This window comes from Callospermophilus lateralis, chromosome 2 (assembly GCF_048772815.1).
Source record: "Callospermophilus lateralis isolate mCalLat2 chromosome 2, mCalLat2.hap1, whole genome shotgun sequence".
NCBI lineage: Eukaryota > Metazoa > Chordata > Mammalia > Rodentia > Sciuridae > Callospermophilus > Callospermophilus lateralis.
The window spans coordinates 25995296-26067384 of NC_135306.1; positions in this window are offsets into that span (position 1 = coordinate 25995296).

Here is a 72089-nt window from a genome sequence, read left to right on the forward strand (position 1 = left end):
CATGACTAGACTTAGGGAATGAAGGAATATTGGGTGTTATGAAGTCTTTTCAGTGTCCAGCTTAGACACCTATTGCAAGGAGGAGGAGCATAAGAGATTGGAGGGAGCAAAGGGCAAACTCTGATCTTGTCAAGTGTGTAGGAGTAATACATTGATTAAAACAACAAGAATTCACAGCCATTAGCATTAGTGACAAATCAGTTGATCTACCAGCCAGTATGTTAACAGTTATAACAGGTCAATTCCCATTTATTTTCTTGATACAAATGGGTGGTCAAAAAAGTTTGGGAAACTACTCATTTTATAATACATTCAGAACAATCAAGATTAAAAGTATATTCAATGACAAAGTTTTCCTAAAATGTGCAAATAATATTTTGTAATGTAGGGTCTTCTTGACTACTTGGTCTACTTATACACAATCTGCTTTCTCTTATTTGTCAGTAGATCTATAATTATCAATGTTCAATCCTGTTGATCTCTCATCTTCTTGGTCCTCTCTCCTAATGTGATTATTTCATTTATCATATTTTACCAATTGCAACAACTTCCCTTCTTCTAGAATCAATACTATAAGGCTAAGATCTATGGAGTCTCTGGAGAGATGGGATCTTGCCATATCGTTTCATTACTTAAAATCTTTCCGTGGCTCCATATTGCCCATGTAGCAATAGAGACTCAAGGCCACAGTCACTTGTGTTTAACTTTTCTCCAACTCCCAGTAAGGATGGAATATTTTGGTGTTATCCTCAAGTTCTGCCACTTCATGACACTGTGTTTTTGTGCATAATGCCCAATATGCCAATATGTTCTTCCTTTCTTATTGATTGGGAAAACACTTATTTATCCTTTTAAATCTTACTCGTCTCCTCTGAAAACCACCCTCCAATCCCCAACAAGGTTGATTGTTATTTCCTCTATGTCAACAATGTACAGATTTTTTTTTTTTTTAAATGTAACTGTTTTGTGCCCTATATGGTGAGCTTCTTGCTTGTAAGGACTGGATGTGAGCACCTCTGTAGCTCCTCACAGTTCCTTACAACACGACAAATGCAAGAAAGTGTACAACATTTGCTGGTGAGCTAAATGAATATATTTATTATAAGAATTAAATACACACCATTATATGTCTTTTAATAGAGTGTCAACATGTAGTGGGCAATATGTAAAGTTATTATTCTCCTGCATAATTTCTGTTATACTTCTTTTTATTTGGTCATGTCATTCAAGCAAATTAAAAAAAAAAAAAAGAAACACCTTTTATATTCCTCCATAACACTTTATATAAGCAGTTAGTTGACCTATACATATGTTCATCAGGCATTTCCAATCCCCATAGTTCAAATGTCTGCTTATATTCTGTCTCACCACATGTGGTGGAGCTGCCTGGCTACAGTTTGATATGTCATCCCTCTGTAGCCTGAGTGTATTTACTGTCTTCCTCCACCAACATGGCCTAATCCCTCCTGCTTTTCTAGATTTTTTCAATGGTGTTTTCAATCTCTCATGTATCCCAGATGTTCTTTGCAATATCATTAATCTTTATTGTAAAAGATTGCTACGTTCTTTTGGTATGGATTTATCTTTGCAGATTCTGCCCCAAATAAATAAATAAAATGGAATGGCACATTTCTACTGCCGAACAGCAAAGTTTGTTTTTCTTCTGTGAGGCTGAACATTTATTGATGAATCCATATTGTACTGACAGCAACTTCTTCAATAATTTCATGGGTTGTGGAGCAGTTGGTAATAGTGCATGCACGTGGGCAGGAAGAACTATGCAAATATCAATAATAATTATGCTTGGTGTATGCAAATTCCACCAGGTATTTTCAGAAATTAATCTTCCAAATTACTTTTGCACAATTCAGGAAAATTGAAATGTGCATTTAAATAATTGTAGAAAAATTTAAACGCAATCTCCACTGATTTAAATCATATAGCTAAGGTGCTATTGTAAACAAAGGGATTGTAGATATTTCAGAAACTGCAGCCATACTGTCAAAACAGAATTACAGAGATCATGAGAGCTGTGCTTTGTTTGTAGACAGTTTCCCAAAGATGGCATTGTTTAGATCTTTTTGTTTGGCTTAAAACACTGATTAGTGCTCTTCAAAAGTCATTAGTTTAAAAAAAAGGTAATATTGTTTTACTTGTTCACATATTCTTTCAACCTAATCTTCACATGTTAATATCTACATTTATCTATCCATCCATCCTTCCATCCATCCATCCATCCAATAAATGTTTCTTAATGGTGACTGTTTCAGGGACTGAGCTAGGTTATAGGGGTCAGAAAACCTTTGGGCTTGGACCCCAGCTCAATACGAGCCCTGGTTTACAAGGTTTAGCCCTCTGGAGGTCATACATTTCCTCCCGGGTTTAGTGTTAACTGTATAAAAGCTAGATTCTTTCCTTTGGCGATAATTAGTGAATTTGCATAGGTAAAGCACTTTCAACTTCTTGTGCTTTCATGTAGTTTTAAGTAATCAAATTATGGCCAGAGGCTTTAAATGCTGAAAGAAACCCTGGGTTTCTCTGACTTTTCTTGGATATTTGAAATGAGGTTCTCAGGGAAAATATTGAATTAGTGGATAAAGGTTAGGAAGGTACCTAAGCCCCACTCAGGAGGCCTCACCCACAAGCCCCACAGGAGAAGCTGTTGTCTGATAAGCATCTGGAGCAAAGAACCAATTAGTAATATTTGTGATTAGGATACAGTAATCGCAGTCCATTGGCATTTGGGGGAATGAGGAATCTCCTTCTTCCAGGGAGGCCCCTGTGTTGTGCCTTGGAATGGATTTTTCATAGGTAGGTGGTAGAGACAGCTACTGGATGGGAAATGCCCAGAGGCCTCTGAGCCTGGTTCAACAGCTTATGACTCTGCAGTCTCAACAATTCTCCTCTTCTGACTCCAGCCTCAGAAGGACTTGGGGGAGGGTTTAGTTAGTGTTTGCCGAAGTGCTCATTCAATTATATCAAACAGGGAATCCCAGGTAGAGGAGATAGCCCAGGGCACAGGCACAAAAGCAAGAAGAAGAAAGACACCTTAGGACACGGCTAATAGGGCCAGCTTGTCTAAAACTTAGGGGTCTCCTGTAGAAATCCAGAGGCAGTAACCACAAATCCGCTACTTGTTTACCTTGGGACCTTGAATTTGTGACTTAACTATCTTGGTTTTAAATGTCTTATCTGTAAAATGGGTCAAGAAAACCAGTTCCTCAGTGGTGGGAGGTAAGGGGACAGGTAACTGGAAGAAAGTAAGGCCTTGGATTCCCTCTTCTGATCGTTTTTCATTCCTTGGATCATTTTGCATCCCTGTCTGCCTGGGAATGACTTCCTCCTAGAAGTACATACTTCTTTGGCCACACATTTCAAGTCAGCTAAGGTGCTACTCATAAAGAGCACACCTCTGAGCCGGGCATGGTATTGCTGTAATCCCAGTGGCTTGGGAGGCTGAGGCAAGAGGATTGAAAGGTCAAAGCCAGCCTCAGCAACTTAGGTGCTAAGCAACTCAGTGAAACCCTGTTTCTAAATAAAATATATTTTTTAAAGGCTGCAGATGTGGCTCAGTTGTTAAGGACCCCTGGTTTCAATCCCCAGTATCAAAAAAAAAAAAAAAAAAAAAAAAAAGAAAAAAAAAAGGAAGCACCTCTGATCTAGAACAAGTGTTTCAAAAATACCCATGTTTATTATGATATTATAAGTCAGCATAGTTTGGTTTAAAACATTATGATCAGTGTTTTTGATTTTTTAATTTGATCTAATTTTACATGACAGTAGAATGCATTTTGACATATTATACACAAATAGAGAACAACTTCTTGTTCCTCTGGCTGCACATGGTGCAGAGTCATACTCTAGTAGTGTAATCTTACATTATAATGTCTGTCTCATTCTACGGTCCTCCCCTTCCCCACAGCCCTGCCTTTTCCCTCACTCCCCTCTATATGAACCAAAGTTTCTTCATTCTTCTCTGTCCCCCTACCCCACTATGGATCAGCATCCACTTATCAGAATAAACATTTGGTTTTGTTTTTTTCGGAATTGGCTTATTTCGCTTAGCATGATGTTCTCTAGTTTCATCCCTTTACCTGCAAATGCCATAATTTCATTCTTCTTTAAGGCTAAGTAATATTCCATTGTGTATATGTAACACATTTTCTTTATTCATTCATCTGTTGAAGGGCATCTAGATTGCTTCCATAATTTAACTATTGTGAATTGAGCTGCTATAAATTTTGATGTGCCTGTGTCACTTTAGAATGCTAATTTTAAGTCCTTTGGGCACAAACTTATAGGGTAGAATCTGTAATACCTCAGATCCACACTGTAAGTGTTTTTGATTTTTTGAGAGCAAAACATGAAAACTATCCCTTTAACTAAATTAATTATGAGTCATTGTCACGGACTTATTTGGTGGAAATGATTTATTCCCATTTTAACTTATGTGCTGGCCTTTGTGTCCCCAGATCAGACACTCTATTACGTTTTCCTACATTTTTGAGCACTGGTTAGCTTTTCCTTTTTCGTTTCCCATGGCTGCACATATGATCCTACAAATGGCAAACCGGAAAGAGAAGACGAAACAGGTAGCATGGCAGAGAAAGAAGTCAGGGGGCGCAGAAAGAAGGGAGAGCAGCACTCTCATCGTTCACTTATTTATTCAACAATTGTCTTTCACTTCTCCATTCAAAGAATTACCTCTGGCACTGAGGGCAGAGCCATGAAGTTATTTTCTTTTTAAAAAAATTCTCATTTATTTTATTCGTTTTAGTTGTCGATGGATCTTTCATTTTTACTTATATGTGGTGCTGAGAATTGATCCCAGTGCCTCACACATTCGAGGCGAGCGCTCTACCACGGAGCCGCAACCCCAGCCCCTCTGAAGTTACTTTCTATGCTTTGAACGGCTTGGCTGTTGGGAACGGGCCTGTGTTTTAACAGAGGGTGTCCAGGTGCTCCAGAGCCTTGAGCATGCAGTGAGACTCTCAGCCTGGGAGAGCTGGGAAGGCCCCACTGAGGCGGTGATGTTAGACTGAATCAGGAACACCAGAAAGAGAAGGGGTAAAGGCAGGGGGAGTTATTACTTCATTGGTTAAAATCCCAGACAGAGGAGGGTCAAGCCATAGAAAGACATACAGCTCCAAGGGGTTTAGAGGAGAGAAACATCACCTTTCAAAAAGGGAATAAAGGAGATACTTCAAGAGGGAATTAGGGTGTACAATGGACCACGACATTTCACAAGGGATAGGTGGGGCTAGAGAGGGCAATTCAGATGGAGGTTAGCGCGAATAATGGCACGGAGGTAAGAAAGTTCAAGGGGGACTTAGAGAACACAGAGGAGTCAAGTATGCTTAGAGGGTGGGCTGATGTAGTGAAGACTGGAAAGGTCAGGTGCAGGCAGATGGTGGAGAGCTGCAGTGTTGATGGGAGCGCTTCAGTCTAATCCCGTCCTTTGGCAGGAGTCAACAATGTTTTGATATAGGGGATGACGGTCCTTTCAATTTAATTCCACCAGTACTTTCTGAGATCTTACTCTGAGTCAGATACTGTGATAGGTTCTAGGTAAACCATGAGTCAGACGTTTCCTATTGAAATCTGTATCTATGTACGGGACATATATCCAGCTATACCTCAGTCAATGTCCACACCTCTGATTCTCTGCATTCACTCCCCGTCCGGCTCTCTGCACGCCTATTCAGATCTATACCCAGAGAGTGTGCGGGATGTCTCAAAGCGGGACAGGTGAGGTGAGAAGGTAATCAGACGGCAAACGTTCATTCATATTAGAAGGCTGCACTAGTCCAAATGGAGGACCAGTCAGTGGCCCTGTGCAGTGTAGCAAGAAGAGCACCATCTTGGGAGTCTGAGGAGCGCTTTGAGTCTGAACCAAGCCCCTGTTGAGAATTGTCTTTGAGAGACCTTGTCCAAGTAATTTCCTTAGCCTTATCCTCTCCATTTATAAAGCAGGGTTAATGATATTATCTTTGAGGGTGGATGAGAAGATGTGTTGGCATATGGGGCCTTGGCAACTGGCACCAATGACATCTGTGATGAAGAGGCTGCCGTGTTTTGACTTGCCACTTCCTGCTCAGGAAAGAGTGGAGATCTGTATCCCAGTAACAGACAGGTTTATCCCAACGAAGTGGCTCTAGGCAGGGAATCATGACTGTGGCTTTGATTAAGACTGCCCTTTGATCTATATGTTCTGTTTTCCGGGTAAGAAACACAAATATTCCTTGCTTGGCCAGCAGAGCTAGGCTGGCTTTGGGAGGCCCTTCCGGGGAATGCTCTTTGCTTCCTCCTGATGAACCCACTGACTCAGCCACCGAGAGGACCTGGCAGCAAGCGCACTGCAGCTGCTACTCAGCCAGGTTGCTCCATCTCCAGCAAACATTTATAGTGGCTCCGTGCCTGCGGCTCCTGCCCTGACACACAGGAAGAGAGAGCGGGGCCAGCTCGCGGCAGCCAAGGGGATGCTGCCAGCATGGCCATCAGGAGATGCAAAGGCTCTGGGCAGGAGATGGCCCCCGTAGCTGTGGGGCATCCCCCTTCCACCGTCAGCCCCACAGCTGTGGACTCAGCCTCTCCTGGGAGCTCCCCAAGTGAGCAGGACTGGGGCCCCATCCCTGGCTCTTCTTGGTTGATGTCAGGGGCCTTCTGGGGGCAAAGATGGTGTGGTGAGCGAGGAGGAAGCCAGGAGATGGTGGGGACACAGCACAGAACATTCCCGAGGCAGGTTCTGCGCAGGACTCCTGTGCTCCTTAGAATGTGTTAGCACTTAGATGCTGGTAGAGGTTTAAACACCAGCCCTGGAAAGGAGAAAGAGAAGAAGGAAAGGAGGAAGGAAGGAAAGGCCAATCTTGATATGTAGTTTCTGATCATTTTCATGCTACAGAAAGCATTCACCACCGAAAATGTCAAGGTAACAAAGGGAAGTCACTGAAGCAAGGCTGAGAAGGATGGGAAGGAGCATGTGGTCGTGAAGTGTTTCCACCATATACATAGAGAGCCCACGCAAATGACCCCAAGGGCATGGACGACAGTACGCAACTGTGAAATAATTAGGAAGTGAGGAATCCTGAGTGTTTATGACCTTTATCTTCAATACAATTTATTTAATTGTAAGTTTATATAATTTAACTTTTAATAGCGGCTCAATTTAACAAACCATCTCACAAAATTCCTAACTTTTTTTTTTTTTTTCTGGAAAGAGCACAGGGTGTCTTTGCTTTATCTTCCTTAGAGAATAAACAAACCTACAGGCCTTTCTTTCACTTGTAAGGGAGAAATGTCTGGCTAATTGGTGTGTGGTAAGGGACCTGAATGTATGGAGGTGAAAATCACATAACACTAAATTGATCATTTTAAAGTATGGTATTTGGTACAATTACAATATGGTGAAAATTCCACCTCAGACTACCTAGTTTTAAAAACGCTTCTGTCCCATTAAAATAAAACCTCTGTGTTCATTTGCTAGGGCTACCATAACAAAATACCAGAGACTGGTTGGATTAAGCAGCAGAAATTTATTTGCTCACAGTTCTGGAGGTTAGAATTCTGAGATCAAGGTGTCATCGGGGCTGGTTTCTTCTGAGGGCTATAAGAGAAGGATCTATTCCAGGACTCTCTCTTTGACTTGAAAATGGACAGCTTCTCTTTCTGTCTTCATGTGGTTTTTACTCTGTAAATGTCTGTGTCCAACCTTTCTCTTGAACATCAGCCATATTGGATCAGATCCCATCTTAATGATCTTATTTTAACTTAATTACCTCTTTCAAGACTATGCCTCCATTTTACATTCCAAGCTACTTGGTGCTAGGACTTCATGTAAATTTTTTGGAAGGGTAGGTCATGCACCAGTTCATAAAAACTCCATACCCACGGAAGACTGTATACCTCCTTTCTCTCCATCCCTGGCAACCAATGCTGAGTTCTCTCTGTAGATTTACTGTTCTGGATATTTCATACAAATGAGATCATATAAAACATGACCTCTTATGTCTGGCTTCTTTCACTGAACGATGTTTTCATTTTCATGGGAGTGTGTGGCTCACAGGAATCTTATTAGTTATATGTATTGTGGTTGACAACAAAGAACAGTGGTCTAAAGGGCTACCAAGAACAACTTCCCCAAAGCTAAAGGATTCTCTTGGGTCCCACAAAACTGACCAATATCTGGCAGATAATTTCACCTCCTATGAATGGCAAGAAGACTGATCAAGAGACCAATGAAGTAGCTGAGACGAGATAGCTTAAGGCATAGACTAGGGAAAGGGCAAAGAGGATCAATAGGAAAACTCTTCATCAAAGTGACCAGAATATGCAAGTCACTCTCAAAAGCTTTCAACATTATATATTTGAAAATTATATGAAAGTATAATGTAAAGAAAATAAAAATTACCTATGATATCATAGCTCAGTTATAAATACTGTAGACATTTTGGTATATTGGTATTTTTATCAAAGAATAACATATACACAGGAATTTGCACAAGGGATAAAATTTTAGAAAGTTAATCTATATCTATGTATCTACCACCCACATCATGAAATGTATCATTACCAGTGCCCTAAGTGCCTCCCTCAGGCCTTCTCCTACCAAATGTAATAAAATTACTGGTTTGGGCCTATTATTCTCTTTGGCCTGTTTTCCTTATATTTTGTGGAATGGGTCCATGTGGTTGTGTGAAGTACTTGCTTTTTCACTTTCCTATTGTTCTATTGTATTTATCATTGATGGGTATGTGAGTTATGTCCAAGTTTTGGCTATTATAACAAAGCTGCTATGAACATTCTTGCTCTGGTCTTTTGTGCTCATGTGTACACCACATAGGGATCTGGTAGGATAAGCCTTTCAGTCTTTCTTCCTGTGTTGACTGTAACCCAGTAATGCAATGGCTGGCCCAGCACAGGTTCCAAGTTGGCAGATTCCCTGTCAAGGAGCTTTCCCCAGTGGTTGTACCACTCAATCTTCTCTTACATGAGGGCTCCTGTTGCTGCACTTCCTCACCGATACTTGGTAATGTCATTTAATTTAACTTCGCCATACTGGTGGGTGTTGTCTAGTGGCATGAAATCATTCCTTAGTTTGCAGTTTCTTGCAATTTATGATGGTGAGCTTTTCTCATGTTTATTCACCATTTGAATATTTTAGTTTGAGGAGTTTCTGATCATTTTGTTTGTCTGCCTTTCAACCCTCTTAAGGTATAACTGACAAATAAAAATTTTATGTATTTAAGGTAGATACAAGGGAATGTTGATATGTGCACACACTGTAAACTGATCCCCATAATCAAGCTGATTAACACATTCATTGTCTCAAATAGTTATGCATGTGTGAGTACACTCAAGATCAACTGTCTGGCAAATTTCAAGAGTACAATGTAGTATTATTAACTATAATCGTCATATTGTGCATTAGATCTTGAGAACTTAGTCATCCAGCATGACTAGACCCTTTTACCTGTTGACCAACATCTTCCCATTCTCTCTACCCCTCTCGTTCTGGTAACCACCATTTTACTCTCTGTTTTTATGAATTTGACTTTTAAAATTTTCACATATAAGTAAGATCAATGCACTATTTTTCTTTCTATGTCTGGCTTAGTTCACTTAGCACCATGTCCTCCATGTTTATGTGTGTTGTTATGAATGACAAGATTTCCTTCTTTTCAAAGAATGAATATTTAATTTTATGTACCCACACACATTTTCTTTATTTATTTATCCATCAACAAACATGTAGATTTGCCACAGTTTGGCTGCAGCAAACTAACAGGGGGGTGACGAGCAATTTGTGAAGATTGATACAGCAGGAGTAGGAGCCCTTTATTATAGGACAGTAGGGGTATATATACATAACTAATTACACACAGCTTATCTTAATTAACATAAACTAGATAAAGAGTCATCCAATAAGGAATTATCATCTTAATGATTACACACAGTTTAACTTAATTGACATAATCTAGACACAGCAGTCACTCATTAAGGAATCTATCATCTTAATGGCTCAATGGTGTTACTTAACAAACCACTCCCTCTGGCAAAATGCCAGGCACCATCTTGACTTGTTTACGGACCCTAACATACATTGTTTCCATATCCTTGGATATTATGAATTGATTCTGTGAATCATACATAATTCTTTATGTATTTTGTATATGAATCCTTGATCATATATATTATATGTATATTTTATCTCAAATAAATATTTATTGCAAACATCTTTTTTCCCATTATGAATATAAAAGTGCTGATATATCTTTGCTATAATGACTTAACTTCCTTTAAATATATGCCCATAAGAGAGGATCATATGCTGGATCATAGGGTAGTTTTACTTTTAATTTTTTGAGGAAACTCCATACTGTATTCCATAATGGTTGTACCAATTTGCATTCCCACCAATAGTATACTGGCTTTCTTTTTCTCCACATCCTCACGAATGCATGTCTTTCATCTTTTTGATAATAGTTATTTTAATAGGTATGAAGTGACAACTCATTTTGGTTTTGATTTGCATTTCCCCAATGATTGTTGATATTGAGCACATTTTCATACATCTTCTATTGAGAAATGTCTGTTTAGTATTTTAGCCTATTTGTTATAATCAGGTTATTTATTGTTGTTCATTTCCTTTTGTTTTGTTGCTCTTGAGCTATTTTTGTTCCCTATATATTTTAGATTATTTTTATTCCCTATATATTAACATCCTTCAGATATATGGTTTGCAGATACTTTATCCCATTCTGTTCGTTGCATTTTGATTCTATGGATTGTTTCCACATGGTTGTGCAAAAGTTTTCCAGTTTCATGCAGTCCACTTGTTCATTTTTGCCTATGTTTTAGGTGTTTTATTCAATAAAATATTAAAATTTTATTCAATAAAATTATTTTTAAAAATTTTTATTAAAATTTTATTCAATAAAATTATTCAAAGTATGTGTGTGTGTGTGTATACACACACACACACTTTAAATCATTACTCAGACTTCTGTTGAGAAATTATTCCTCATGTGTGCTTTTTTCTTAGAAGTTTTACATCTCAGGTCTAACAACACTTAAGTCTTTAAAGTATTTTTAGTTGATTTTTGTGAATGGTGTGAACATCCAATTTCCCCAATAATATTTTTCAAAGAAGCTCTCCTTTCCCTGTTGTGTGATTTGGGCCCCCTTGTCATAGATCAGTTGGCCACATAAGCAAGGATTTTCAGCTCTACTTCTGGGGTGTCTGTTCAGTTCTATTGTCTAGATGTCCATTTCTATGCCAGGATCTTACTACCTGAATTCTTGTAGCTTCATGATATATTTTTGAAATTAGGAAAATTAGGAAGTGTGATGCTTCCAGCTACTTCTTGCTTGAGATCGCTTTTTTTTTTTTTTTGTGGTTTAATACAAATTTTAGAAAAAACTTTTCTATTTCTGTAAAAAAAATAACTTTGGATTTTTAATAGGAATTTTGTTAAATCTGTACATTACTTTGGGTATAATGGATATTTTTATCCATTGCATCCTTCATTAATCCATGAACATGAGACACTTTTCCATTTATCTATGTCTTCTTTAATTTTTTTTCCTTAATAATATTTTTCAGCATACAATCTTTCACTTCTTTGGTTAAGTTCATTCCTAAATATTTTATTTTTTTTATTGCTATTATGAATAGGATTGTTTTTTTTATTTCCTTTTTGGACAGTTTTGTGTGTATAGAAATATAACTGTTGGGGCTGGGATTGTTGCTCAGCAATAGAGTGCTCGCCTAGTACATCTGAGGCCCTGGATTTGATCCTCAGCACCACCTAAAATATAAATAAATAAATAAATAAATAAATAAAATAAAGGTATTGTGTCCAACTACAACTAAAAAATAATTTTAAAAAATTCAAATGATTTTGGTATGTTGATATTGTATCTTGAAAATTTAAAGAATGTATATTTTTAGTCTTTAGGGTTTTCTACATATACCATGTGCAAACACATAATCTTACTTTTTTTCAAATTTAGATGCCATTTATTTCTTTTTCTTATCTAATTACTCTGGCTAAGACTTTCAGTGTTGTGTGAAAAAGGTGACAGTGGGCATCATTGCCTTGTGCCAGATTTTAAAGGGAAAGCTTCCAGTTTTCTTGGCTGATTATGATGCTAATTACAGGCTTGTTATAAATGGCCTTTATTGCACTGAGTTAAATTATTGTCCTAGCTATTTTGTTGAAAATTTTAATCATGAATGAATGCTGTACTTTGTTGAATGCTTTTTTGTGTGTCTATGGAAATAATCATGTAGATTTTTTTTCTTTGTTTTGTTGATGTAGGGTATTACATTGATTGATTTGAATATGTTAAACCATTCTTGCATCCCAGAGATAAGTCCCACTTGGTCATGGTGTATGATGCTTTTAATGTGATGTTGAATTTGGTTTACTAGCATTTTATTGAAAATATTTTGTATCTGTATAGTTTTCTTTTCTTGTGGTACCTTTGTCCGTCTTTACCAGCAGAATGATATTAACCTTATAAAATGCATTTAGAAATGTTTCTTCTTTCATTTTTTGAAAGACTTTTTTTTTTTTTGGAGGGGGGATGTATTGGGGATTGAACTCAGGGATGCTCAACCACTGAGCCACATCCCCAGCCCTATTTTTTTATATTTTATTTAGAGACAGAATCTCACTGAGTTGCGTAGCACCTCACCTTTCTGGGGGCTAAGGCTTGCTTTGAACTCTCCATGCTCCTGTCTCAGCCTCCTGAGCCACTGGGATTACAAGCGTGCGCCACTATGCCCGGCACTCATATGAGTTCTTGAACATAGGTATTATGTGTATTTTTTTATCTCATATAAATATTTATTGCAAACATCTTTTTCTATTGTGTAACATACATTATAACTTACAGACATTATACATTTTGTTATAGAATAATTTAACAAAATTTTCTTTCATGGTTGATGCTATTTGTGTCCAGTTTTAAAAATCTTAGCTTATCCCAAGGACATGGAGATATTCTATAAATTCTTCTGAAACAAATTGTATTCCATGCTTTTATAATATGTCAAAATAAATCCTATTATCATGTATAACTAAAAAAACCAATAAAAATTTTAAAAAGAAACATATTTGTTAAAACATTTTTATTGCTTTAACTTTCATATTAAGTCCATCATCTACCTAGAATATATTTCTGTATGGTACATGAAAGAGGTCAAGTTTCAATATTTTACCATTAGTTTAAATAAATATAAACTAATCTAGGATATTTTCCAAGGAAAAAATGTTTTTTTGTTATTTCACATTTGTCATAAATTTTGAGATGGTACATGTATTATATTGCTTCCAGATTCTTTATTCTATTCCACTCACCTATTTTTCTGTCTTTTACATCAATATGTTTCACAGTAGCTTTTAAAGAAATCCTTGATACCTAGTGGGACAAGTTACTTAAAAAATTTTTCTTCAAGACTATTTTTGCTACTCCCAACTATTTGTATTTCTAAAGAAATTTTAGATTAATTTTGCATATTTCCTCAAGAAGGATTGCTGAGATTTTCCTAATAACAAGTTTATTTGTTTGTTTTTAACTGTTTAAGAGGTTTTGGATTCCAGCAAATGTTTGCTTTGCATTATATTGAGATGATGATGTGACTTTTCTCATGCTGGGGAATAGCATAGATTGGTGTTTGAATGTTACGCCAATCTTCCATTCCTGAAACAAACCCAATTTGATCATGATGCACTATTTTTTTTTATAAACTTGCTAATATTTTGCTTAGAGTTTTTGCATGAATGCTTATAAGATAAATCGGCCTGTGATTTTACTTTATTGTAATGTTCTTGTTATATTTTTGTGCCAGAATGATGCTGGACTCATGATTTGGAAGTATTTCCTCTTTTCCCTGTTCTGATATTTAAAAATAAAATAGGTGTTATTCCTTAAACATTTTAAAAATCACAGATAACACAGACCTAGAGAATTTCCTAGAGACAAAATTTTTATTTATAGATTCATGTCTTTAATACATGTATAGGCTATTCAGGGTTTTTTATAATTAATTTTTTTTTATTTATATGTGACAGTGGAATGCAGTACAATTCTTATTACACATACAGAGTACAACTTTTCATATCTCTGGTTGTATACAAAGTATATTCACACCAATCGTGTCTTCATATGTGTACTTTGGATATTAAAGTACATCACATTCCACCATCATTTCTAACCCTATGCGGCCTCCCTTTCCCTCCCACCCCTCTGTCCTATCTAGAGTTCGTCTATTCCTCCCATATTCCCTCTCCCTACCCCACTATGAATCAGCCTCCTTAGATGAGAGAAAACATTCAGCATTTGGTTTTTCGGGATTGGCTAACTTCACTTAGCATTATCGTCTCTAACTTCATCCATTTACCTGAAAATGCCATTATTTTATTCTCTTTTATTGCTGAGTAATATTCCATTGGGCATATATACAACATTTTTTTATCCATTTATCTATTGAAATGCATCTAGGTTGGCTCCACAGTTTAGCTATTGTGAATTGTGCTGCTATAAACATTGATGTGGCTGTGTCCCTGTAGTGTGATGTTTTTAAGTCCTTTGGGTATATACCGAGGAGAGGGATAGCTGGGTCAAATGGTGGTTCCATTCCCAATTTTCCAAGAAATCTCCATACTGCTTTCCATACTGGCTGCACCAATTTGCAGTCCCACTAGCAGTGTAGGAGTGTGCCTTTTCCCCCACATTCTCGCCAACACTTATTGTTGTTTGATTTCATAATAGCTGCCATTTTGACTGGAGTAAGATGAAATCTTAGAGTGGTTTTGATTTGCATTTCTCTAATTGCTAGCGATGATGAACCTTTTTAAAAATATATTTGTTGATTAATTGTATATCATCTTCTGAGAAGTGTCTGTTCAGATCCTTGGTCCATTTATTGGTTGGGTTTTGTTGTTGTTGTTGTTGTTGTTGTTGTTTTTGGTGCTTAGCTTTTTGAGTTCTATGAGGGGTAAAGATTTGCTCCCAAGATGTAGGCTCTCTATTTACCTCACAGATTGTTTCTTTTGCTGAGAAAAAAAAAAAACTATTTAGTTTGAGTCCATACCATTTATTGATTCTTGATTTTAATTCTTGTGCCAAATGAGTCTTATTAAGGAAGTTGGGGCCTGATCCACATGATGGAGATTAGGGCCTACTTTTTCTTCTATTAGATGTGGTGTCTCTGGTTTTATTCCTAGGTCCTTGATCCATTTTGAGTTGAGTTTTGGGCATTGTGAGAGATAAGGGTTTAATTTCATTTTGTTGCATATGGATTTCCAGTTGCCCCAGCACCATTTGTTGAAGAAGAGGCTGTCTTTTCTCCAATTGCATGTTTTGGGCACCTTTGTTTAATATAAGATAATTGTAATTTTGTGGGTTATTCTCTTTGTCTTCTATTCTGTACATTGGTCTACCAGTCTGTTTTGGTGCTGTTTGTGTTACTATTGCTCTGTACTATAGTTTAAGTTCTGGTATAGTGACCTTAAACACTCTTAGCATTTTTCCTGCTAAAGATTGCTTTAGCTATTCTTGGTCTCTTATTTTTCCTGATGAATTTCATGATTACTTTTTCTATTTCTATGAGGAATGTCATTGAGGGATTTTGATTGGAATTGTGTTAAACTTGTATAGTGCTTTTGGAAGTATGGTCATTTTGATAATAGTAATTCTGCCTATCCAAGAGCAAGGTAGATCTTTCCATCTTCTAAGGTCTTCTTTGACTTCTTTCTTTAGGGTTCTGTAATTTTCATTACATAGATCTTTCACCTCTTTCATTAAGTTGATTCTCAAGTATTTTATTTTATTTTTTGAGGCTATTGTACATGGAGTACTTTTCCTCATTTCCCTTTCTGAGGATTTGTCATTAACATATAGAAATGCCTTTGATTTATGGTTGTTGATTTTATATCCTGCTACTTTACAGAATTCATTTATTAGTTCTAGAAGTTTTATGGTTGAACTTCTGGGGTAGTTTAGGTATAGAATCATATCATCAGCAAATAGTGCCAATTTGAGTTCTTCTTTTCCTATGTGTATCCCTTTAATTTTGTTTATTTAATTACTCTGGTCAGTATTTCAAGAACTATGTTACATAGAAGTGGTGAAAGAAGTCATCCCTGTCTTCTACTAGTTTTTAGAGGGAAAGCCTTCAATTTTTCTCCATTTAGAATGATGTTGGCCTGGGGCTTAGCATAGATAGCCTTTATGATATTGAGATATGTTCCTGTTAACCCTAATTTTTTCTAATGTTTTGAATATAAAGGGGTGCTGTATTTTGTCGAATGCTTTTTCTGCATCTATTGAGATGATCATATGATTCTTATTTTTAAGTCTATTGATGTGATGTATTACATTTATTGATTTCAGTATGTTGAACAAAGCTTGCATCCCTGGGATGAATCCCACTTGATCGTGGTGCGTTATCTTTTTGATATGTTTTTGTAATCTATTGGAAAGAGTTTTATTGAGAATTTTTGCATCTATGTTCATTAGAGATATTGGTCTGAAGTTTTCTTTTCTGATGTGTCTTTGCCTGGTTTTGGAATCAGGGTGATTTTGGCCTCATAGAATGAGCTTGGAAGTGCTCCTTCTTTTTTCTATTTCCTGAAATAAATTGAAGAGTATTGGTATTAGTTCTTCTTTAAAGGTCTTGTAGAACTCAGCTGTGTATCCATCTGGTCCTGGGCTTTTCTTTGTTGGTAGGCTTCTGATGGCATCTTCTATCTCGTCACTTGAAATTGATCTGTTTAAATTGTGTAAATCATCCTATTTCAATTTGGGCAAATTATATGACTCTAGATATTTGACAATGCCTTCAATATTTTCTATTTTATTGAAGTACAAGTTTTCAAAATAATTTCTAATTATCTTCTGTATTTCTTTCATGTTCATTGTGATATTTCCTTTTTCAGCTCAGATTCTAGTAATTTGAGTTTTCTCTCTCCTTCTCTTTGTTAGCATGACTAAGGGTCTGTCAATTATATTTAGTTTTTCAAAGAACCAACTTTTTGTTCTGTCAGTTTTTTCAGTTGTTTCTTTTGTTTCAATTTCATTGATTTCATCTCTGATTTTAATTATTTCCTGTCTTACCCTGCTTTTGGTGTAGACTTATTCTTCTTTTTCTGGGGCTTTGAGATGTAATATTAAGTCATTTATTTGTTGACTATTTCTTCTTTGAAGGAATGAACTTCATGCAATGAACTTTCCTCTTAAAACTGCTTTCATAGTGTCCCAGAGATTTCTATATGTTGTATCTATGTTCTCACTCACCTCTAAAAATTTTTAAATTTCCTCCTTGATGTCTTCTGCCACCCATTGTTCATTCAGTAGCATATTATTTAGTCTACAGGTGTTAGAGTGGATTTTATTTCTTATTTTATCATTGATTTCTAATTTTATTCCATTATGATCTGATAGAATGCAGGGTAGTATCTCTACTTTTTTATATTTGCTAAGAGTTGTTTTGTGGCATATTATATGATATATTTTAGAGAAGGATTCATGTGCTACTGAGAAGGAAGTATATTCTCACATTTGCTGCAGTCCGGCTGCAGCAAAATAAGCGGGGGGTGACGAATAACTTGTGTACGTTGATGCAGCAGGAATAGGAGCCGTTTATTGTAGAATAAGAGTGGTATTTATACATTTTACACAGCCTATCTAATTAGCATAAAATAGATACAGCAGTCAACCAATAAGGAATCTCCACACTTAATGTCTCACTTTTGTTACTTCATAAACCACTCCCTCTGGCATTTTGCCAGGCGCCATCCAGACTTGTTTACAGACTTTAACATTTCTCTGGCAAAATAACAGGTGCCAATCTGACTTGTTTACAGACCTTAACACACATTGAAGGATGAAATATTCTATATATGTCAGTTAAGTCTAAGTTATTGCTTGTATTATTGAGTTCTATAGTTTCTTTGTTCAGCTTTGGTTTTTGAAGATCTATCTATAAAAGAGATGTGTTAAAGTCACCCAAAATTATTGTGTTGTAGTCTATTTGACTATTGGACTTGATAAGAGTTTGTTTGATGAATGTAGATGCTCCATTGTTTGGGGCATATATATTTATAATTGTTAAATCTTGTTGGTGTATGGGCAGTATGTAGTATCCCTCTTTATCCTTTCTGATGACGTTAGCTTGAAATCTAGCTTAGTTGATATAAGGATGGAAATCCCTACTTGCTCCCACAGTCCATGTGAGTTGTATGATTTTTCCCAACCCTTCACCTTCAGTCTGTGCATGTCTTTTCCTAATAGATGAGTCTCTTGGAGGCAGCATATTATTGGGCCTTTTTTTTTTTTAAATCCAATCTGCCAGTCTATGTCTTTTCATTGGTGAGTTTAGGCCATTAATTCAGGGTTATTATTGAGACATGATTTCTATTCCAAGCCATTTTTGTTTAATTTTGGTATTTAACATGACTTGGTTTCTCCTCTGATTAGATTTTCCTTTAGTGTAATCCCTCCCTCTTCTGATTTTCATTATTTTTTTTCATTTCCTCTTCATGGAATATTTTGCTAAGGATGTTCTGTAGTGCAGACTTTCTAGTTATGCATTCTTTTAACTTTTGTTTATCATGGAAGGTTTTTATTTCATCATCAAATCTAAAGCTTAGTTTTGCTGAATCTAAGATTCTTGGTTGACATCCATTTTCTTTCAGAGCTTGGTATATGTTGTTCCACGATCTCCTGGCTTTGAGGGTCTGGGTTGAAAATCTGCTGAGATCTGAAATGGTCTCCCCCTGTATGTGATCTGAATCTTCTCTCTTGAAGCTTTTAAGATTCTATCCTTATTCTTTAAGCTAGGCATTTCCATTATAATGTGCATTGGTGTAGATCTGTTGTATTTTTGTACATTTGGTGTCCTATAAGCCTCTTGTATTTGGTTTTTCAATTCATTCTTCATGCTTGGGAAATTTTCTGATATTATCTCATTGAAGAGATTGTGCATTCCTTTTGTTTGAAACTCTGTGCCTTTTCCATCCCAATAACTCTTAGATTTGGTATTTTCATGCTGTCCCATAATTCTGGGATGTTCTGGTCATGGTTTCTTACTATCTTCACTGTGTGATCAACTTTATTTTTCAGATTGTATTCTTTGTCTTCATTATCTGATGTTTTTTCTTCCAGGTGATCTAGCCCATTTGTTATGCTTTCTGTTGAGTGTTTTATTTGATTTATTGTATCCTTAATTTCAAGGAATTTCTGACTTTTTTTTTTTTCAGAGTCTCTATCTCTCTCTTGAAGTACTCTTTTGCTCCCTGTATTTGTTCTCTTCTCTCTTTGTTGGAGTGATCATTTTTTGCCTGTATTTGCTCACTTAGGTCATTCTTTAATTAACAGATCATTTTAATTATAAACCTTTTGAACTCGTTCTCTGACATTTCATCAACTTTGCTGTCCATGGGTTCTGTTATTATAGTATCCTGGTTTGTTTAGGGCACTTTCCTCCTTTGTTTTTTCATGTTGTCTATGTGTCTTCCTTTTTGGCAGTGTGGATCTGAGATATTACAGTCCCTTCCCTATATTCTTGTAGTACCCATGCAGATTATCTGTATCTCACCTTGATATTGTGCTCCAGACCCTGCTGGTGTCCCTCAACGTATGCTACTGCATCCACAGGTGGTGGTGCCAATAGCTGCAGTAATATTTAAGGTGCCCCAGGATGGAAGCAATGCCTTACAGAAATGGGGCTGATAGGGTGGGCCTCACACTCTCTTTGGGATGCCTGCTTTGTGATGCAGCTGCTTCTAGACCCTGTTTGATGTCAAAAAGGGGCTACTGTGTGGGGAAGGCTATGGTGATGTCTGCAGTGTCCCAAGGTGGAAGTGGTTGGGCTTATGCTCCCAGGTGCCGGGCGGGGGAGGGAGGTGAACTCAGACCTACTGTGGACCTGGGTCCTGTGGAAGTCAGCGTGGACAGATCTGGGCCAGCCTTGGCTCCCAGGATAGTCTGCTGGTTGGAAGAGGTGGTCCTGTGCTGGAGGCTGAGTTCCAGTGGGTGCCTGATGGTCAAGGGGTGGACCTGGGCTTACTGTGAGCCCGGGTCCCACACAGGCCAGTATGGGTATATATGGGCCATTGGGCTTGACTCCCCATAGTAGTCTGCTGGCTGGAAGGGGCGGTCCTGTGCCAGAGGCTAGGCTCTGTCAGGTGTCTGCCCCATGGGTGGAGGGGGGGACCCGGGCCTACTGTGAGCTTGGGTCCCACGTGGGCTGGTGTGAGTGGTCTGGGCTGGGCCTTGCCTCTCAGGGAAGCTATTCAGGTTTTGAAATTCTGCTTGAATTACTTTTAATAAGTAAAATTGTCATAGGAAGTTTTCAATTTTATTTGATCTCCAAATTTATTAACTCTTTCTTAATAGTATCTCTCTTTTCAACCCTATAAATCTGTGGTTATGCTCCATTTAACTTCACATTGATAATATATTCTTTCCTTCCTTTTTTTTTTTTTTGCTTCATTAAACTTGTCACCGCTTTATCAATATTAGTAATTTTTCACAAAGAATTATTATTTCATTTTTATATTCTATTGCTTGTTTAATTTCTAGTTTATTAGTTTCTGTTTTTCAAACTAATTTATTTCATTTTACTTTTTCTTAGTTTTACTTTCTCTAAATTCCTTGAGGTGAGTTCTTAGATTTTAGTTTTCTACTTTTCTATCATATGTAGTTTAGATAATAAATTTCCCTTCAGAGCATCTTCAGCTGTATCTATTAGGTTTTGCTATGTAGTGTTTTTGTTGTTGTTGTTACAAAGCTCACAAAGAATTATTGACATGTAGTTTATTTAGAACAGTATTATTTAAATCCAATTATTAGAGAATTTTCTAATTATATTTTTGCTATTCATTTTTAACATATTTTCATTTGGGTCCTATAATTTTACTCAAAATTCTTTCAACTATTTGAAATTTATTGAGACTTGTTTGGCTCATTATCTGGTTAATCTTGGCAAATATTCTATGTACACTTGAAAAGAATGTGGGTTCTGCAGTTATTGGGTGTTATGCTTTACCTATGTCAGTTAGGTTAAGTTTATTAGTTTTGTTATTCTGATATTCTAGATATTTACTGAATTCCTATGTTTGTAATCAGTCATAATGAGCAGCATGTTGAAATCTTTAGCTCTGATTGTGGGTTTGTCTATTTCTCCTTTGGTTCTATCAAATAATTGTCTTACACCTTCTGGGCCAATGCTATCAAGGGCAAACCAGTTAAGAACTGTGAGTCTTCTTGGTGGGTTGACCTTTTGATCATTATGAAACGTTCTACTAAGCTTCTGGTAAGCATTTTTGCTTTAAACACTTCTTTTTCTATCATTAGTAGAGCTGATATTGTTACTTTAATCTTTGCATGGTTTATGTATGCTCCTGATCCTTTTACTTTTGCATTTTCTCTGTTGAGAGGTGTTGTTTAATAAGTAAGCATCAGATAATCTGACACTCTTTTCTTTTTGTTGAAACATCTAGCTTATTTTCCTTTAATGCAGTTGCATATATAAATGGGGTTTGGTTTACAATCCTTTAAAAATATACTTTTATTTTTAATTGACACATAGTAATTATACATATTCATGGGGTACTGTGTGGCATTTCAATGCATGTATAAAATGTGTAATGATCAGATCAGGGTGATTGGCATATCTATCATCTCAGACATTTATTGTATCTTTGTGTTGGGAACATTCAAAATTCTCCTTACTAGCTCTTTTCAAATAATTAATTGCTGTCAACCATAGTTACTCTACTGTTCTATAGAATATTTCATAACTACCTATTATAAATAAAGTTGTTGTGAATATTGTCATACGTGATTTTGGTGAACATGTGAGCTCACTTCAATTTAGTATATGCCTAGAAGTGAAAATACTGGGTCATAGGAAATGCATATTATCCAGCTTTAGCATATTGTCAGGCAGTTTTCCAAGTTAATGTTATCAGTTCCTACTTGTAGTATATATGAATGCTTCAGTTGTTCCATATCCTTGCTAGTATTTGGTATTATTATTATTTAGCCATTTGGGTGATTGTGTGCTGATATTTCATTGTGGTTTTAGCTTGTATTTGCTAATGATAAATTATTTAAAATACCTTTCACCTGTTTGCTGATCGCTGCTGTGGTTGGATAGGTGTCCTCTAAAGGTCCACGTGTTAAAGGTCTGGTTTCTAGGGTGGCACTATGGAGAGGTGATGGAACCTTTAGAAGCTGAGGTCTAATGAAAGGGGGTTCCTCATATCACTGGAAGTGTGAAACTGAAGGGGATGGTGGGTGGCATCCCTCTCTTTTCCTCTTTCTCTTTTTCTTGTGATGCTAGCAGTTTTGCTCTACCACGTGTTCTAGCAATGATGAGGTGCTTCACCGTAGGCTCCAAACAGTGGACCAACCAATCACAGATTATAATCTCCAAAGCTGTGAGCTAAAAAAACTTTTCTTTTTATAAGTTGATTATCTCAAGTATTTAGTGATTGGGACAGAATGCTAACTAACAGTCACTTGGATATCCTTGTTTCCTAAGAGCCTATTCAAATATTTGATCAATTTTATTGAATTGTGTTTCCGCCTTATTAATTTGTAGAATGTTATAAATGCCTGTTCTAGAGTAAGGAAATGAAAGTCCTTCAATTTATTCCTATCTATTTAGTTATGAAGGACATTTTTCTAAAGCATAGAAGTCTAGATAGGCAGTTATTTCTTTGTAGCTGTCTCAGAATGTTATTCATTGCCTTTTGGATCTCATTTCTCTGGGGAAATAGTTGTAAATCTTATGTTTGGTCTTTTGAAGGTAAGGTGCTTCTTTTCTTTTAAAAAATTTTTAAAAAAGGGTTTCTCTTTCTATTTATTTTGAATTTGGTTTATGGTGAAAGGACTAGGTGTAATTTTGTTTTTTATCTTGTTCAGGATATTTTCACTGCAAAAATGGGTGACTTAATTACTTTCATCAGTTTTGAAAAATGCACCCACATGATCTTTTCAAGCTTTGCTTCTGCTTGTTTCTTTCTCATCTTTTCTTTTTAATTAAAAAATATATTAGATGTGTTCATCGTCTCCCATGTTTCTCTGAGGCTGATTTATGTGTTTTCTGTTCTTTTCGCTCTTTTTAATTCTCCCTGAATATTTTTTGATTACCCATTTTTCTAATCTATTTCCTTTCAAATCAACTTTTAAAAAAGTTCTCAGGTTTTGTTACTACATTATTTTTAGTTCAAGACTTACTAATTGATTAACCTTTTGTACAATATTTCTGGTGAAATTCTCCATCTTGTTATCATTTTTCTTGAGCTATTAATTATAGCTCTAGATCTGTTAATTCTAGTGACTTGATAATTTCTGAGTCTCTCTCTTATATACTTGTTTTTGTCCTGACATTGTAAAAGACTAAATTCTTGTTATTTATCTTTAAAATGGTGGGGCCACCAAAAGATTTTATATCAAGCAGAGGAGGTTCACGTTAGTTGGAACAATTTTTGCTGTGCATGTTTCATACGTCAGATTAAGTTTATCTAAAACTTGGCCGGGTGCAGTGGTACAGGCCTATAATCCCAGTGACTCAGGAGGCAGAACCAGGAGGATTGTGAGTTCAAAGCCAGCCTCAGCAATTTAACAAGGCCCTGAGCAACTCAGTTAGAATCTGTCTCTAAATAAAATACAAAAGAGGGCTAGGGAGGTAGCTTAGTGCTTAAGCAGCCCTGGGTTCAATCTCTGGTATCAAAATTAAGGAAAAAAAAAGTTTATCTAAAACTGGACTGTCAGTTTGTAAAAGCTGTTCTATCTCTGCTTTCTCTCATTTCCAAGGATGCAGTCTTTCAAGTCTCATGGCTTTGATGTGAGGTGTCCCCCAAAAGCTTACTTGTGAGACAATACAAGAAGGTTGTGAGGAGAAATGATATGTGTTATAGCCTTAACCTAATCAGTGAATTAGTCCTTGATGGAATTAACTGAGTGGGTAACTGGAGGCAGGCGGGTGTGGCTGAAGGAAGTGGTTCACTGGGGGTGTGCTTATGGGGTATATATTTGTATCTGGAGAGTAGAGTCTCTCTACTCCAGGATCATCATGTGAGCTGCTTTCCTCCACTACACTCTTCTGCCCGGATGTTCAGCCTCACCTTGAGTCTCAAGGAATGGAGCTGGCTTTTTGTGGACTAAGACTCTGAAACTGTGAGCCCTCAAATAACTTTTCCTCCCCTAAAATTCTTTCATCAGAACCTTTAGTCACAGTAGCAAAATAGCTGAGTAAAGCACCACCAGGAATACCAATGGAAGAATACAAAAGATAATGTTCTTAATTCAAATTTTTTTCCTTTGATATTGTAAAAACTTTTGCTCTGGTTTTTAGAGTTTTTCTATTTAATTTCTTAAATTTTGTCCATGCATAGCTTAAAGAATTGCAAGATATTTTGACGTGAAAAACAGCACCGCTCTTTCCTCCAGGATCTTTGCTGATCAAGCCCTGATGACTTGGAAGGTCCAAATTGCAGTTTCCAAAAGTGCTCTTCTGACTTCTTGGTCACTTAGCTAAGACCTTCTGTTGATTTGTTATTTTTTGTTTGTTTGTTTGTTTTATGCTAGGTATTGACAAATAGCTAAGGAAAAAAGAGACTCGAAGAATGCCAGCTTACTTCTTAATGTTTTTCTTTGACCTAGGACCTTGACTTTTCAAGTCTTGATTAACAAATTTAACCAACTCTCTGATGGCTTCAAACATATTTATAAAAATATTCAATTGATTCTGAATTGTTCTGCAATTTAGAAACTGATTTATAAGAATTTTATTTGGGGTGCTCAATGTGCATTTACTGTATTGATTTTTAGATTTTTTATTATTATCCGTATTTGATGTCAGAATCATGTTTGCTTTTATGATAAGCTGGAAGGTCTCTCTCTTTCTTTCTTTCTTTTTCTTTTTTTTTTTTTTTGAGACCTAGTAGCATTTCTTTAAATATTAAAAAAGGAGCTAAGTATAAAACTATCTAGCCATAAAACGTAATTCATTCTGTCCAGGTTTGTTAGATGATTTTGGTTTTGTCAATTCTAAGGAAATAGCTCTTTTATATATATTCTTCAAAATAAACAATTTAGTTGTTAATTGCAAATTTGTTAGCAAGACATATTTGCCATTTTATTGTATAGACTGGTGTTATATTTTTGGTTATAATGTCTTCTTGTTCCTAATTTTAATTTTTTTATGTATCTTATATTGCTCTTTAAAGAAATAATAGTTTTCAAATACTCTTATCCTTTGTTCTTAATAAATTAATTTTGCTTTTCTAAAATTGTGCTTTAAACATCTATCTACACAAACAGTAGAATCTTATGTATTCTTCCTCATAATTATGGTTTTATCTTTTTCATAACCTCTTGAATAATTATCTTGGCTCATTACATTCTTTCTTATGCTAGGCTAAAAGTACTAAAGGTCACAATTTTTCTTCTTGGTACAAGTTTGGCTATATCCTATGAACTTTTATATGCAATGCTTTTATTCTGGCTATTTTAAAGTGGTTCAAACAAACTTTAAATTTTTTTCTTTCACATTAAAAAATATTTATAAGAGTATTTTTACCTTTCTAGGTGTTTGAGTTTTTAATAATATTTCCTTTTTATTGATTCCAAGTTTTATTGCACTCTTAAAACAAAATTGGGTTGTAAAATCTTAAAATTTATTAAGTTCTTCATGAGGGATTATAATGAACATTTATAAATGTTTCATAAACCTATGAGAAGAGTTGCATTTTTTATTTGTATACTTGGACTTCAGTATGTGGCTAGATGAACAACTTTTAATTCTATGAATTAGATATTGTGTTCTATTTTTAAATTTCTATTTATTCTTAAATTCTAACTATTCTTGCTTTGCATATTCTAATATACTCATATTAAATTCACATGATTCATAGCTATTATATATTTACTTATGCACTTCATCAAGCTATTTTTTCATGCTTTTGTTTTGATTTCTACTCCAATATTCTATTCTAGTGATTTTTATTCCATTTGTATTTTCTGATATTGGACTTCCTGGTTTTTACATTTCTATCTGAAAAAAAAAAAAAAAACCACTTTTACTTACTCATATCCAGTATTTCAGTTGGAACTAGTTTCTTATGTCCGTGTCAAAGAGCTTTATCTCTTGATAAAGGAATTATCTTACTTATAGTTATAATTCTTTTGTTTCATCTTACATTATTTTGATTTATGTTTTTAATAATTATCTTCTTATAGTATGTGTGTATATAGAATATCTTTTATTTAATTTTAATTAAATAAAAATTTAATTAATACTTCAGGAGCTTTAGAGCAGGTCTGTATTAATTTGTGGTTTTCAGAAACACAACCAATATGTTTTATACACACACACACACACACACACACATAAAATTTAGTTCCAATTGATGTTTTCCCAATTATTTGGGTAGCTTATATAATACCAATTAAATTATATCACTTTTTGCATGTATTATTCTCATATGTACTTTCTTGTTCCTAAGTAGTCCAATATTGTGTGATTTTATATTAACATTGTACAACATTATGTGGTACAATGTATATTAATATATTATATTATAAAACAATCAAGTAAACTAAATAATATCATTGCATACCAAGCAGAATATGTTGAAATTTATTTCTTGATTTTCTATTTTGTTCCCTTAATTTGTCCTCTTTCAATTACTGTTGTGCTTTAGACATCTATCTATCTATCTATCTATCTATACAAACAGTAGATTCTTAATATTCAAATTAAATACATTTTATGAACTATATGCGTATTATACGTATCATAAAAATGGATCATATACGTAAGATGTATTAACTTTGAACTCAGTGCCAGTGGTACTGTATTTCAAGTCTGAACGAAGCTCATCTAGCACACATATTTCTTTACAAGGCACAGTGTTGCCTTCTTGCATTTAGGAACACCGAACAACACTTCGGTACAATGGTTGGTATCATTTTAAACAGGGAAATTACTCAAAAAAGAGCACGAGAAGTGTGAAAAACATGGCACTAAATGTACCACAGAAAAGACACTTGTTTACAGAATGAGAACTGAAATAAAAAGGCAGAGCATTGCCTCATGTGTCCTCTGTTGGCAATGTGCAAGTCAGTCAATCAAATATTTTTGGCTCTCATCTGATGACAGTAAAAGCACCGTGGAGTATTGATTTTTCAGGTTACAAATAAATTTTAGTGAGTAGGGCAATTTGCAAATACAGACTTCAGGAATAACGAGGATAATGTGTGTGTGTGTGTGTGTGTGTGTGTGTGTATGTGTGTGTGTGTGTGTGTTTGCGCGCACACAGAATTGTCAGACTGGACCCCTCTCATTGCACTAAAATAATTCTTGGCTGTTTTGAGGGTTTGTTTTTAGAAGTATGTGTCTCCTTTACCTGTCTTAAATTTTTTATTCATCTATATTTTTTACATTTTTCTTCTTCCTCTTTACATACCCCATCATACAGTAACCAGTATATTTAGTATGTGTTCCTCTTTTCCCTATTATCTCCATTTTATGCATGGAAAAACTAAGGCACAAACACCTTCAAGGCCACCCAGCTGATTAGAGGCACATTCTGGATTCAAACACAGGCAGTGTGGTTTCTCAATATACTCTCCCAAAACACCACACCCTGCTCCCTCTATCTAGCTCTCACCCAGAGTTCCCACCTTGGCTGTTGGGCTCTTCTCTTTCTCAGCCTGGCCTTCCACGCTTTATTAGCAGGGACTACATTTCCCAGCATGCCATGCTGCCATCATTAATACCCACCTCTTCCTTCCTGCCCTGTTCCAGGACCCTTGGCTTTCTTCCTGAAATGGGCTGAGAAGACCAGAAAGGGAAGATGGTTGCTCACAGATGAAGGCTTGCAGCATTGCCTGATTCTTAATATGGCACAGAGCAAAAAGGATCACTGTATTTTTTTCTGTTTGCCAGAGATCTTGAGTCTCTTATTCTAAGTGAGACTATGGGGAAGACGCAAAATAATGTTACTACTTACTTTTTTGTTTTTTTTGTAAGAGGCATTCTGGTCTGTATCATACACTTAAGCCTGGATACATTTTTCTTATTTCATCTCTATGGGCCTTATAGGATTAATATCTTTCATATTTTGATATATTATGTCTCATTTTCAGCTTTTAAGGCCTTTTTAAAAAAAATTATCGTTAAAAGTATGTTGGTAAAAGCTTTGCTAGTCAACATTTTAAATTCCAAGCTGGTTTCCTCTATTATTTTATCTGTTTACCTTAGTAAGATTTTTCTAAAAATAAGCTATTCTGAACCTTGAGTGATATGTTTTCTTCTTTCTTTTATATTGCAATTCCTTTTTACTGTCTCTGTTTTGATCCCATCTCTGTTCATTCAAGTTGAAAAGAGGATACATTTTATACATGACTGCTGTTTCCTCCTAAATAGAATGGGCGGATCCTTGGTTTTTGTTCTCTTCATTATTTGGCTGCTAGATGCTTGTTCTCAGCTCTACTGCTGGTACCTGGAGGAGGGAGGCCAGGATGTCAGCATGGACCATGCCCAGCACTCTGTCCCCAGCTTTCTCTCTCTGGGTCACTACAAGGGCCCCTGTGACTTTCCTGCTTCCTGCCTTTGGCCATTGACCTTGGGTCATGAGGAAGTCTCACTATCTGACTGTTCTTTGGTAGCACCTCTACAAACCCACACTGGGAATGCTGTCCCTCCATAGCTGTGGTTGGGTTTACCAGTGTAGCATCCCCCTCTTTCCCATCATGTGCCCCTGCCTTTGGTCCTCCTTCCTTCAGCTAAGAGAATTTCTGCCAGGGTTTCCCTTGCTCCAGTCCTGCTCTACTCTTCCTGTGAGAAAGTCCCTCAAAGTTCAATCCAAGATGCCGACAAACTTCCTGATTTCTCAATGCCAGTGCGGAACTGTTGGTGGGAACCAGAGGGGGCCTTTCAGAGACCTGAACTTGAGTCCTCAGCCTCCATCAATGGCTTTAACTTACCCTGAGTGTTTTTCAGACATTGGGCTGGCCACTTTCACGCATGTGGCCTCATTTGGTCCACTAAATATTCCTTTAAACTATTTTATCATCCTTATTTTATAGTAAGTTAACCAAGACTTAAAAGAGTGTGTTAAGTTTGTGGAGCCAGTTGGAAATGAAACCAGGAATTAGAACTCAGTTTTCTTATTAAAGCTTGCTATTTTGTTACCACCCTTGATCCCCAGCTAATTATCAGGCATGCAGGAACTTAAGTCCACCCTTTGATGGCGAATGGTTTTTGTAACTTTCCTACTACTTAACAATGAGACAGTTAATCAGTTTTTGCTTTAGTAAAATGGGAATAATAATATAATTTGTTTTCAGAGTTCAGTGAGAGAGTACAGGTTAGGAATTTTGAACTCCAATGGCTTTAGGGATGTGGCAGGTGGCCTAAATAGGTGAGGTGGCCTTGTATAAAAAGCCTGGCAGTGTTTGTGAAACATGGTGAGGGCTCATACTGCATATGTCAGATCCTACTCATTAAAACTCTCTAGGATGATACCATGTGCCCACTGGAAGAGCTAAAAATGAAAAATACAGAAAAGAAAGAAAACTATTACATATTGTTGATAGCATGTTAGAGCTGAAGTTCTCATAGATCGATGGTGGGAATTTGAGTTGGGTCCCTACTTTGCAAAACTCTTTCACTAAATCTACTGAAGCTAAGCATGCACATGACTTTGACCCAATAGTTCAACTGTTGAATCCACACTCAAGTGAAATGAGTATCGAAGAATATCACAGCAGCACTCCTCACAATAACCCCAACCTGGAAATCTCCATCAACATCACAATGGATAAACACTTGGTGGAACAGTCACACAACAAAATGAAACACAGCAGTGAGAACATATCTCATGAACACAAACTGAGCCAAAGAGAGTTAGAGAAGAATTCATATTGCATGATTCCAAAATTTAAAAGTAGAAAAAATAATTCCATTCTCTAGAGGCCAGGGGAACAGGTAGTGAGTGGAAGAGAGTTTGAGGGGGCTTCAGAGCACTGCTGCTGATCTCTTTCTGGAACTTTCTGTGGGTGTTGTGAAAAACAACATCATTGAATTCTATGTTTAATGGTTGTGAACATATTTTGTGTGTGTATTTTTATGTTTAATATAAACATTTAAAAATTATAATAAGACCAATTCTTCCTCCAAACAAAAGCAGCAAATGGACCAAACATAAGTGTCAACTGGCTGTGCTTGTTTCTTCACTTTGCCCTTGTGTTCCCCAGCTCTGGCTACAGAATAGGACAGATTCCCTGTTTTTGCTTGATTGATTTGTCAAATAAGCAATGAGAATGCATGAATGTGGTAGGTGTATGAATAAAAACCTAAACACTAAATGCAGGAAGAGGGTTTTGAGAGCCTTTGTCTTGATCTCCTCCTGTCCTGAGGTCACCTGATGTACCCCATCTTGCTTCAGTCACCCCACGTCTGTGTGCCTGTGTGTTGGGGGTTGGGGTTGAGCAACCTTCATCCCAAGCCCTTCCTAGGGAAGTCCTGCCATATCAACCTGGGCAGGCAGGGTGATGGTGGCTGCTTAGGAGCCCCCTGTAGGACAGTGGGGTTGTTGCCATCTCCCAGGAGGGAGGTCACTTCAGTAACTAGTGCATCACACTCACATCAAGACTCTTAACCCCACCAACAGTAGCTCAGGCTGGGATCTTATACCTATTTTTCTGGGAAGCAAACCATAACTTCATTGCCCTCTGCTGAATGTCAAAATCTGGATTTCAGCTAAGATCTTCAAAATCCCACAGTGTGGCTTCCATTTAAATAAATCTGGGAAACCAGCGGCCACCATCTTGGAGAGCTGAAGTAACCACCGCCACTCTCCGACAGATTGCAACAAGAAAACAGGTGTGTGCCCGTCCTGCGGCTACAGACGGCGGGGCGCCGTGGAGAAGCGGCCAGCAAGCAGAGAGAAGCGTGGCTGCAGATTCTGTGGAATCCTGCCGGCTGAGCCCGCACTGAGCCCCTGGCTGAGTTCGGGATTTCAGACGGGGAAGGAAGCGGTACAGTCCTATCCCCCACAACGGAAACTCCACCAAGGAAACCAGCGGCCACCATCTTGGAGAGCTGAAGTAACCATCGCCACTCTCTGACAGATTGCAACAATGAAACAGGTGCGTGTTACTCAGCTCATCTCCCATACATCGGGGAAATCACATAAAATCTCTCCTAGGCTTTCCGGGGGAGGGATTATCAGAGCGAGCCTGCATAAAGACTCCGGGAAAACTAGAGACACCTGACCTCAACTCCCCCTCCCATCAGCGGCAAAAACGAAACCTGTCTAGCCAGCGCTGGGGGAGGGGCAAGTGGAAAAAATCAAAACAATAGAGTGCCGGGGTTCCCAAGAGCCACCCTCCACACCCAACAAATGGCAGGCCAAGAGTACAGTTTGAACGCCGAGAGCCATCACTCAGGGGAAATCTGGTCTAGCGGGAGAAACCAGGACTAACAGGAGAAACCAGGGGACTAGAGGCCAGGCCCTCGTGACCGGGTGGCTGGAGACCGCATGCCCACTGACAGCCCACCCGCTGCCCCTGTGACTGGGCGGCTGGAGAACACCCGCCCACCGGCAACCGACCTTGCGACCGGGTGGCTAGAGATCGCCCGCCCATGGGCGACAGCCAGCCCGTTGCCTGCATGACTGGGTGGCTGGAGTCTGTCCCCCCCGCCGGCGACCGATCGCCCGCCAGCTGCCAGCACGACTGGGCGGCTGGAGACCGCCCGCCCGCCAGTGACCGGGAGCTGAAACCAACCAGAGACAGTCCAGTCCCACCCCCGCCATTCGGACACCCCAGCAAGGAGCCTGGGGCCCGCCATAGCAGAGAGGTGACGTCACTGGAGCTCGGCCGACGGAATTCCTTCCCAGCGGAATCCACTTTAGCAGGCATAGTCTACCAACACAAAGGAGAGACAACAGAGATATACAAAACCAAAACAAATCTATAGAAGAAAGCAGAAACACAGCAATCAAATAGGGCTGGAAAGTAACGTGAACATCATGAAAAAACAAGGGAAAAAAGGAGTACAAACAATACAGGACAACTTAAATCTACAGGAGGACCTAGAAGCATCAGAAGCATGAATAGGGAAAGAACTCAAGGCATACCTAACTCAGATGGAAAGGAATATTAGAGAAGACATGAGACAGCAAGTCCAAGAAATGAAAGTATATTTTGAAAATGAATTAAACAAACAAATTCAAATGGCAAAGAACGAGCTTTACCAGGAGATAGAGATCTTAAAAAAAATCAAACAATAATCCTAGAAATGCAGGAAACTATAAACCAAATTAAAAACTCAAATGAGAATATTACAAATAGACTAGATCAAGTAGAAGTCAGAACATCAGATAATGAAGACAAAGTTTATCAACTTGAAAAGAATATAGTCAACACAGAAAAGATGCTTAAATCCCACGAGCAATCTATTCAAGAGATATGGGATGTCATAAAAAAAACCAAATTTGAGAGTCATCGGGATAGAAGAAGGCATAGAGAATCAAACCAAAGGAATGGACAACCTATTAAATGAAATAATTTTAGAAAACTTCCCAGAGACGAAAGATGGAATGGATTGCCAAATCCTGGAAGCCTACAGGACCCCAAACATTCAAAACCGTAATAGACCAACTCCAAGACATATAATTATGAAGATAGCCAACATACAAACAAGGAGAGAATATTAAAAGCTACAAGAGAAAGGAGGCAGATTACATTCAGGGGTAAACCAATTAGGTTAACGACTGATTTTTCATCACAGACTTTGAAAGCGAGAAGATCCTGAAACAATGTATTTCAAACGCTGAAAAATAATGGATTCCAACCAAGAATACTGTATCCAGCAAAATTAAGCTTCAGATTTGACAATGAAATTAAAATCTTCCACGATAAACAAAAGCTAAAAGAATTCTCAGCCAGAAAACCAGCACTGCAAAGCATTTTGAGCAAAATACTGTAGAAGAGGAATTGAAAAATAGTGCCCAAAACCAAAGGGGGAGGAAAATAACCAAAAAGTAAAAACTAGCCAAACTAAAATAAATAAATAAATAAACATGACTGGAAGTACAAATCTTATTTCAATTGTAACCTTACATGTTAATGGCCTAAACTCACTAATCAAGAGACCTAAGCTAGTAAACTGGATCAAAAAAACAAATCCAACAATATGCTGCCTTCAGGAGACTCATATGATAGGAAAAGACATACACAGGCTGAAGATAAAAGGTTGGGAAAAATCATACCACTCACATGGCCCTCGGAAGCAAGCAGGAGTGGCCATACTCATATCGAATAAAATGAACTTCAAACCTAAGTTAATCAAAAGGGATAAAGAAGGACACTATATACTGTTAAAAGGAACCATCCACCAACAAGACATAACAATTATCAATTTGTATGCACCAAACAATGGTGCTGCAACATTCATAAAACAAACTCTCCTCAAGTTCAAGAGTCAAATAGACTACAACACAATAATTATGGGTGACTTCAACACACCGCTCTCGCCATTAGACAGATCCTCTAGACAAAAGCTGAATAAAGAAACTATAGAACTCAATAGCACAATCAATAACCTAGACTTAACCAACATATATAGAATATATCAACCATCATCAAGTGGATACATGTTCTTCTCAGCAGCACATGGATCCTACTCAAAGATAGACCATATATTATGCCATAGGGCAACTCTTAGTAAATATAAAGGCGTGGAGATAATACTATGCACCATATCTGATCATAATGGAATGAAACTGGAAATCAATGATAAAAGAAGGAAGGAAAAATCCTACATCACATGGAAAATGAACAATATGTTACTGAATGATCAATGGGTTACAGAAGACATAAAGGAGGAGATAAAAAATTCTTAGAGACAAATGACAATACAGACACAACATACCGGAATCTATGGGACACAATGAAAGCAGTTTTAAGAGGGATATTCATTTCTTGGAGTTCTTTCCTCAAAAAAAGAAAAAACCAACAAATAAATGAACTCACACTACACCTCAAAAACCTAGAAAAGGAAGAGCAAAACAACAGCAAATGTAGTAGAAGACAAGAAATAATTAAAATTAGAGCAGAAATCAATGAAATTGAAACAAAAAAAATTGAAAAAATTGAAAAAACTAAAAGTTGGTTCTTTGAAAAAATAAATAAGATTGACAGGCCCTTAGCCATGCTAACGAAGAGAAGAAGAGAGAGAACTCAAATTACTAACATACGGGATGAAAAAGGCAATATCACAACAGACACTACAGAAATACAGAAGATAATTAGAAAGTATTTTGAAACTATATTCCAATAAAATTGAAGATAGTGAAGATATCGATAAATTTCTTAAGTCATACGATCTGCCCAGATTGAGTCAGGAAGACACACACAATTTAAACAGACCAATAACAAAGGAAGAAATAGAAGAAGCCATCAAAAAACTACCAACCAAAAAAAGCCCTGGACCGGATGGGTATACAGCGGAGTTCTACAAAACCTTCAAAGAAGAATTAATACCAATACTTTTCAAGCTATTTCAAGAAATAGAAAAAGAAGGAGTTCTTCCAAATTCATTCTATGAAGCCAACATCACCCTGATCCCCAAACCAGACAAAGACACTTCAAAGAAAGAAAACTACAGACCAATATCTCTAATGAACTTGGATGCAAAAATTCTCAATAAAATCCTGGCAAATCGAATACAAAAGCATATCAAAAAAATTGTGCACCATGATCAAGTAGGATTCATCCCTGGGATGCAAGGCTGGTTCAATATACGGAAATCAATAAATACTATTCACCACATCAATAGACTTAAAGACAAGAACCATATGATCATCTCGATAGATGCGGAAAAAGCATTCGACAAAGTACAGCATCCCTTTATGTTCAAAACACTAGAAAATCTAGGGATAACAGGAACTTACCTCAATATGGTAAAAGCAATCTATGCTAAGCCTCAGGCTAGCATCATTCTAAATGGAGAAAAACTGAAGGCATTCCCTCTAAAATCTGGAACAAGACAGGGATGCCCTCTATCACCATTTCTATTCAATTTAGTTCTTGAAATACTAGCCAGAGCAACTATACAGACGAAAGAAATTAAAGGCATAAAAATAGGAAAAGAAGAACTTAAATTATTGCTATTTGCGGATGACATGATAATATATTAACAGACCCAAAAGGGTCTACAAAGAAACTACTAGAACTAATAAATGAATTCAGCAAAGTGGCAGGATATAAAATCAACATGCATAAATCAAAGGCATTCCTGTATATCAGCAACAAAACTTCTGAAATGGAAATGAGGAAAACCACTCCATTCACAATATCCTCAAAGAAAATAAGATACTTGGGAATCAACCTAACAAAAGAGGTGATAGATTTATACAATGAAAACTACAGAACCCTAAAGAGAGAGATAGAAGAAGATCTTAGAAGATGAAAAAATGTACCCTGTTCATGGATAGGCAGAACTAACATCATCAAAATGGCGATATTACCCAAAGTTTTCTACAGGTTTAATGCGATGCCAATCAAAATCCCAACGGCATTTCTTGTAGAAATAGATAAAGCAATCATGAAATTCATATGGAAAAACAAAAGACCCAGAATAGCAAAAGCAATTCTAAGCAGGAAGTGTGAATCTGGAGGTATAGCGATACCAGAGTTCAAACTGTACTACAAAGCAACAGTAACAAAAACAGCATGGTACTGGTACCAAAACAGGTGGGTGGACCAATGGTACAGAATAGAGGACACAGAAACCAATCCACAAAAGTACAACTTTCTTATATTTGATAAAGGGGCTAAAAGCATGCAATGGAGGAAGGATAGCATCTTCAACAAATGGTGCTGGGAAAATTGGAAATCCATTTGCAACAAAATGAAACTGAATCCCTTTCTCTCGCCATGCATAAAAGTTAACTCGAAATGGATCAAGGAACTTGATATCAAATCAGAGACACTGTGTCTGATAGAAGAAAAAGTTGGCTACGATCTACATACTGTGGGGGTCGGGCTCCAAATTCCTTAATAGGACACCCATAGCCCAAGAGTTAATAACAAGAATAAACAAATGGGACTTACTTAAACTAAAAAGTTTTTTCTCAGCAAGAGAAACAATAAGAGAGGTAAATAGAGAGCCTACATCCTGGGAACAAATTTTTACCCCTCACACTTCAGATAGAGCCCTAATATCCAGAATATACAAAGAATTCAAAAAATTAAACAATAAGATAACAAATAACCCAATCAACAAATGGGCCAAGGACCTGAACAGACACTTCACAGAGAAGGACATACAATCAATAAGTACATGAAAAAATGCTCACCATCTCTAGCAGTCAGAGAAATGCAAATCAAAACCACCCTAAGATACCATCTACTCCAGTAAGATTGGCAGCCATTATGAAGTCAAACAACAATAAGTGTTGGCAAGGATGTGGGGAAAAGGGTACTCTTATACACTGCTGGTGGGACTGCAAATTGGTGAGGACAATTTGGAAAGCAGTATGGAGATTCCTGGGAAAGCTGGGAATGGATCCACCATTTGACCCAGCTATCGCCCTTCTCGGACTATTCCCTGAGGATCTTAAAAGAGCATACTATAGGGATACTGCCACATCAATGATCATAGCGGCACAATTCACAATAGCTAGACTGTGGAACCAACCTAGATGCCCTTCAATAGATGAATGGATAAAAAAAATGTGGCATCTATACACAATGGAGTGTTACGCAGCACTAAAAAATGACAAAATCATAGAATTTGCAGGGAAATGGATGGCATTAGAACAGATTATGCTAAGCGAAGCTAGCCAATCCTTAAAAAACAAATGCCAAATGTCTTCTTTGATATAAAGAGAGCAACTAAGCACAGAACAGGGAGGAAGAGCATGAGGAAAAGATTAACATTAAACAAAGACGAGTGGGGGGGAGAGAGAAGGGAGAGAGAAGGGAAAGCATATGGAAATGGTAGGAGACCCTCAATGTTACACAAAATTACATATAAGGGGTTGTGAGGAGAAGGGGAGGGGGAAACAAGGGAGAGAATTGAACAACAGCCAGATGAGGTAGAGAGGGAAGATGGGAGGGGAGGGGAGGGGGGATAGTAGGGGATAGGAAAGGTAGCAGAATACAACAGTCACTAATATGCCATTATGTAAAAACGTGAGTGTGTAACCGATGTGATTATTCAATTTATATTTGGGGTAAAAATGGGAGTTCATAACCCAATTGAGTCAAATGTATGAAAGATGATATATCATGAGCTTGTAATGTTTTGAACAACCAATAAAAAAAATTAAAAATAAATAAAAAAATAAAAATAAATAAATAAATCTGGAAGCCCCACTTTGGGCATTTCCTCATCTCCCTCTTTCCCCTCCTAGTGTCTCTCTCCCAATCTAACTTGAAGCTCTCCAGGTCCCTACTTCCCACCAAGCATCATCTGAATGAGGGAAAAGCTCAGATCCTGTGTACAACAGTGACAAGGCTTCAAAGGACTTCCTGTAGCTGCAGAAAGGGCAGCTGCTGGAGAGAGATTGGCACCACGCTTCACAATTTCCTTCCTTCAGAGTAACCACACCGCAGTTGACTGGGTCCCCTTGCTTTCTTAGCACAAGCTGGTCTCCATCAGAGCAGAGCTGCCGAGGTTCCATCTGAGGAGCCATCAGAGCCCTCTCATGACAGGGCCATCGGTGCCTCCCCTGAACAACCATCTTGAGACCTCGCCCTGGCCCAGCTTTGCTGAAGAATGCAGAGGAAGTCTTGGGGGTGCCAGGGGGAGGCCCGGGATGACTCAAGAGCAGGTGCTCTGGAGCAAGCAGAGCTGTTTGCATCCTGACTATATTGCTTTCTCACTGTTGTGCCTTTGCCCATGATTCCTCAATTGTGAAATCAGCATTTTAATATAACTGCAGAACTGTTTGAAGAAATCCATAAAACTTGGGCTGTCAACAGTTAAAACATAGGGTTGACATTTTAAAACTGTGGTCCATGCTTCCTCAGCCAGAATCACACATACTAAGATGCAGATTCCTGGGTTCGTTCCTGCCTGATAGAGTCAGGGTCTCTGGGGCAGGGCCCAGGGATCTGTATTTTAATAAGCTTCCTGGGGAGACACAACTGTGAGAGAGAAGTGTGTTCTATGGTATGGTAAAAGGGGCCCAGGAAGCATAAAGCAAGGTCCCCTAAAGGATCAGCAGTCACTCCCATTAATGCTTAAGCTGAATCCTATATATGGCAGGAGAATTGACCTCTTTGAGACTGAAAGTGCCAAAGCTTGTTGTTGGAAGTGTGGATGTAAAATCCACAGGGTCAATGGTCAGGAGTAGAAGAAAGGAAAAGACATGGTTAAGAGCCATCAGTATCAAAGAGAAGAAAGTCAGGAAAAAAAAAAATTCCACCCCTCATTTGGTGCACCCCAGGTCATGGACTCTCACTTCTACTCACCTGTTCCAGAGAAACTAGAAGCTGCTGTGGTAAAGGCTAGTTGAGGTCTGATTATCCTTGAGACCTGTTCAACTGGTTTCCTGTACTTCTCTATCCCCCACATATCTTGTCAATAAATGCTAATCACTATTTGAGTGTGGTGTAAAAAACCTTGCAACATAAAAAGTTTGCTTACACAACATGCTAAGAGGATTAGAATTTAACATGCAAAACAACAACAAAAATTGTGTAGCTAGAGCAGATAGTAATGTTCACCTAAATGCAATTATTCTTGGATGCCACTTTGCAGCCACTTATTTCTTTTTTAAATGACAGTTCATCTCCCACTGTGGAGGCTGGGTGTAGTAGGTACTCCGTTGCAGGAAAGGAAGTGCCATGTGATTCAGATCTGGCCAATGAGGCATAAGGGGAGGATTTTCTTCCGTCCTCAAAAGAGAGAGACACTACCTCCTCCATTCATTCTTTCACAGACGTGTGTGAAAATGTGATTTTTAGGAGACATGGCAGCCTCTTGTGCCCAAAGATAGAACACAAAAAAAAAAAAAAAAAAAAAAAATTCCAGAGAAATCAATGCAGGGCTCTAACATCACCAACCATGAACTAAACAACCTATGATTTGGTTAACTTTAGGCCTATTATTTGTGAGCAACTATTTATCTTTCTTCTTTCAGGTGTTTTTACTGATACATGATCCATGGAAGAGTGTCAAGAAAGAGACGTCTATGACAAGTTATGTATTTCATGAAGATTCCAAGTTGAGGAGTGGAGTGTGTTATTGAATGGGGTGATGAGAGACAGAAGTCAGGAGACCAGGAGGGAATCTTTTGTGGTGATCAAGACAAAAGTACTATCCACGAACACACTCTGAAACCTCTGTACTAAGCCAGTGTTCTACAAGCATCAGTTTTCCTGTCACCCGTAACACTTTTTTTTTTTTTTCCAAATGACTTCCTTGTTAAATAAAAGAAATTGTCTATCATATTTATGGGCTCATTATTTTTTCAAATACAATGTTAAATAAGTAAGACTTGTCTCTGCTTATAATAATGACAAACTAAAAACTTTTAGAGACTAATGCTCTTGTTGAGAATTATTAGTAACCTAGACAGAAATATTTGAAAGTCATCCATTTGTAAGCTTTGGAGAGCTAATATGGCAGCCAGAACTTGAGGGTCCAGGATCCTTAAGGCAAGGGAGCTGTCACAGGGCCATTGTGTGACAAGCTCTCCATGGAGCTTACAATTTTACAAGCAGCATACATGAGACCAAGAAGCCCATCAGACCTCTCGGCTGTCACAAGTTTGATGAGACAGAAAGTCAGAGTGCAAGGTCTAAGAAACACCATGAATTTTCAGTTTGGACCACCAAAGGACTAAAAATATAAGAGGTTAGCCAGAAATAAACCAGTTCTCTCAATGACTAAAGCCAGCATCAAATCAGCTTAATGTCTTTTTCGCAAAAAAAGTTCATTGCTCATAGCCTAATATTAGTTTAGACGTTTCTTTCCTTGAATCATGCTGATTTTTCTCCAGGGATAAAGATAGTGAGAAAACTAACAGTGATACTTACTTACGATATAGAAAGCATTTATTGGGTACTAGATTCTTACTACTATACTCAGAGAAATATTGCAATCCTAGTTATCTATCAAAAAAAAAAAAAAAAAACAAGTCTCTGAGAGTTAAATAACTTGCCTAAGATCCCAAAGCTAGTGTAGTCACCCCTTGGTATGTTTGAGGGACTGGAACCAAAATCTGCAGATGCTCAAGGTCCTTACCTTAAATGGTATGGCCTATGCATATGACTCATGAACTATGCACACCGTCCCGTATACTTTAAGTTATCTCCAGATTGCCGACAATACCTAATGCAATGTGATTCCGATGCAAATAGTTGAATTCTGTATTACCTAGATAATAATAGTAAGGAAAAATAGTCTGCACATGTTCTGTGTAGACACAAAGTTTTTATTCCTGAATACTTTTGATCTGTGTTCTGTTGATTTGGAAAGCTGACTATACATAATAGAAAGTACCCTTGACTCCTGTGGCTCCAGAGCCTGTCTGCTCAGTGCTGTTCTCACTCACTGGTTTCTAGCTGGCCTTGTACATCAAGCACGCACCTGTGCTAACTTAGCAAAGTGCCTGGGTCTCACAGCCATTGTTTGTTCCCAACTTTCAGGTCCAAGGACATCCTCCTTTAAAAAGCAATGGCCAAATTTATGTCCCTAGGAACGGATCTTATTCCCCAGGGCTTATCTTGGTCCATTCTCTTTTTGAGGTTTCCTGGTACCTGCAGCTTTAACTCCCCCCAACCACCACTGCCGCCCCTTCATTCATTTTCTTCTGCTGCCATGGAACAGCCATTCTTTGCATTTCATCTTTTCCTTGCTTTTCTGCAAACAGCTATCAATCCTGAGTTCATTCATTTAATTTTTCTGATGTGTATAGCAATAAAAGACAGTGTATCTTATTCCATTATTCAGATGGAGCTCGAGGCCAGGGATAGCAAACTGTATAAACCTCAGATTTTTCTCTCCAATCAATTGGTAGTGGCTCCCTGGGACATGATCATTAGAAGAATCATAAGACACAGGCACACTCAGGGTGGAGCCTGCGGCGCTTGATGAATGATGTCTGATGTGACCACAGGTTGGGAGGCAGTGGGGAGGCAACTCATGCCTCTTGCATTGGTCTCCATTGCTCTATGCTCTAGGCACTGTTCACTTTCTCACACACCTCTATTTTGTATCTAGAAAACTCTGTGACAAACTGTGTTTTGATGTTGAAATTTCTTTCTGGTAGCAGTTCCACAAGGAGTGATAACCATGGTCATGTTGGAGTCTTTTAAAACTTGATGCTCAGGTTCAACTGCTAGGAAAGGCCAGAAGAGTGAATGCTAAAACTCACTTCTCCCCACTTTCTGCCAACCTCAGATATCTCTCCATAAGGCTTTCTACAGCTGATTATGGTTTATAAACTGAGAATTTATATACTCAATCTGACAAAAGATCTTTTTTTCTGAACTGTGACTATTTTTATATGAGAAGTTTAGCAAGGTTATAAAAATGGAATCACATTTAGTTACACATTTAATGAATTGCCTGCTTTATTGAAAAAAAAATCAGGTTACCAGAAATTAGGATGGTCTCTAAACACCAAGAACATATCCTTTGCATTAAAAAAAAAAAAAAAAATGTGTGAAAGAAGAGAACTCACACCACTCTCTTGACAGTGGCTGGGGTACATGGGGACAGGTTTTCTTTTCTTTTTCTGTCTCTAATGTGTTTCCTTACAAGCCTCTCACCTCCCTACCTTCAAGTTCCTCTCTAATAAATCCCTGCTATGGGATCAGTTTTACTTTATTTGCAACTTCAATTATTACTTTCTTCTCTCAGCGAGGAGCTGCAGTCAAATTTACAACTTGTAGCCCTGGAACTTCCAGAAGAGTAATTTCGTGTTTACAAACTGACCTCTACCTTTAAGCCAGGAAAATGAAGCTGTTTCTTACCTCCGTCACATGCTATTATACACATTAATCCACGTGCAATGGAGATATTTGTTAATGGAGGGTTCTTACGGCTTACAGAGAATAACAAAGCGTTGGAAAGTTGGAACTGGAAGTAGAATAGTCATAGAATTCGTCCATCTTCTTTAAATGAGCTCAGTGAGTGAGACCCAGGGAGTAAAGTAGAATGTGAATGTTACCATGGTAGAAAGTGGTAGGAGGAAGATTTAAACCCGGGTCCCTGAATCAAAGTCCAGGGTACTTAGCTCTATGTCATGGGATCTCTTAGGGTTTCTGATTCTGCTCATTACAGGATATACATCAAAAAATTGTATTTCCTATTAGATTTATGGATTGAATATTGCTCTCTTGATACTAGGTTGAGCAGTGAGTAACATTAGATAATGGCTGAAAGAACATAGAAGTTCATTTCAAATGAATCTGGAGAAGTCTGGAAGCAGTAACTGAGGGCTTATGTGGTTGCTCTATCATCTCCAGCAACCAAGGCCTCTCTCTCCTCTCTGTTCCATTCACCCTAAAGAGTGGTCTTCATATTCAGGGACAAAAATGACTATTAGACTCCAGTCACCACTTCAACATTCTGGACCCAACGTCTTTTAAGTGGCTTTCCAGAAGTTGTTATTGGTCACTGGCATCTCTATTCACCTGTTATTGGTAGGAATTTATTCACAGAGCTACAACTAGCTTAAGGGAGTCTGAGAAATATGGCCTTGATTTCATAGGTGTCATGGGACCAGCTGAGAATTAGAGATTCAGCGCAAAGGAAGGAAAGAATGGATATTGTGGGAGGCAATTAGCAGTCTTTGCTCCAACATCAAAGCTCACTGCTTAAATGACATTTCATAGGCAAAATATATAGTAAGCACGTGGATCTTTAATTCAATGAGATTTTCCACCCATTACTGCATTTAATCCTCAGATCAAGCTTATCATGTAGGTACTTTAATTTATCTCATTTTACAGATGAAGAAACTGGTGTGTAGAGAGGCTTAAAGATTTGCCCAAGCGTTACCCAGCAAATAAGTGGAAAAGCCTGAACCGGAGCCTAAACTCATCTAATGTCAAAATTCAGGGCTCTATCTGTTCACAGAAACTACAGGAACTGAGACGGCTGTGTTTACCAGTCTTCATAGAATGATGGAAGGTCACACTGGAGGAACTTGGCATGTCTCTATCAGTCCCATGGTCCATAGGGAATTACTGGCCTAACTACTTTTCCAAACTAGATTAAATATCTAGAGGCCTGTGCCATCTTTTTTTGGACACATTGTTGTTTTTATTTCTAATGGTACTAATGTTAATTTATAAGCCAGTTCAACACCTTCTTGGCTTCTGAAAAATGTCCCATACAGGTGAGTGTTCTCAGTTATGGGAAAAAAAAAAAAAAGAGAAAGTGAGAAGAAAGGTCAGGGGTGATAATTGTGTTGAATGCTCAGTGCAAGGCTTTCTCTTCTTTACCCAACCCCTCGCCTGCTGGTGTCTCTCCCTGAATTAAGACTCTGGTTGACTTTCTGTTTACTCGGGAAAGTCAGTCCAGTGTCCTCACTGTGACACACAAAGCTTTTGAAGGGGCGCCAACTACCCCTTCAAAGCCTCACTCTGCTGCTGTTACATGCTCATATTGCCTGCTGCAGTAAGTTGCTGTCACTTGTGGGACTGTGACACTGCCCTTTATCTTGTGGCCACCGAAGAAAGGTTTATAGAGATGCTCATCAGAACCAAGGAGAACTAATCCAATGACCTCTCGTAAAAGCTACTTCCTGCTCTGTGCCCAAGTTCCGTGTTGCCTTTTTTGCATCAAGAATATCACAGTTGTGTTCTCACTGGACCCGTTATTTGCATTTGTCTGTGCTCCCTTGCAGCGGCCTGTACCTTTCAGATTATAAACTAGCTGACACTCTCAGAGAAAATGAGTTTTTAGTGTTGGGTTGTGGTTTCTAACTCCTTCCTCCAAGGCACAATGTACACTCTTCAGAACACACAGTAGTCCCACCTTTTGTGATCATCTCTTCAGTGTCAACTTGGCTAGGCTATTGTTCCAGTTATTCAATTAAACTCTTACCTAGGTGTTGCTGTGAGGGTATTTTATAGATGTGGTTAGCATTCATAAACAACTGACTTCAAGTAGAAAGTAATCTCCTGGATAATTTTTTTGGGGGAGATCTTCTTATTCAAACCTTTAAAAGTCCTTAAGAACAGAACTAAGGCTCCTAGAAGAGATTCCACCTGTGGACTGGATCTTTAGCTGGTGTTCAAGAATTCCAGCCTGTCCTTCTTTATGGCCTACCCTGTGGATTTCAGACTTGCTTAGTCTGTCTCTGTAAGCTGATTCCTTGTCATAACTCCAGCAACATGTATCTCCTATGTTTTGTTTTTCTAGCAGAACTCTAATATACTCATCTCACAATCAACTGTAGTTGTATTTCTAAAAATTAAATAGAAGACTGCAGAATTCATTATATTTTGTAGACTTGGCTTTTCAGAAGAAGTCTTACTGTTACACCATTCAGAAAGTTCTAGAGTTGGTCGCACTTCTGCCCTTAGCACAGTGATTACCAAAATATTTACACATAAGAAAGAGGAGCTTGTCTTAGGGCATTTGTTCTCATTGTAATAACATGTGTTTTGAAGAATTTGTTTTAATGTCCAGAAGGAGTCTTTTTATTAATTCTGTTGTTCATAGTAGGGCAAAACTCACTATTATTTTTTCATCTCCCCTTCCCTTGTCTAGCTTCAGAAGACTTGTAGTCTTCTTCTGTGGGAGACAGAGTAATGAATGTTGAGGAGCACTTAGAAGTCCTCTTTTTAAAGTTAGAACCAAGAAAACAGTATCTATTATTAACATTAATCAATTTAATTTGTAATAAATTACCTAAATAATAGGAAGCAGGAAATAAAATACAAGAAAGGAGGGAGAAGAAGAGAAGAAAAGTATATTCTCTTTAAAAATACAAGAAATCTATAGAAATATATGAAAATTTAATACAAGAAATGATCAGAGTTATAGAAAGCAAATTTATCTGGATTAAAGAAAATATTTTAAAAAATCAATTTCATTTTGATTAACCAGAAATAATCAGATATTAAGTATAACATAAAATAATGTGAAATGGTAATAATTTGTCCAGGAACAAATCCTTCCAAAAAAGAAAAGATGTGTAACTCTTTTATTGACAAAATTCCAAAATAATAGAAGAAAATAATAGAAATATACCATTTACATGGATAGAATGGTTCAATATCAAACATAAGTAAATATTTCAAATTTAATCTTACAGTCCTGCCTATTCTGTGTTTTATTTTTTTGGCAAGGTAACTCTAAAATTCATATGACACACACATGCATTCTGCACACACACACACACACACACACACACACGTGCACATGTGCAGGACAGAGACAAGCTAATATAGCTTTTGAAATTAAACTTTTAATTTTGAAATATTTGTAGATTCACATGCAGTTATAATAAATAATATAGAGAGATTCAATGAATCCTTAAATCGCTTTGTACCAATGGTATTATCTTGCAAACTATAATGCAATATCACAACCAGATATTGAAATTGTTGCAGATATTTTCATCACCACAAATATCCTTCATGTTGCTCTTTTATAGCCATGTCCACATTATAGACATTGCTCCCCTCCCTTCTAATCCTTACTCCCTAGAAACCACTACTCTGTTCTCTATGTCTGTAAGTTTTTCATTTCAAGAATATAATATAAATTGAATCTTATGGTGTGTAACCTGAAATTAGATTTATTTGTTGGATATAAATCTCTAAAGATTTATATGTATTAATAGTTTGTTCCTTTTTATTACTGAGATAGCATTCCATGGTATCACAATTTAATTATTCACTTTTTGAAGGATGCCTCAGTTGTTTCCAGTTTGGGGCTGTTACAAATAAAGCTATATGCACATTCTTGTACAGGACATTCTTGTACAGAACATTCTTGTTCTTTTCTCTGGAATGAAGGCCCAGGCATGCCAATTGTTGGATTGTATGGTTATTGCACAATTCCTTTTTAAGAGACTTACATTCTTTTTCAGAATTGCTGCATCATCTAGTTTACATTCCTACCAGCAAAGCATTTTTGGTCAAGTTTCTCTGCATCCTTGACAGCATTTGGTGTTAGCCTTCTTTTATATTTCAGTCACCGTGATAGGTGTGCGGTGACACTCATGTTTTAATTTGCATTTTCTTAATGGAGAACAATATTGAACATATTTTCATATATATCTATGAGTCAATTTGTATATACTCTTTGTAAAGTGCCTTTTTATATCTTATTGTTCATTTTATGATTGTATTGTTTGTTTTTTGCTGTTGAATTTTAAGGGTTCTTTATATATTCTAAACACTAGTCCTTTCTTGGCTATGTTGGTCCCACAGATTTTCACTGAGTCTGTGGCTTTTCATCATTTGGCAATGCCTTTTTCAGAGCAAATGCTTTTAATTGTGCTAAAGTTTGAGTTACCAACTTTTTCTTTCGTGGACCATGCTTCTGGTGTCAGAGAACTTTTTTACCTATCACTAAATCTCAAAGATTTTATCCTATGCTTTATTCTCAAATTTTAATAGTTTTATGTTGCTTGTAAGTCCTTGACCAGTCTTGAGTTAATTTTTATACCAACCGAAGTTTATTTATTGATTTATTTGTTTTTGCCCATGGATGTCCAATTGTTCTAGCAATGTTTACTAGAAATGCTATTGTTTCTACATTGAGTTTCTTTGATGCCTTTGTAAAGAAATAAAATGTGCATCTGGTTTTTATTAATTCATGTGTCCATTCCTCTTACAATGCCACACAGTTTTGATATCTACAGATATATAATGAGTCTTGGTAGCTGGATTCCTCTTACTTTAATACTACTTTTCAACATTGTTTTATATATTCTAGTTACTTTGACTTTCAACATACATTTTAGACTAAACTTTACTATATCTGCAAAATAACTTGCTTGAGGTTTGATCTGAATTTCATTAAGCTTGTTTTGGGGAAAAACAATATCTACATTATTGAGTCTTTTAAATCAATAAAATGGTATGTTTATCCACTTATTTAGATGTTCTTTGATTTTTTAAAAATTCAACATTTGTACTATCTATCAAGCATCTTACTTCTCAACAGTGTGAGGAGTGCACTATGTGATGTGCACTGGCTTGGTAAAAGTTTGGGTCAGGGACCATCCCTCACCCCCTCAGCAGTATTTAGCTCCATGTAGAGCTCCTAGACATGTTGTGGAGTGGATGAATGATTCTGGAAATGACCTCTATAATTAGGAGATTTCTTTAACTAATTCAACCTCTTCTCTTTACAATGCATTCATTTATAAGCCACCTAGGTTTGTTCAGCTTTCTAAGAGTTTGTCTTGCTGAACGAAATCATTTGATTATTGTGTGGGTCTGTGGCTTATGGGAATTCATTTATTGTTGTTTGAATTTGATCCATTCAGGGTAACTAATATCCACCTTGACCAATGTTGTACAGTTTGTTCTCAATTCACAGCCCTTACCAGGAATTATCTTCTCATTAGCCAGAGTATCTATTTTCTTTCAGAAGTAGTTCTACATCTAGAACACAACACTATGCTCTAGACTATAAAATCATTTTTTTTGTAATCATATAAATTCCATTTAAGGATTTCAAGCTGTGACATCAAGAATACTAAACTCATGGGGTGCAATGGTGCACACCTGTAGCTCCAGCTACTTGGAAGGCTGAGGTGGGAACCCATGAGTTCAAGACTAGTATAATAAAAAGAGCAAGGCCCTGTCTCAAACAAATAAGAAAACTTAACTGATGGTCAAGAGGTCTGGGACTTGTCCAGATGGCCTTACACATATCACACACATTTTCTTAATCTCAAATTCCTCATCTGTTTATTGGAGGAATTTGGACTTAATCACTGTAAGAACCTTTTGGGTTGAGATTTTATGATGTGAAAAATCATATATATATATATATATATATATATATATATATATATATATATATATATATATATATATATTCCTCTATTAGTAATTAGGACTAGAGCTATGAATGTGATGTGATTTGAACAAAACTACTCAGAACACCTGAAGATAATTTAAAAATTCCACTCATTTTTGTGGTCAGTTGTAATGTATTTTTGAAGAATTTGTTATATGACTGGCTTTGTTATGGGGGAGCACATAATGCAAAAATGAACAAGAGAAAACCCTTCCCTTCAAGGTGCTGATGGTCTACTGTGAGAATCAGGCATCCAAACAAATACCCTGCAGAGTGATAAATATTATATCAAAAGGAAGTTCTGGGTACCTTGGAAGCCAAGGGAAAGCCTCTACCTGCCTGGTCATGTGGCAAATGGAGTCTGTTGTTACAGAACTTGCCCCCGTGCATCATAACACCCTTCCCATGAGATAGAAAATTGGTCTCCTTTCTTAAATCAGTATCCTGAGCATGAAAAGGAACATGGCTTCCCCGAGGCCACATGGCTAGTGAGGAGCAGAGCCAAGAGGGGCAGAAAAGCTCCCTGGAGGTGCACATCCCAATGCTCAGGTTTGTTGTAACCCAACAGAAAAGCATCCAGGGCCCACCAGATACCTTGACTTACAGGGAAAGGTCTCATTTATCCTTGTATCAAAGAGTTCTAGCGGGACCCAAATTTCCTCCACCAGAATTTGGGTGGGCCTCGACATTTGTGGTGGACTGCTGACAGTGCCCAAGAGCATTTTGAAGAGAAAATAGATATATGTGCTGACAAGGAGAACAATTAGGGCAGTACAAGAGTTATCTCAGAGGGTGGCCCTCCCACACCTCCATGAACAGATCCCAGAACCACAAGAAGAAAGTGAAGGTGCTACTTTCAGTTAGAATATCTTTGGGGTTCTAAGTTATACAGTAGAGCAAAAGGCAATAGTGGAGTGGGATAATTTCCTTGCTTTTGTGTAGAAAACAAGGGTTTTGATATGCTGAAGGCTCTGGAGAACATCAGTCCTTTAGGAAATTCAAGAGACATCTCACCTTCACTGAGGAAATGCTGCTGCTCAGAAGTAGCATTGCTCAAGTCTAGGGTCACTTGGTGATGGGGTTGGGAGGCAGGAGCAATGATTTCCAAGATAGAAAATGGGAACTTATGGGAACATTTCTCAGAATGGACCAAACAAGACACATTTATAAGCCCCTGTGAGATGCCACCTAGGGTGTCCAGAAAGAACAGGGTAGGATTTGGGTGGCCACTAGAGGTAAATGAAGCATGAATATATTTAGATCCCCCGCACCTACCATAGCCCTGACCCATGGCAAGTGCTCAATGAATGACTGTCCAACATCTTTACTCTAACAGGTCCCCATAACTTCTGGTAGCTCTGCACATTAATACTTTTCATTCTCATGTACTCTCTTCTTCTATGAGATATCAACAACTTCCATTCTTCTTATGTATCAGTTCAGAACTTTAAATCCAAAAAGATGTTTGTGCCCCAATATTTAATTTCAAATACAGTAAATGCATAATGATGAATTTTAGTCCGAATCATTACCATTGGAATATCTTGAGTGCTGCTGGAATAAGGTTACCTTATCTTCTTTATGTCTTCAACACTGTTCCTTTCTTTCCAAACCAGCAAACATGGAAAACATGTATAGTTGACTGAAGCCAATGCCCTCTGAGTTTCTGAACCAAGAGGAGGCCACCATACCTAGGAATAACAAGAAGACTTGATGACTTAAAGTCACTTTCTATTTCAACAATCACTTATTGAGCCTCAGTGGTATACCTCCATACAGCCTCTGCTGTAGTACTTGGTTTCAACTGTGGTTTACCCATAGTCCTCCCAATTCCCCCATGCCTACTATCACTGAGCTGAGTTCTTCAGAGCCTTTGTAACCACAGGCCTTCTCATGGCACCAGTAGGTGATTAGGTCCTGGTTTCTCTAATTCACAAGGGGTCAAGCTTCTGGAAAGTTCTTCAGCTTTAAATTCTCCCCTTGGAATAAGATCTGTTAATATGGTGAATCACCTTTTCCTGTTAGACAATAACCTTCAGAAAGTATTCCAGTTTGTCTTTTGCATTTTGCTCAAGATTTTTTTTAACTCTCCTCCTCCCCTAATTGAGGTTCTGATGATTAAAGAAAGGATTACTGCTTAAAGAAAGCTGAGCTCTTCTGTGCTGTGCATACCTACCTGTGTTCCAATAAATCTAACAACTCAAGTCAACTACTATTGATTCAATTTGTTCTAAAAAATGACTTCAGATGGGGACGTCAGAATAGAGAGAAGGGAAACCTGGATTTGAATTCTGACTCTGTCACCTCATAGCTGACTGACTTTAAACAATTAACTTTTCATGCTTTATTCTCAAGTGTAATTGAGGGCTATAATAAACCTCTACACCTCATAAGGAGGGATTAAGGATTAAGTGAGTTCATATATGGAAAGTTAATACAGTCATAGTAGTAACTCCTATCCTCTGCTATGGTAGTAAGTTTAATAATACTAATCATAGAATATAAGAAAGGGGCAGTAAAAATAAGACATAATGTACCCACTTCTATTACAAAACAAAAATATAAATATTCATATCAGATGCAAACTAAACTTCAGTCTGCCTAAGAACATTTGATGTTGTATGGCAATTTTTCAGATGAAAATTTTTTCAAAAAAAAAATACTTGTCTTCCTTCACACTGATTTTCCAAGCCCTCCAAACAATATTCTAAGAACTCCAAATCATATTCTGGGGATTAATTCAACTTTCCAGGTACCTTAGTGTTGGGAAAATGGTGCGGTAGATAGAGCACAGGATGTCTCTGACCACGGGAGAGTAGTAAATTGGCATTTCAAATCAATCATGTGTGAAATGAGTAGCAGCATGTCACTAAAAAACTTTTCTCTTTAGGAGTCTTGATAAGGTCGTTTTCTGGACCTCCAGGACTGTGGATTCAAGACTCCAGACCATGGTGAATTTGTGAAAATGATACTGTCCTGAAGATTCATTATCAGCCCTGCCTCTGAACCTTTGTTTTCTGCTCCTTCCTGTGCTGTGGCCCTTCTTTGCAGTCAGACCCTGGTAGGTCACTCTTAAACCCTCGTGGCATCTCCAAAGCTCTCCAATCCACATGGAAACACGCTTTCCCATGGCAGGCATGTTCCAGCCCGGAAGCTCCAGAAAGTCCGAGGTTTTCTGAGCACCTAGCACAGTATCAGGCACGGGGCAGGCCTAAGTTAGCACATGTCATACAATTTTATAATCCTCCAAATCTTAACAAGTCCTTCCAGGAAGAACTAGCTTATCCTCCTTTTATAAATAATATGGGGGTGAGGAGGAATTAAACAATCTACACATTCTAATGCATTTTTTTCACTCTGAAGCACTATTAAACTCCCCAGCCTGAAAAAGTAAAAGAAAAAGAAAGGCCCTCCCTTGCACATATCCCATCTCCAACACTTTCAAATCGTTTTAATCTATCACTAGTCGTGGAGAAGGTCATGAAATTTCTCATTCCACAAAGGCAATTTTAAAAAAAGGAAAACCAGATAGTACATTCAGAATGAGGGATATTCTGATGTCTATTTTGAGGAGAAGGTCAACCCAAGGTTGGAAGACAATGTAAGGAGTTGCCAAAAATGAGAAACCCTTCCTGTACTTTAGGGATTATGGTAAAAGTCTGACCTGCCAGAGACACCCTTAGAAGTCTGGGACTTAATGGTTCAATGACTGAGCATGGTGATCCCTTAAAAGACACCATTTTTTTTTTTTTTCAACACCAAACCACAAAGCAACTACCCAGCTCCATGAGAAGGTCCCAGACTCTACCTTGGAGAACCAGAGAGAGTGATTGCCAGTAGCCTTGCGCATGTTTCCTATTTCAACAGTTTCTGCTTTTACTCCATTAATTCTTTCTTTATAGGTGTTTAAATGTGTATTTTTAGGCTATTTTATTGAGGTCTTTTTGCATTTCTTCAATTCAATTAAAAAGTTTCAGCTTTGAGTTCTTGTCAATCAAGAAATTGTATGCAGTTCTGTGTGTGTGCAGGCTTGGGTTTGTATTTAGATGGCTATTGGTTTTGTTTGCTTGTTTTGCAGCATCTATTATTAAGTTACATAATGATTAGTAAATTTTATGTATAAAATTAACTTTTTGAAACTTGTTATAGATAAATTTTATCCTGATTACACATGTATTTCAGAGCGATACAGAAACTGTTTATTGGGACCAAGTTTTCTATATATCAGATCAAGATTATGGACATATTACTAACGTTCATATATTTGGTTTTTGTTTGCTTTTGTTTGAAAGATTTGTTCAAGCTGTCAACATAAATTTTGTTTCAGAATTTTGCTTTGTAATTCTTTCAATTTTTGATTAACTATAGTTTGTGACTAAACTTTAGCTATATAGCAATTATTTCTTTCTGGTTGCATTTATCCATGGTATGTCTTTGTTTCTTCCAATTATTTTCACTTTGGACCTGATTTTATATGCTATCAGTGCAGCTGTGTTTTACTATCTATTTGTTAACCATTTCTAACCAAGCATTTTCATTGTCTTTTCAGTGAAAATAGTATTTTATTTGTTACTTGAAAAAAAATCAAATATGTTTTTAATATACAATCTGAGTCTGTTTCTTACAGGTGAGTTTAATTCATTCACCTTGATGGTGCTTATTAAGTTGGATTTGCTCTTGCATCTTAGTTTGGGTTTTCAATTTACCATGCTAATTGCTCCTCCATTCAGGCCTTTCCTTGTCTTTATCAGTTTTTCTTTGTTTCTTCTTAAAAAATATAGTCTACCTATGTCTCATAGTAGTTTTCATTAACAGCTTTATTGTTAAAAAGTTTACACATCACAAATTTTACCTTTTTTTTTTTTTTTTTTTTACTGGGAATTGAACCACTGATCCACACTCCCAGTCCTTATTTTTTATTTTGAGACAGGGTTTCCTTAAGTCGCTGAAGCTGGCTTCGAACTTAGAATCCTCCTACTTCAGCCTCCCCAATCACTGGGAATTCAGGTTTGTGCCATTATGCCGGGCATAAATTTTACTTGTTCTGAATATAAATTTAATGATGTTTTTTACATTTATAGAGTTATGTAACTATCATTATCATCTACCTTTAGAACATTTTTATCACTACACGAAGAAACCTTGTACCAATTAACAGTCACACTCCATCACCTGATATTTTTTCTCTGCTTCAGCCCTAAGTAACCAGTAATTCACCCTCTCTATATAGTTTTGCCTAATTTGGACATTTCGTATCAATACAATTATATGATATATGATCCTTCATAACAGGCTTATTTCACTTAACATGCTATTTTTGAGATTCATCCATGTTTTAGCATGTATCAGTATTTCATTTCTTTTCATCCCTGATGTATTTTATCTATTCATCAGTTGATAGACATTTGGATTTTTTCCCACCTTTGGGCCATTATGAATAATATTGCTACGAGCACTTATGACTTTGTGTGGACTTATGCTTACCTTTGTTTGGGGCACATAGCTGGGAGTGGAACTGCTGAGTTATGCAGTAACTCTACTTTCAACCTTTTGAGGAAATGCCAAAGAATTTCTAAAGTGGCTGTACCATTTCACATGGCCACCAGGAGTGGGTGAGGAAGCTAATTCCCCCACATCTGAACTCTGGCTACTTTCTGTACTGAGTTGCATCTCACTGTGGTTTTGATTTGCATTTCCCTAATGACTAATGGTGTTGAGCATCTTTTCCTGTGCTTATTGGCAATTAATATACTTCTTTAGAGAAATGATCATTGAAATCTTCTGACCATTATTTTAATTGTGTCCTGCTCTCCTTCTCAGTCCATATACCCGATCTGCAATTTACATTAAAGCAATCAATCAAAACGTTAGGCTCAACAGTAAATTTTCCTAATTTCTTATTTCCTGTACTTGTCCCTGCTTCATGTATCTCATGTCTACCTCGTGGCTTAATTTGTCCCCTTCTTATAAAATATCCTCTAGTAATTTTTTCCTCCCAGAGATTGTGGCTTATACATGTCTTGAGTTCATCTATCTCTGTAAAATCTTTTTCTTTGTTCTCCAGTGAGATTTTGACTGGTCATAGAATTCTAGGCTTGAAGTAATTTCCACCTAGGACTTCTTTGCATTTTGTATGTAGCTAAAGCAACAGGGGATGGTGATCTGACATCTTCCTTGGTAGGTGACTTTCCTTTGTTGGGATGGTTTTCCCCATTGGGGTGCTGGAATTTCTATGTGTGGAACTGTCTGATTCTTGCTGAGTATTTGCCATCTGTGGATTCTTGACTTTCTTTAGTGCTTCTTTAGGACTTCTATATTTCTTTAAATATTCATTTCTTCTGAAACACTTATTAGATAGATGATAGAAATTTGGCTAACACCTATGTTCTATGATTCATGATCTTTGACTGTTTTGATCTCCTTTGTACCTCTTTTGATGCATTCCCTGAGAATTCTTGGGTTCAGTCCTTCAACCCTCCACTTCCCCTTTCAATTGTCTCCATTCTACCCTTCCATTGGTCTGCTGCATTGCTTTCTTTTTCTTTTATTTACTCACTGGAGTTTTAATTTTCATGATCTCTAATTGATGTTTTAGCCATAGAAAGCCTGTGATATTAAATTCTTTGTTTTAAAGTCAAGTTCTGCCTCCTTTCACCCTTCTGATCTTCTAAGGATAGGGGTTGAATTTTCTGTTTCTCCTTCACAGAGTTGATTTTCCTCAAGCTATCTGGTGAAAGTGGATTGTGGAACCATCTTTGCAGCTACACGTCTGCCTGGGTCCGCCCTATTTGTTCACACCACCTGTGAGAAGAGTGGACCCGCTTCTGAATTGTGCTCAACCCTTTTCAGGGAGGTTTGGGAAGTGGCGGGAACTGCGTGCTGGAGGTTTATGTGTTCTGCTGTGGATCTCTCCCTCTTCCCGGGTGCTGCCTGCCAGTCACCCGTGGTTCTGCTTTATTTTCCTAATCCAAATTCCTACATTGCTCTGGCCTGGAGGCAACACCCCTGTCGCGGCCAGCTGCCCCCAGGACAGGGAATGGATGTCAGACTGGTAATCTCCTTGGACCAGATTAGGCACCCCCGGGCTCCCTGCCTTTTCAGTGTCTACCCCTAACAGGCAAGTCAGCTTTCTAAATAGGATTGCCTCTGTGCCTTTTGGGTTATAGTTTCCCTTTTTGTACCAGTTTCACCTACTGTCTGCTTGTAAAGAATTTATTGCTTCTAAACCTACTTTTGAAAACTCATTTTAGATTGAATTTTTAAAAGCATATTTTTCCATGATTGTTACGGATTTGGTGGAGGGAGGGGAAGCTTCAGCCAAGGTGAGATCATCATCTGGTAACAAGTTAGTTGAACTGCATTGGAATGCAGAGTTCGGTGGCCACCATGATCCTCCCTGTTCATTTAAATCCTCGGACTGAGAGACAGAAACGGGGAGAGAGATGAACTTGGAGAGCCGTTTGAGACTCGTTTGAGGAAGGGGCATCTCTTAAGTAGCTCAGGGCTGTTGATCCTATTTACATGTCCTGTAATGACAGGTGCCACCTGCAGCAAAGGGACAAAGAGGGTATTTTTCAGAAGTATGGGACAGAATCAGAAGCTCAGCTATAGACAAACCCCAGCTGGCTTCTTTTTACCCTGTCAATAAAAGGCCCTGTGCTTGCACTGTGGCTCCATTATCCCCTGCAGCTTCAAAGCCAGGACAGGCTCCTCCTATCTCGGATGCTGACTGCAGCTCTTCAGCTGAGCTCTGCTTCCTGGTGCAACGCAGCTGCACACACTCCACAGGTTCTTTGAGTGTCTCCGTATTCTTTCCTCAGACTCACCAAGGGCAGCAAGACATTTCTCGCAAATGAGTTATTCCAAAGATGATCTGGTGTCTGACTCTCCAGCTTGTTACTTTCTCATTCTTTTCCTTTGATCTCTAGCATTATTTTTTAGTATTCTTTTCTAGAGATGCCTCAGCAGCCATCAATAAACATGGATTGAGGAGATGCTATGTGGGCAAGTCTCCTAGAAAAAGAGAGATTAGGAAAACCCACATCCTAAAAAGGCATTCTCCTGGAGGAGGAGAATCCCTAAATGAAGTTTTGCCTATCTAAAATTCTTTCCTGTCTTCTGGTGACAGCAATCCATGTTCTTTTGAGAAACTCTTCCTCTCTTTCTCTCTTCCTTTGACCATGAGACTTTGGAGGCACTAGCAACCCTAGAGCCCTGTGCTAGTCATATTAGCCAAGATTTCAAATACCCTCCACAGTGGTGACATGGAGATAGTTCTGGAACAGGCCAATTAGAGTCTTTCCTCTGGGTTAATATGCACCCCAACAGTGGTTATGGACTGGATGTTTGTGCCCCTCTGCAAATTAATATGCTGAAACTTGATCCTCTAGGTTATGGGAGTTGGAGGTGGAGCCTTTAGAAGGGTCCCTAGGTCATGAGGGTGGAGCCACATTGGTGCCTTTGTAAGGAGCCAGAGCCAGCTCACTTCTACCGCTTGAAGATAAAAGGAGACAGGGCAGTTTGCAAGCCAGGAAGAGGGCTGTCACCAGAAGCCACCGAGCCAGCACCCTAATCACCACCTTCCCAGACTCCAGAATGGTGAGGAGAAAGTTGATGTCATTTACGTCCCCCAGACGGTGGTGCTCTGTTAGAGCAGCCTGAGCGGATGAAGACAGGCAGCGAGAAGGAGTTGCTTGGAGTTCCTTCAGCTTCGATGATGTGAGCAAGGAGCTGTCTCCACACAGGCTGCCCTCTTCACCGGGAAGGTGCCCCTGCACACAACAGAAATGAGGCCACAGTCAGGGAGGAAGAGACAAGAGAGATGAAAAGAGGTAGAGAAAGAGAGACAGGGATCTGAGGAGAGTGAGATCCTGCACCCACTGACCTCTCCCAATTTGTCCCCCATTCTCTTTTGAATGATGCTTTGTTTCCCAAACACCCTGTATTATGTGTCTCCATGAGTCTCTGCACTGCAAAATCTCATGTGGTTTCTAACACAGAGAAAGCTCTTTTAGCTCCTTCCAGTCTTTTGTTCCTAGGAAATGCCTAATCATCCTCAAAGGACTAGCCAAAATGTCCTCAGTTCTCTTCATATGGTTAGGGTCTCTGGTCCCCTTCACCTACCCAGAGTACTTTGACTAAACTTCTAGGACATCCCTGATATAACTATTTGTTGCTACTTCTTGTTCCTCCATCAGACTGAGCTCCAGAGAGCAGGGACTGTGTCTGATTCATCTGAAATCCATGGTGCCTCAGGGCTGGGCATAGGACAAAGTGCCTCAGTCATCACATGCTGTCTAGATGGAACTTTCCCAGAAGAGAAGTGGGGTGTGTGGGAGGTGTGTGTGTGTGGGGGGGGGATGTGTGAGAGAAGATAATTTACCAAAAAGTGCACCCACCCCTGCCATGAGACCACCCAGCTTAATCTCCCAAATCTGTGGTTCTCCAGAAGTTCTCGGACCCTCATGGCATGTTAAAACAGACTCCTCTCTTTTGAGGGGATAAGGCTACTTTGGGGCCACAGGAAGTGGCCTAGGTAGGTCTTTCATGTCTTGGGAGGTATTTGGTCTTTACAGAGATCTACAGGGAGCTACTGAAGGATTTTAATCAAGAGTGTCTAAATTATGGTCAGGTGATTCAGAAAGACCACGGAACAGCAGAGACTGAGCTGGGGACAAATTGAGGCTGCAGACAGGAAGGGCAACAGTGGGGTGCTTTGATCCAGGGGAATGGTGTAAGGACTTGGTGCCTTAGGGGCAGAGAGAGAGGGACAATGGCTTTCCTTGTTCCTTCACTCTTTCTCTCCACAACTGAGCAGCTGAGACCTTCCCTCTGGTGGCCGTCAGCCCTGGCTCCTCTCATTCTTCTCTGCCTTATCTGCAAACCCCACAATGCCTCTAAATCAGGAGAGAGCGATGCTTTCTCCTTGCCCATAGAATCCTTGGGAGTTAAATCTTTGTCAGCACTTCTGCTTCCAGCTCCCACCGGATCGGTTAATGTTTCTTTTATGAAGCGAGGACACCTGATTTCTGTCAGTGCAGGGCTTAAGACTGCCTCATCAGCACTGTCTCCCAGGCTGGCCCTATCAAATAGACAGAGGCAGAAAGCAACCAAACCAGCGATCAGATTCCAAGGTGATGATGCCAGGCCTCCATGCTGTTGGAGAGAGCAGGGTTAGATGAGCCTAAGGGGTCCTGTGTACTGGGATGATCGAATTACAGTCAACTGGGGCTGCATGTTCTGGCAGCAGGGGGAAAACTGAGGACCAGCTGCTGGTCATTTGCCATCGACACCAGCCCTTTCCCGAGTCTGGTCTTGGTTTCTCATCTGCAAGGTATCAGCGATTTCTGAAGGTCTCTTCCAGTTCAGACTAAAAGACCTAAGGGATCTCTTACAACCTGTGGTGGTCCCAAGAGTTGAAGCAGTCCTCCCTCTACTTGGTAGATCCATGCACTCTTTCAATTATCAAATAGATTAACAATTTCTTTACTCAATCAGAGAATTTCCACTTGGTCCTATACTTTGCCAGGCCTTGGGCTCGGTCCTACGGACACATACATAAATAGGAGACATACTGGTTCTTAAGAGTCTACAACCCAGAAAAGGATCCAGAACTGAATAGATAATCACCATAAAGTGACAAAGCCAGGGGACAGTTCAGAGGGTTACAGAGTCTAGAGTCATTACTCAAAGACTGTTTTATCTATTGCATGATCATCTGGCAATTTTCCTGGGTTAAAAGTGCATCCACAGCAATGTCTGTAAGTTCTCTGGAACTCCAAGTGAGCAGATTGGGGCAGGAAATGCCCCAGGTTGTGAGGACTATTTGGGGGATTTCTCCAAGGTGGTGCTACTCTTGGTTCAGGACCAGTTGGAAAGAACAGGGCATCTCTGTATCTGGATTCTCTTCCATCTCAATAAGCAGGTTGGGCCACTGTTTCCTAATGATCCTGATGGGAGAGAAATACATCATTTGCAGAGCAACTTGATTTAAGCACTGTCACTACAGATTGAATATATCAGAAAAACAACTGACATGTGGTCAGAGACCAAAGTAAACAAGAAATCACTAACCATTTGAAATTCCTGGCTCATCCTTCCCCACCCTTTCTTAACCTAGATCTATTTCATGTTTAATGGAAGTTCCCTGTTTTAAAACGCTTATTGCTATGTTAAACATAAAAACACAAAAATATTTTTGCTAAAACAAAATCAAAGTGATTGGATACTTCTAACATTATAGGGATGCACCATTTTGTTTATTCTGACTATTGGGTTGGGAACTAGAAGGAAAGGGTCTAGCTGGGTCCCTTAGCAAGTTAATAGCAGCAGGTAGATTAGAACCAGGGACTTCTGACTTCTAGATCATGGGTTTCCCTAGGGTGACTCAAAACTTCTGCCTTTGTCACCAAAGAAAGGGTTAATGTGATCTGTTTTAGTAAGCACAGGTGGTCAGGCTCTCTGAGAAGAGGCAGACAGAATCTCCCCCGAGGCTCAGCCTACCAAGGCTTTGCCATTATGCTGACTCATTTCCTATAAGTCAGGCCACTTCCCTGTTTAAAAACCCAGCATGTCCATAGGGGAAGTTTGAGCTGCTTCTAGTAGCATCCAAAGCCTTTCATCTTCAACTTCTTCCTCCGGCTGCAGACTCATCTCTCAATTCCAACCCAGATATACCTGGGGCAGCACACCAGTGGCTCTCCACCTCACCAGGGGAGCTTTTTAAAAAATACATTGCTACTTGGACTGTACCTCCAGAGATTTGGAGGAGCAGGTCTCAGGCATCTCTGTTTTAAATCTCCCCCAGGTGATTCTAATGTATAGCAAGAGGGGAGAACCACGATTGGCCCCCAGCTGACCACTTTCTATATTGTCCACGTCTGCCTGGCTCTCTGAGGCCCTGGACATAGCTCCCTTTTTCTCCTTGTGCCCACTTCACCTGACTTCCCTCTCATCCCCCAGGATGCATCTCTCTTTCTGCTTTGCATCTTTGCATACTCCACCATCTATCATTGGCACACCTTTGCTTGCCTGTCTTTCAGACACCCTAAAGAGACTGTGAGCTCCATGAGGGAGACGTTGTTTCATGTCAGCATCACAGAACCTGACACGTAGTAGGTGCCGAAGAAAAGTTTCTGAACCTCAGAGTGAGGCTCTGCTCAGAAAGCTGGTCACAAAACTAGGGCCATAAGTCATGGGGCAGAGCTTCTGAAAGACCCCCAGAGTTCTGTGTCCTGGTAATGGATCCTTTCCACCTTCTGTCTCTAAGAAAAGGAAATGGTAAAAAAAAAAAACAAAAACTTGTACTTATGTGAAGCTGAAAATAGGAGCCCAATCTTCCTTCTATATGCCTGGGCAACCCCACAGCTCAAAAAGGAAGGCAAGGATATTTTGACCAGGGCAGACCTTGGTTAGAAGCCTGCTGTCCTCACTAGCTGTGTGATGTGTGAGACGTTACTAGAAGCCTCTGCGCCATAAGAATAAAGAGGTCAGCACGTTGCCTGTCATACAGGGAATTTTCCATATGTGTGAATTTCCTTCCTCTCAGAAGAATTGGTCTCAGATTCCCCACATTCGCAGCAACTGTCCTCTCCTGCGTGCGCCCATTCTCTGCAGCCCCTTCCTCCTCCCCGCATTCCCCTCTCTCCTCAACCTTTTCCTTTCCTCTGTCTCATTCACACTTTCCTATTCTATCTTTTAAGTGGTTCTCTTAGGAGTCATCCCAGGAGAAGAAATGAAATTCCTCTAGCACCCCTTTTTTCCCCCATCCGTGTCATTTGGGGACAGGATGAGCACACCCGGCAGGATCATAGCAAGTTGGGAGCAAAGTCTAATTCCAAATTTTGCTGCAATCTAGCTCCAGAGCAGCAAGGACCTGGTTCCTCTGTGCTGGGAAGAAGAAGTGAGGCCTCTGACATAAATTCTGAGCAGTGTGCTTTTATTACCGCATAATCCATGCTCGTGCCACTTGTCCGCATACCACCGGTAATGGAAACCTCATGTTCTACTGATCTGGGCTGCCGCACGGTTAACTCTTGCAGGACCAGGTACGCACCCAGGCCAAAGGAAATCCTTTCCAGAAGGAAGGCGGGTTATCAGACAGGCAGGCGCTGTTGAAGGAAATCACCATGGGGTACCGTTAATGATAAAGGCAGGAATGTATCAGGCGGGTACCCCTCTAGGCCTGTCTGCAGAGCTGCTCCTACAATGTCACATGGCATTCGGGTGCATTCATTGGCCTAGAGACTGAGCTACCCCTAGATTTATGAAACTGGCCACTCCTCACTTGCTGCTCACTCTCTTGGAACTTGGATGCATTTGGGCACAAATGAATGCGCAGGAGGTTGGTGTTGTACTGCAATACAGTGTGTGCAGCAGTGTTATCTGTACAAGGGGTGTTGGAGCTCCAAGGAGAAAACCACTTGGTGTGCCTGGAGGTGCCAGGAATGGCATCCAGAGAAGGAGATTTTGATCTTGAAGGACTTGGTAAACAAAGAGATGTTCATTCATTCATTCGTCCGTTTGTTTGTTTTGCAGTATTAGAGATTGAACCCAGGGTGCTCTACCACTGAAGTACATCCCCAGCCCTTTTGATATTTTATTTTGAGATGGCATCTTGTTAGGTTACCCAGTGTGGCCTTGAACTTGTGATCCTCTGCCTCAGCCTCCGGAGTCACTGCACAGAGATGTCTTTAAATCTCTTTAAAGCAGGCAAACAAGGAGAAAGGACAATCAATCCTCTGCAGATGAAGCAATGTGTGCAAGATCTAGGGGTATTTTTTTTTTTCATCCAGAAAAGGAGGTGGGGTGGTAAAGTGGTTAAAGGCCAGCTTTGGAGTCACACTGTCTTGGACCCCAGCATTCTTAATAGTTTTATGACCCCGTTTTGTGATCTCTATGCTTTTGTTTCCTTATCTGTAAACTGAGGACCATTGTAGTGTCTGCCTCCGAAGATTAAATAATGAAATGCTGCTCACTTAGACCTTTCTGGCATTTTAAGGGCCTGGATGAATGTTGGCTACCATTGCTATCGGAGAACAAAGGACAGTTTGGAATGATCCGAACAAATGTTTTGTGAGGACAATGGAAAGACTCAAGGTTAGTCAGGGGCCAGAGGGTGAAGGAACTAGATGCTGCACTCAAGAGTTGGACTTGATCCTCTGGGTCATGGGAAATCACTGAAGGTTAATTCATTTAAATACTGTCCTCTGGTTGGTGTTCCTTCTTGAAAGATTCTTCCCAGAAAGCTGATGTCTTCTTCTTATTATTCTTCAGTCTTTCCATCAGAGATCCAAACTGTCCCAGTGATGTTTGTCTCCCTGCAAAGAGAAGCATCAGCTTCATGCATTCATTCACTGCACCCATGCCAGCCTCGGACCTCCTGGCTCTGCCTTTAGCCCTGAGGTTTCTGATTCAAGAGCCTGCCCTGGATTTTCCTTTTCACTACTCCCAGCGAATACCCACGATTACGAAACAAGGAACCACATCTGGATCTGCCCAAAGTTCTGGGCCCCAAAGCAAAGTTTGTAAAACAGTGTCTCCTTGTCCTGGTTAGGACAAGTTGCTTGGCATGTGAAAAACCCTGGAAATCTGCCACAAAGTGGTGATGCGCCCTGCAAGTAACGCTGATGGGATTTGAGCAGCATTTCACCAATGGAGGCTGCAGGTCTGTTTGTGGGGTTATCAGGGTAATGGATCCTGGCATTCTGCTCGCACCATCTTTACAAACGTCACTTTCACTTTATTGTACATTAACCCCAATCTCTTCACAAGCTCTAAAATAAAACTTCTTTGCAAACAACCAAGGTCCATCTGCTGTGCAGTTAAAAATACCCCAGCATGAAAATACTGAAGCATCAGATAAAATCCATAAGAGACAGTACAGTAGACTCACCTGAAAATGCCTGCCTATGATTAGGAGAAATAAGCCTTTCTTTTTTTAGGTGAGAGATTGATACTCTGACCCCTATAATAGCAGAATCTAAAATTCCCTCGACTGATCGGATTTCAAATATTGTGTGCTGTTGTCCTCCTGAGCCCATGCACATTTATTGCTATGTACTCTCAAAAGATCCCCTCCTATCAGCGGCTGACAGCTCAATTCCCGGGTGAGAATGAATGAATGAACTAATGAATGATCAGTAGGTAAAGATTCTAAGACTTAACTGCGCATGACTTTTATTCATTTCTTTTTCCATTCCTTGATTCCTCATTCAACACAGAGAGAAAATACTTCTCTATGTTATTGCCAACCATCTGCAGGTTGGGTCTCATTTCCTTCCGTAAAAGAGCAACCCCCAACGGTGGATATTTAAATTGATCCAACTCTGCTGCCATAGTGCACAGCCCATCTATCACAGCAATTTGTACAAATGCCACTCTAGTATCCAGGCCTATGTATCATGTATTTTGAGATTGCACAGTTCCTGAGGCCTTTGTAAAGCAAACCTTTCATGAATAAATCAGGAAATACCCTGATGCATGCTTTATGTAGAGGAAGATATTCTATTTAGGTCACGCAGGGAAGTTCTGCCAAGTTTGCTAAAATGAACAAATCCCCTGAGTGCAGTCTACCTCTACACATTCCGAAACACAAGCATCTCCCAGACCCCCGCGGCTGTGCTCGACAGACATGGAGGGCTCCAGGTCTATAAAGTATTAGTTTGATCACCTGAGGCTCTAAAGACTTTCAAGTCAGGAGCCAAGCATTGAGTTTTGTTAGTCCATGGGAAGAACTCTGCAAATGGAAAATTTGTCCACTATGGAGCCTGGGGCAATAGGACTTCTGCAAGCGAAGGAGGAAGGAACAAGAAAAATTATAGCGTGTCTGTTGTCTCAGCCTGTATTTTAAGCCACTTAAGAAAGTCCTTTACTTTGTTTGCGTCCCAAGCATTGCAATTGACTTTTTTGAGCCTCTCCCAGAGCACAGGATGTGGCCTAGTGCGCCCTCCCCTTTAGCAATGGAAATTCTCCTGATAAGAATAAGGACTTCCAGACTTCCAGCCAACCTCGAATTAGAGAGGGTTATCTGGGGTAGAAGAATGCAGAACAAAACGCTGAATGATTCCCTTCCTTTTAAAAGGGCAGGCAGGCCCAGCCCCTTTTGCCCAGAAAAAGCTGTATGAGATTAGAAGACCTAGTTTGAAGAAACAGATGGAGCTACTGACTTGGCTGCTGGGTGGTCGAAGCATGGAGAAATCAAGTTGCCATAAAGAAGGTGGGCAGGATGCTTGGGGAGTGTCTAAGATAATAGAGCCTTGTTAGAATCAAGCAATGGTCTTTGCTATATTGTTGTTTCTCAAGGCAGTGCAGTGAATGCCAATCAGCCACTTAGGGACCAACTTCTAAGAAAAGTCGAAAGAAACAAACTGAAAGCAAAACAAAACAAATTCAAGTAGCTAAGGTTGTTGCTAGAAACATAGAAGCCTATGCCCTGATTCTTTGGGAAGTCAAAAATAACCTGAAGGTTACCTGTGAGTATAGAATCTGAACAAAGAGACTTTGTCCTTATTGATGTCCCTAACCTGGGATGTGCTTATTCTGCAGCTTTATCCCTCCACTGTGCCGGATATATAAAGACCACATCCTTTTCTTTCCTTCTGTTTCCAGTATTCTCTTCCAAACATCTGTCTTTGGTTGAAGCTTTCTTCCTTAGATTTGTCAATGCCCAGATTTAGGAAATTTGACTATTTTGAGGGACCCTCCTTAAAGGTCTTATTTGTTTCCCACCCCCCACACCCCAAATTTTTAACCTCCAATACACAGTCATTTACAACTTGATTTCCTAATACAGTTGTACCTTGGAATCCATGGGGACTGGGTTCCAGGACACCCCATGGATAGTAAAAATCCACTTATGTTCCAGTACCTTAGATAAAATATGTAGGGTTTGTATATAACCTATGTACATCCTCCCATGCACTTTGTCACCTCTAAATTACTTTTAATCTCTAATACAATGTAAATGCTATGTAAGTAATTGCTATCCTCTATTACTTATGGATTAATAACAAGAACAAAGAGTTTGAACAAGTTCAGTACACATGCATTTTTTTTTCTGAATATTTTGACCCACTGTTGAATTTACACAGAACCACAGATATGGAGGGCAGATTGCATTACCTTTCCAAAGTGTCACTGATGTCAAGTTATTAGGAATAATGTTTTCATCCTGTCATGCCACTCACATGATTTAGAAGTTGGAGTCCCTAATATATTGAATGACCTCAGGCAAGATTTTTCATGCATAAAATGTTAACATATATATATATATTTTCCTGAATCTAAAAAGAAGGACCAATGGAGAGAACTTATGTTGAAGCATGGTGTGAACCATAAGTTGTTATAAAAATGGGAGGTGATTTTGCTGAAGATTTTTCCAGTAATCTCTCTCTCTCTCTCTCTCTCTCTCTCTCTCTCTCTCTCTCTCTCTCTCTCTCTCTCTTTAATTTCTTAGTACTTGCAGCAATGTCTGGTATATAGTAGGCAATCAATAAAGGTCTGTTGCTTGATGGTTGTCTTGTAAATGAGAGCCTGACTCTGGGAGCCAATTCTCCAAGGAGAAAGAAATAGGAGAGAACTTGGAGTATACACATTTTTTTCTAATTATAAAAGTAATTCCAGTTCAAATGATAAAATTTTGAAAATGCTTGAGAAGAAAATTAAAAATACTTTATATTTGCAAACTGTTACCATTTTGCTGTAGAGTACAGCACATTCTTTATTGTCTCTGTCTCTATTTCTATTCAGTCTCTTTTATTCCACCTCAGCACTATCCCTTTGGGTGTTGACTAGAGCTCAGACCTAAAGATATATTTTTCTCAGAAGACAAAGGGATAGGAGATTAGCTCTCCGACAAATCTATTAGTTCATTAATTAATAGAAATCTGAGAAATGACAATAAGGATGAAGCCTCACAATCTCTTGGTTTTTACTCTTTAAGATAGTAAGAAGAAGAATAATTGATATTTATTTGGTGTTCATTGTAACCCAGTCTTTGGACTAAGCCATTTATGCATACTAACTCCTTCATCTTTATGCCATCCTAAATGGTACTCCAAGTTCACAATCCCTAATTGTGCTAATAATCTTTTTGGTGCTGTGACCAAAATCCCCAACAAGAACAACTTAGAGGAGGAAAGGTTTTTTTGAGGTCATAGTTTCAGAGGTTCAGTCCACGGTGGGTAGGCTCCATTGCTCTGGGTCCAGGGTGACGCAGAGCCTCATCAGAAAGTTATGATGGAAGAAAGCAACTCACTGCAAGGCATCCAGGAAGAAAAGAGAGAAAGAGAGAGCATGAGAATCCAGAGATTAAATATGTAATTCTCAAGACACACCTCCAGTGACTCACTTCCTCCAGCCACACCCGCACTTCCTACAGTTACCACCTAGTAATACATTCAAATTATTAACCCACCAAATGGATTAATCCACTAATTAGGTTACAGCTCTCATAATCTAATAATTTCACCTTCTGTATTAACATAGGAGCTTTTGAGAGACACCTCATTTGCAAAGCAGAGCATTTATCTACAATTCTGTAATTCAACAAGCTCTGAACATGGAAATTTGGGGCAAGTTTGGTGCAAATTTCTGTGGTAGCAAAACTTAATCTGACCTGACATAAGACTATTCCTGATCTTTATTTATCCTACCAATGAACAGTCAAGAGTCCCTGAAAAATAATTTAATATGTTTGATTACAGGCTCTATCCCAGGACCTTATGAGGGTTTTATATACTAGATATTAAATACACCTACCTTTATAAAATTTTAAAAATCCTGTGCTCTGAAACATATTTCAATCCAAAGATTCCAAGCCTGTGATTTTGAACATGAGTTTTAACCCCTACTTGACACTTGAGGAAATTAGATCCTAGAGGTATTAAGGAACTTGCCCAAGCTAGACCAGGATTCTAATGCAGACTGACAATTGAGTTTAGAGTCTGCATTGAAAGTCTTCACATCTGGGTCTTAGTCTCACTCAAAAACATATGCAGTCCTTTCCTGCACACTACCTTAAAAGTACCACGTAGATTTTATAGTTAAGACAAGTGAGCTTTGGGGGAGTTACATGACTTGTTCAAGGTCCCATAACTCTAATGCAAAAGAATTGGAATTCAAGCAAAAGTTGGCTGGTCTTCATCACATGTTATCCTAGCAATCTCCTGGCTGACCTGGGATTACCCAGATAGTCACATAACTCACTTTGAGCACAGAGCTACTTTTCCACTTATCCCAGACTGGCCACTCAAGCCAGTTGCACAAAAATAATTTTATTTCCTTCCAAGTCACCAATGACCAGAAACAGGCTTACTTGGAGTGAAAAAGCTTGGAAAGGTCAAAAGTAACTGATTTACACATCAGAATTTCTTAACCAAATCATCAGACTTAGCCAATACTTCTTAGACCAGCCTCTCCAAAAATCAAAGCATGGGTTCTGAAGCTAACTAACCAAGCTTACCTTGCTGGAACAAATTAATTGTAAATATAAGGGCAGAGATCAGAGACCTAAGTCTGGATTTTGGGCTTTAGACAAGTCATGACCTCTCTGAGCCTCTTCATCAACATGTGTATGTCCTAGAAACATCACATAAATGAATATTGTATGGATCCTGAAGAAGTCGCGTATAACGGAGATGAGAGACATACTAGTGTCGTTGAGAAATACAACATGAAAAGTTAGCTGTGAGTCAAGACTACCTGGCCTTTGGGTAGCTTAATCTTGTGAATGCAGCTCAACAGTGTTAATTGACAAAAAGTATCATCCAGGTGCTAAGTGTTGAATGTGGAAGGAAGAAATGCGCACAGGTCAGACACACCTGGGGGTATTGTTAGCCTTTTCCAGTTCACTTTCTAAATCAGGCAAAAATAATCATTTCCATTGATTGTTTTCTTTCCCTTTCACAACTGAATATTTAGTACTAATTCATTTCCATTCCAATGTGGATGCTTCAACATCAATCATACCACCCAAAGAGAACAAACAGCCTATGCGTGGTTGGTGACATGTTTGCACTTAGCAGTTGGTTCAGTTTCTTTTAATGAAGTTGGATCCTGACTTTATTGTGCTAAAGTAGCCTGACTGAGAAAAAGTCAGCCCCACTGGGTTAAAACATCAACCCAGGAAGACATATGGAGGTGCTGGGGATTGAACCCAGGGCCTTGTGCATACCGCTAAGCTCCAGCCCCTGATGAAACAGCAATGATTCTGATGAGGCCCAGCTCCCTGATGGTGAAAACAGATCGGCACTCTATTGTCTGTCCTGACAGAGAGCCCAGCCTAGTTCATGTTGTCTCCTCTGCTTGGATTGTTCCACTAAGATATGACAGAGACAATGACCATCAAAATGAGCTTTGGCCATTGAAGTCCAATTCTTGGCTTTTGGACTTCCTGCTTTTCTGTCAGCACTTGACTTTATTTCTGATTAATCCTGCTTCTTATTCTTGGCTCTATTGTACCCCTGGTGACACTGGCCCCTTGCAGTCCATGAGGGACTCAGCATCCGTTAAAGGGAGAGAATACTGGGCTCTCTTTTTCTGTCATGACTTCCCCTCACCTTCTGTTTATTCCGTTTGCTTTTTGTGGTAGTGAGCAGTGCATTCCAGCCTTGAGTTTCAGGACTAAATGCAGACCCTCTCCACTTAGCTGAGGCCCCCAGGTCCAGGAGATGGTGATTTTTTTCCAAAGAAGTTGCTAATATATGTAAAGATCTCCAAAACTTAGTTCCCTTCTCTCCTCTCCTTCCACACAAGTGGGTGAGATCTGGATGCTCCTCTACTCCTTCATGGTGAGGCATTGGAAAGGGACACACACTGGCCCACAACCAGTTTTGCTATTCTGCGGAATATTGTGACCTCTATCCCCCTGAGACCCTAATGGCCACAAGCTGTGGGCAGGATTGAGGCAGCGAGGGAGAGAGAGCAATGTCAGGAGTCAAGGATGGACAGGGACCCTTTTTCAGTTCCTCCATGGATTTCATGACCATATTGAAGCCTACTCCTTCGCATACTTTCCTCCCTCCTTCCCTGGTCTGTGAGCATCTCGCAGGCTAGTACTGCTCCTGTCTTACTTGAATGCAATTTCTCAGTACTCATTCTGGGATCCTGCTCCTGGTAGGGTTTCAGAGTGATTTCTGAGTGACAGAGTGACTGATTAAGCAACTGAATTATGTAAGCATTATAATTGGAAGCCAAGGGTACGTCAGACATACCCATTGCAGGTACCCAGATCTGCTGGAGAGATTTGGTAGTATTCAGTTTTGAGCAATTTCATGAAGCTGAGATGCTCTGTGCCCAGATTGAGTATAGAGTGGCTACTTTCTCTGGGCAGGCTGAAACTGGAGTGCATAAGATACAGAACCCTGCTTGTACCCTCCAGCATTGCTCCAAGTCAGGAGTTCTCATCACTGGCTACACACAGAACCATCCAAGACTTTTAAAAACAATCCCTGGGCCCTGATTCCAGATAATTGAGTTTAAATCTGAGGCTGGGGTTTAGCTCTTGACATTTTTAAAAGCTCTTCAGGTGACTTAGTCGTATGCAGTCATGGCTGAGAACCATTGTCTAAGTGACTCTAAGCACTAAGGTTATGTTTGAAATCTTATTTCATCACTACTAGCCGTGTGGCCTCAATTTCCTCATCTGCAAAGTGGGAGTAATTATATCTCTCTATATAGCTTTTATGTAGATAATATAAGATAATGCATGGGAAGAATAGGCTCTGAGCCTCTTCATCAACATGTGTATGTCCTAGAAACATCACATAAATGAATATTGTATGGATCCTGAAGAAGTCGCATATAATGGAGATGAGATGTGCACTGGTGCTTGCTACTATTTTTTTAGCATTACTATTTTTATTATTATTTCATTTTAATGCCTAGAATAATTAACTAAAAAATTCTGTTTACTTGAATTAAGCAAGATAGATTTCATGTCTAAAAGGTGATAATAATTGTAGAAGTATAAGACAAAAATGAATCAGACCCAGTATTTGAGTAAAGGAAACTATATATGCCAAATTACCTACTATGTGCCTGGCCTATTATGTACATTACCTCATATAATAGTGACTCTCATCCATAAAGAGGCTATTACCATTCACATGTAGAGATGAGGCACAAAGAGTTTATCACCATCATCACAGTTCCAGTGGGAGAGGGTCTGGACTTGGACTCAGGCTCCACTGTTTCCAGGCTTACTCTATGCCCACTATATCATTGAGTACCTAGTATGTGTGTGTCAGGTGCAGCCTCTTTCTTCCCATGGAAGTGACAGGTAAGAGGAAGGAATAACTTGTGCCAAGTGCAGAAAAATCAGAGAAGATTTTTTGAAGGAACTGAAAATGTAATTGATGCTGGAAAGAAAAAAGGATTTCATAGGCAGTAGGAGAATAAGAAAGTTCCTGGCACAAGAAACCAATAGGAGTAAAACCAAAGGCACAATGAGACTCTGATGAGTTGGGGCATGTGTGCCTTTTATACTTAGCCACTTCAGCTTTACTCCTCATCTCTTGCATCACTCCCCTGGTCTTCCTTCCTTTGAAAGAGGACTCCTGGAGGGATTGGTAAGCAGCATCAGTAACATTCTCCTTTCCAACTGTCATCTTATCAACAGCAAGAATCTCTTATGCATTTTGAGCTACCTTACTATTGGGGTCTGTGGGAGTTTAACACATCAATCAAATGCCAAATGTGCAATAGGGAGCCACAGTATGGACAAGGACTCTGGTCTCTCCTCTACACATCAGACAAAGTAGGTGTGTACACACACACACACACACACACACACACACCCCAATGAAAAATTTTGTTGGGTCTAGCTTTTGCTCTTCAAACACTAACTAGAAGGCTCAGTGCAGTTTTCTTTGCTAACTAGAGTCCAGGTTCCATCTGCTCCTTGCAAAGCAACAAGGTCAATGCCAATTTCCCTTTCATCATCTGTGTCTGTGGCTGAGCTGTCTGTGGTGGCAGAATGAATTTTGTCCATATCTTTCAGCTCTGGGGTGGCCACTTCCAGCCTGCCTGCAAAAATGAAATCGCACTACCTTACAGTCAAGCAAAATACACACTGCTATGTCAGTGTCCTTAGCATGGCAAAGCCATAGGAAGGGAGAACTTCCTCTGGAGAAAGCTATTCCACCACCCAAGGATTGCATGCGCCTATTGAGGGTTGCAGTTAAAAAAAAAATAAAAAAGCCTAACATATGTAATATGAACTCTGTGGTTTTCCTCTGGTGCTTGGCTCAGCGGAGACTGTTACATTTCAGGTCTCCAACCCTACAGAAACAAAAAGACTGTGCATGTTGAGTACACCACCCCATAGGTTAGATCAAAATTCTGAATGGAGAATATGGTTAATCATGGGTTCATCACACAATGATCTATGCAGGCAAGGCTGTAACCCAATGAAGTAGCCACTGTGCACAGAGCAGATTCAGAAGGAACTAGATAGGTTTCTGCAGTCCTGCTGCCTGGATTCCAAAGGGAGGGGGGGCTCCAAGCTCCAGATTGATGCCTGCAAGGAAATCAGGGAGAGCCGGGCATGCTGGGGAAATGAGTTTATAGACTCAGTCTCCAGAGAACTTCCTCTGGTCAGTCAAATTTAGTAATGGAAAGGAGAAAGAAGTTCTTATCAAGTTGACTCCTGGGCTTATTGTCAAAGGGGAAAAAATGTGGTATCTCCTCTTTAGCTGAAAGGTTCCTACTCCATTTGAAATAGCCCAAAGAAACAATTTTGTAATGCAAGATTAAGAGTCCCCCCAGGGATCCAGGGAGAAAACGCTTTTGGAAATTGGCACAGTAGAGATAAAAATGACCTCAGCTATTTAGTTTACAAATGATCTGGGGTCCCACGAATTTCCCCAAATCAAAGCAGGTGTCCTCAGTGCTGGCTCCTCACTAACCCGCCTTCCCAGTGGAGAATCAGCACCTGGACTATGGAATCCCAGAGCCAGGTGTGATTCCAGGCTCCTCAATTTACTAGTAATGTGATCTTAGCCATTCATTTACCCTCACTCAACAGGTTTCCTCGTCTGTA